Source organism: Dipteris shenzhenensis, chromosome 16 (assembly GCF_047967505.1).
Source record: "Dipteris shenzhenensis isolate YYH24624 ecotype China chromosome 16, Dip_SZ_1.0, whole genome shotgun sequence".
Lineage (NCBI taxonomy): Eukaryota > Viridiplantae > Streptophyta > Polypodiopsida > Gleicheniales > Dipteridaceae > Dipteris > Dipteris shenzhenensis.
Genome location: NC_141611.1, coordinates 2192364 through 2264452, shown reverse-complemented (window position 1 = coordinate 2264452; position 72089 = coordinate 2192364). Strand labels below are relative to the sequence as shown.

Below are 72089 nucleotides of genomic sequence, written 5' to 3'. Positions count from 1 at the left end.
GGAAGTTCTCCTTTAACCAAGAAAAGAGGAGGGATTTCTTGGGTTTTGTAGACAGTCTGATAAACCTTTGCAGTTGCTGAAAGCCTTGCAGTGTTCTTCTGCTTCTTCCTGTACATGGGAGAGTGCTTCATTGTAGTTGTATATATGTTGACCAAGGAGCTATTTTGCCTACTCACATGATATGCAAATGCATTAGTAATCATTACTTTTAAAAGAGAGAACTATTGTTTTCAAACCAGCATGAGAAAGAATGAAGGGCATTGAAGATTCATTTTGAAACTAGTAGACCTTCCTTGCAATCCACCATATAGAGCACAGTGCATGTGCTCTTGTTGGATCATCTTGAGAGTGAGGCATTTTGCATGACTCCCCTAGTAAGATTTATTTCTTGTTTATGAAATCCCCAACCTGCATTTGGACATACTTCCAAAATTTCTTGGCCTCAAGGTAAGGGCAAGTGATGAACAAGTGAAAGACATCTTCTTTTTTTGAGGGGAATTTCTTGTAGAAACTTGTCTTTTTCCCTATCCTCTCACTTCTAAAGTTAGTCCACACTGCTTTATGTGGAATGAGCCACAACAAAGTGGCATATTTTTCTAGTATGTCTTTGATCCAAATGAACAAAAACCTGCTCTACCATTTGATCTCATTGTCAGCTAGTTTCCATTTGGCATTGAGTGTTCTAGCAATCGCTTCAATGTCATTAAAGGCTATTGGTAGAGGATACAAGTGAGAGTTCCACACCCAACTACTCTTTGGCAAGTTTAAGGACATGACCACCTTTTCAAGTAACTTGTTCTCACCATAGAAGAATTCTTTCTCATCACTAGAGCCTAATCCTGGTTGGCTAATCTAAACTCCCTTCTAATCTCATGCTAGGTTTTCCATTTGAATCCATATTTTTGCCATAGTTGACCACAATTCTGTAAATCTTTTTTGAAGAGGAGCAAATATTTGACCAAATTTGCATCATTGAGGGAGGGGTGCTTGAAGAAAACTGAGACCTATATAGAGTCAATGCCCATGAAAGCATGTTTGCCAGAGAAAACTATCTGGCATTTAACTTGTTCAAAATCCTTCTAGAGTGATCTCCAAAGCTGACTACCCTTGGTCTAACCTTGGTTTGATAGGACAGGGGTTAACACAAGGCAGAGAATATGGGGTAATTCTTCCATTTAGGAGCTGTTATGGGTCTGGCATACTTGAAATTTCTAAGGAGGATTTTATCTGAGTCTGCCTCTAGCTAAAGAACTACTTTTATAACCCATGAGGATGCTAGTTTGAATGAGGCTTGTTGAATATCTATGACTCCTAAACCCCCCTCATTTTTTGGTCTCATGTAAAGACTACTTGACTTTGGCAATTCTTCTTTTAGTGTTAGAGCCTCCCCAAAGGAAAGCTCTGCATAATCAAATAATTTTTTCAAGACCTACCTTGGACATGCAAGCATATATACAATGGTTTAGGACCATCCTTCTCCCTTCTTCTAGGTTGGCTTGGAAGCCTCTCCATTTATCTAGTTTGATCCCCGTTTGATCCTAAATCTATTTAGGAACCAGTCCCATCTATCCTTCATGGAGACCCCAAATCCCATGGGAATCCCCAAAATTTGAAGACTTTCCCTTTGGGAATCTTCTTGTAGCCCAACTGCTCAAGGATGATCTACTCCTTATCTGTGAGTATTGCATACCTATCTTGGAGTGGTTAATTATAGACGCAAATGCCACACAAAAAGCATCAAGGCATTGGAGGGCTGTGGTGATATCCTAAGGTGTATGAGCAAGGTTGCTATCATCTGCAAACTATTGGTTCATTAGCTGTAAACCATTTGGAAGTTCAATCCCTTAGAGACATATCTCATCTATCTATCATTGGAGTAGTCATCTCAAGGCATCAATAGCAATAGCATAGAGTAGAGGAGCAAGAGCACAGTCGTACCTAATAGACCTCTTCAGTAAGAAAGGTTGAGTCATTTCTGCACCAGGCATTGGATATGAGAAGTTTGACAAAGATAGTGACCTAGTTACCAAGGCACATGTCCTTCAAATATTGGAGTAGAAAATCCTATATTAGTTTGTAATAAGCCTAGTCAAAATCAACCTTGAGAAAGAACATATCCTGAAAAGTTTTAGTACCATACTCACAACCTTCCCAGATGTTTATAATAGCTTCTAGTAGATGCCTTTCTTTGATAAAACCTTTCTATTTAGTTTGGATCCATTTGTCCATTCTATTTTGGAGTCTTACCACTAAGTCTTTGGCTAGAATCTTGTAGCTACAAACTATCATTTTGATAGGCCTCCAGTTCTCCCTCCTTTGGATGAGCTTGATAACTCCAACATTTAGATGAGAAGGCAACATCTCAAGGTCAAGTTCTCATTCTAGAATTTCATCAGGGAGGGGCCGATAGTTTTCCAAAAGCATTTGTAGAAATCACAAGGTAACCCATCCTCACGTAGTGTCTTACCGTCTGTCATAGTAAAAGCAACGTCTTTTAGTTTCTGAAGTGTTAAATCCTTGCCAAGGTGCATTCTATCAAACTATAGTATTGACTATCGTTGCCTCTATAATGCTATCATTGGCCTTAGTTGTTGTTCTTAAAATGCCTTGGAAGTGTTTTCCTTTGAAGTCTAGGTTCTCTTCACTTGAGGATGCTAGATAACCAAGTTTCATTTGTTTAGAAGAGGGATTTCCTCTTGAGCTCTTTTTCTTCTAACAAGTTTGAAATTTTTCCTAGTGGGTCTATGTATCTTGCCTACCCACCAGTTCCTAAAGTAAACCTTGGACTCACTAATCTTTATCTGCTCTTGTATTCTAATTTCCCTTTTCTTTTTTGGCAGTCTTTATTGAGCTTGTGTATTTTGGGCACTGGCCTGGTGTTCTAGATCTTCAAGGTCCTTTTTGAGTCTATCCATTCTTCTAGCATGAATGGTTGCTCTATTCTATTTTACTTCTTTTAGATTTCTTTGGGTGTTGGAAATGGCTATCTACCAAGCCTCTGTTGCAGAGGTTTCTAAAGAAAATAATGAACCCACACCTACTTGTATCTTGATTCTGCAGCTTAAAGAGTCCTGGATTTGCCTTAAACCAGGATGGGCTTTTTTATTCCTTTGCCAAAATCAAGCTTTGTCAGTACAAGTTTGTGATTAAACAAATCTAAAGTAGAGAAGGTTGTGGACTTGGAGGGAATAGTCTGAGCATTGCAATAGACACTAAGATATGTAGATTCTATCTAGTCTTGCTTCCCTTCGATACTCTCCCACTTGTCTGAAGTCCCACAAGTGCCTTTTCTTTGAGCTCTTCCCAAGCATGAAGCTCAGCCCCTCTCAATGTTGAACCCTTTTTTAGCCATCTACCCTCAGAGAGTTCAACCATATTAAAGTCCCCTAGTAGGACCATGTTTAGAGTCCCAAACCATTTAGACTATCCCAAGTGCATCTTCTTGACTGTGACCTTGTGGAGGCATAAATTGAGGCCAAAGTAAAGGAATTTTTTTTAATTCTACAAGGCAAGACAATCCATCTTCCTTCTCTATCGGTCTGAGTATCTAAAATGCCTTTACTAAAGTGGGCTAGCACCTCCAAAGCTATCATTGCTTTGCCATTTTCATGCCAAGTATAGTACCATAATCTTCTCCTATTTACCAATCTCAAACTTTGTTCAAGTACCTCTTCAGTTACCTTCACTTCTTATAGGGAAATAAAAGTGGGAGAAAGAGCATTGGCTCTCAACGAGTTGGATAGTTCTTGACCTCACATAGGATCAATAAGATGGGTTTACTTGCCATTCTTGTTCTTCCCATTTTTTGCCTTGGGGGTATGTCTCTTTGGGGGGGCTTCTGGCTCTTGACTTGGGAAATCCTTCTTTTGTTCTAAAGAGTGACTTGGGATTTGCCCTTTAAGATGATGTCTTTCTCTATTCTAACACTGTGTGGAGGAAGTTCCTCTTCATAATAATCTACATCAGTGTCAATCACATGATAAAGTTCCTCTGGTTAATCTCATTCTCAAACTCTGGGGACCATCCGAGCTTGTCATCCTGCTCTTTCATCCCTTGTTCTTTAATCCACTATTTAGTTTCATGGTCCATAATAGTATCAAAAGCATTTTTTGTTTCAATAGCTTTATGAAGAGGTAGACCCCTTGTTGAGGTGAGGGAGGTTTGGTTGGATTGGGTGGGCTAGATCCAACTTGCTCTTTGTTACTTTTGACAGTCCATTTAGGCTTGGGAGAAGAAAAAGGGGGGGAGAAGCTTCCTTGATAGATTTAGCCTTAGGAATTTTGAGCGGCAATTTTTCATAGTATGTGGGGAGATTCCACATTAAAAGCAAGAATTAGGAGGTTTTTATAAACCAGGGGCTATTCCATGTACACCTCACCATTCCTAATGACAATCACCAGAGTGTCAGGCAATTCCTTAGCCATGGACTACATCTAGGGTTAATGAATTGTTATTTAATAGAGGTTGATCTGGGCCTATCTAGATTGAAGTCCTCAAACCAATATTCTATATAAAGTGGCTGATTTTTTATTGTCCAAAAGGTCTAATGCAATGCATCATAAGCCATCTCTTCTTGCTCAAAAAGGAAGAAATAGAAGCCCTTTCTCAAGAATCTCACACTAGTGATGACCATTCTTCTTCTTCCGCAATTTGATCTAATACAATTTTCAAGCAAAGCAATAGGGGGTCTAGGCCTAGGAAGAAGCCTGTGAGTGCATGCATACATATCCAATCTATTGATTCTAGATGCAGGTCTTCATTGAGAAAGGAAGCAACATTACCCTTAGCAAATGATGCTTCTTTCTCTTGTTGTTCCTTGCTCTTCTCGTCAATTTTTCATGAGAACTAAGATGGCTAGGTTCTATGCCAGTGGGGACACTCAACTGTATTCCTTTCTTTCTCCTTGACTTGATTTTGATCACTCTTCTCAGCAAGATCACTTGAAATTCATGTGTGTTGCACAACATCCCTACTTACTTGAGGGATCCACAATTGTATTCTCTTTGGTTGTGACTAGTTTCGATAGATTGTTTTCCTTTTTTTCACCTCCAAGTCAGAGCTAGTTCCATCGAGGTCGGTCGCTTGGGGGTCTTCCTCCATGAGTTCCTAGGGGGGTTTCTCTAGAACTCCCTCATTATAAGCTGGGAGTGTGAGCAAGGTTTCGAGAAAAGGGAGGGGTGAAGATTTTTCCCTTAAACTCTTGTAGTATCCCCTTGTAAGAGGACCTACTATCTACTCCCTCATTTCTAGAGGCAATGCTTGTTCCAGTCCAAGACCAAGGAGATCTACTTCCATCACTTTCTCTAGCCTTCTTGTCGTTATCTTTACTGACTCTATTGCCATGGCCCCCACTTGTCTTGCAAATTAGTAGAGGAGAAAAACCTGCAGCAGAGAACATATCCTTGGTCCAGTCGGTCTTAGGGAAGTGGAGCGTCTCCATCCTATAATCAACATGTAGACAAGGTCTGATGAGACTCTTAGTCCCACTCACTGGCAACACTTCTTTGTTGGCTCCAACTACACTCTTAGTGTTTGTTGAGATAGAGGTATCTTTCGCTCAAGCTCCAACAGAGTTTGTCTCCATCTGTTGCTTTCAAATTCGTCTATACAGAAGGGTTAGCCCTAAACTCGCTTCTACAAGCTTCCACAAGCTTCTCATAATCTCTCCCTCTAAAAAGGTTAAGCATACATAATGTGAGATTTTTTCATTGTAGTGACCCCCTCATAGTTTTCTTTAATCCTTTTTATGTGACTTGCGTGTTTTGTTTGTAGAGTCTTAAATGCCATATCTCTTGCAATTGATCTTATGTTAGCATTTTTTTATATTATTATAGGAGGATGTTCACTTTAATGGGTTCAAAATTCACCATTTCTGTTTAGTAAAGAAAACTTAAAGTTTTAGAAGTTTCACATTTATACAAGACGTGCTATTTAAATGGATTTAACTATAGATGCCAATTCTTTTTCTTTCAATAATGGCTCAAGAGTTTCAACCCTTCATTGTAGCACTACCTGTAAAGAGTCAATGCTAATAACAAATAGGCAACCTTTTATTCATAAAGCATACAAAAAACAAGCCCCCAACTTTACATTGATGAGGAGCCCATTTCCACTCACCTTGACACGAAGACTCTGAATAACAACAAGAAACTTCCTATCAGTGGTGATAATGGGAAAATCTACATGCATTGTTCTCACTAGACCCCAGAGATAAAAGTCACACAAATTCTTCGAGCCCCATCTTGAAACACCACTTGATTACGAATTACCCAAATCACAATCCAAACTGCCAAGCGTAAATATGACCAACATACCACAAGAGTAGAGCGTGTCCACTTCGAATCACCAATAATTAACATTGTCCAATTACAACCAAGTCTAGAGAATCGAGCCATTAGCCCCAATTTTCTAATAGCCTCCTCCAAGCACCGCTAGAGATGTCTAAACACCAAGCAAGCCCAAACAAGATGTTCTACTTCTTCAATAGCACATCCATACATTGGGCATACAGGATTAATTGCCGTCCATTTAGATAGTCTACCCCTTATTGGCAACCACAATGCAATATTTTCCACATCAAGAGACTAGATTTCCCTACCAAAAATCCTCCCTAAATATCTTTGAGTCTATCTTGGTCGCCTCCTTAAGCTCCATTTTTTAAGAATAAACATATAAAAAAAAGGTTTTCACCCAATAAGAGCACAACTTATTGATCCAAGACAATATATATATATTGCTTTGTTTCTTAGGGTATAGATGCTTTTAAATTTTAGATTTGGAATTTAAAAGTTTTGTAATCTCTCTCTCTTCGATAATGAAATGTAGTAAAATGGAATATATATGTGACTTAGAAGTTAGGGAAGTGCTCAAAATTTCAAATACAGCCATTAATTCACATTAATCATAAAATAACACTTGGTTGAATTGCAAGGAAAGCGTCAAATTCACCAAGCTTTGCTCACTTTTTAATGTCCTTATTTCACTTGTGAAGTCCTTTCTTGAAAGACAAGAAGCATTTTCTATGTGTGGGTTTTCTTTGAATAGTAAATAGTGAAATATTAGGTCAACAACTTGTTGTTCAAAAAAAAGAAAATGCAATTGCATAAACGATGCTCTGAAAGTCTTTCCTTTAAACATGTATCCAATGGGGCACCAATGAGAGTGTTTAGAAGCTTTCTAGGGAGCTTTGCTTCTCCACAAGTAGGAGTCTACAATCAAACCCCTCTAAGGGCATGATTCACAACCAAGTCCCAATTTAGAATGAATATGTGCATTGTCAAATTAGTCCTGTAGCCCGAAAAAGTTTTCAACAAGTTGGCATTTTTGAGAATGAGAGAGAGAGAGAGAGAGAGATGTGGACATAAAAAAAGGCATAAGGATTGGGCTATATAGTGACCAAGTAAAAGGAAGACCAGATTGACAAACTGGAAAGGATCGGTAAGATGGCAAATAATGTTCACTTCTGATATGGATGTAGGTGAAGATATGTATTAAGGTAAAAGATCTCAAAAGTGACCTTGAGCTAACGTGACCTCCCCCCTCCTCTCGTGCATGAATAGATAACGATGTGTGTGGGTGTGTGCGCTGTGCATGTTCCTACACACACAACTGTGCATGCAGACATACATGAGATACTCAATCCCTCAACTTTGTCCCATTTCCCTTTTCTTAAGTCTCATCCCATTGCCTTAACTCTATATTGGCCTATAGTGGGTCCCTTTTCCTTTTTCTTACGGGATAATTGAAAAAAATTAGAACACTAGAACATGTGTTCAACATGAAAGTTTTTTGGATACCACTTTGAATAATAATTTAATATAATTAGTTACTTAATTGCAAAAAAAAAGCTAAATTTGTGTACAAATATTTAAAAATGCATAAGGAGTATTTCTAACCACCCATCTGGGATTAAGTACAACTATCTAGTGAGCACATCCAATTTTTTTTCTAAAGTCTATAATTTGTCTTTTTAATTTCTAGTGTAGAGTCCCAAAAGCCATTTTGTTTGAGATTGATATTTTGTTAGAGTTTGATTTTATTTCAAGAGGACATTCCCACTCTTGAGGGATCCAAATTCCATTATCTTTTTTTAGTGAAAGATACTTAAACAATTGGCAATTTTTCTTTACAAGGACCTTTCTTGGTTGGTTTTAATTTAAAGAACATGATCAAGAATAAACATTAGAAGTTTTAAGTGTATGTAACGTATTGTCTTTGAAAGTTAATTTGTGCATTTAAATAAAAATCATCTCAAGGAAATTAGACAATCCAATCGCACATGAATATATATTCAATCCAAGGCACCTTTACAGTGTACTCATATTAGTGTACTCATATTAGAGGACTTCCGCGCGCATGCTAGTGTGGCTGTCTCAGCCCCACTAGTAGGTAAGTCTCACAGCCCCATGGAGGGCTAGGATTGGGTGAGAATGCTAGGCTAGCATTGCAACTCTAGCTCAACATCTTGAAATTTCAGGATTCTGGCTCAGATTTGCAATGCCCAAAGCTACTCATTGGCCCAAAAACTCCACTAGCTATGGGATTGGTTGTGATAGCCTGCAACTAGCAGTAAGTTGCATTAAAGAAACCTTCAAGAAGACAATGGAGCTTCACGAGGCTACATTTTTGGAAATGCTAGCTAGGCAGCTTGCTAAAGATTGCAGCACTAGAAGCAACACAGGGAGGTCCTCTTACATAGTAGTCAAAATCACTTCATCTTTGCACATAGAAGGTAGTGTGAGCACTGCCACACCCTCGAAAAATAGGGTTTGTAGCGAGTTTGACCATCCAAAGCATATCTGATGGGCACAATACTTGGCACAAGACTCAAAAAATATGAAATTGACATGTGTGCAAGGTATCATGCCCATCCAATATGTGCGTACTTGAATAACACACCTCAAATACTATTTTTTGACGGTTGTGGATAATACTAGATAAAAAACTGGTTTTGTGCCGGCTTTGACCATCCAAAGCATATCCGATGGGTGTGATACTTTGGACAAACCTCAACATAGATTGGATTAATGTGTTTTCAAAGTATCATGCCCTTTCAAAATATCATGCCCATCATACACACCTCAGATACTATTATTTGGCAATTGTGCATAACACTTGATGAAAAATGAAATTTGTGGCATGTTTGACCATCCAAAGCACATTCGATGAACACTATATTTTTCATACACCTCTAATTAGATTATATTAATGCGTTTTTAAATCATCGTGTCCGTCGAGTATGAGAGCATTCGAATAATAAACCTCAAATACTATTTTTTTATGGTTGTGCATGACACTTGGTGAAAAACGAAATTTATGGTATGTTTGACCATCCAAAGCAAATCTGATAGGCACGATATTTTGCACATGACTCAACATAGATTGTATTTATGTGTGTGCAAAGTATCATTCCCATTGGGTATGAGTGCATTCGAATGTCACATCTCAGATACATTTTATGACGGTTGTGCATAACACTTGGTGAAAAATGGGATTTCTAGTGACTTCCACCATGTTTTTTTCCCCAAAAATCCTCGTGGTTTTCTTAGCCTCCTCTATGGCTATCAACCCAATTGCTCGACCATACGAAGGTCTCTGAAATACTATGTTGTTTCTATATCTCCAAAGACTTAAAATAGCAATCCCGCTTATCACTTATCAAGCCTCAAGCAAGGCGTCATTTAGCTTGCTCCGATCCCCCTATAGAGCAACTCTCCAACTTAACTTTATCTTAATCTAAGCTCTGCCTAAACTATCTATAACTTCCTTCCATACTCCTCTTGCAACGAAACAATCCCATAAAATATGCATGTGCGTTTCTCTACACAATTTACAAAAAGGGCATTGTGGAGTCACTCTTGGATTCCATTTTGCCAATCTAACTTTTACTAGTAGTCTCCCTATCAACACCCTCCAAAGTAAAAAATTCAGTTAGAAGAATGGAGTGGCTCTCTAAACCCTTCTAAGCCTAGAGACCCAAATATTTAAGCTGTCCAAAGGGCATAAAGCTTCCAGTGATCCTTTGTAACTTGTGGCACCAAAACCAAGGCATCATCCGCAATATCTCTCAAAGTATTTTTGAAAAATGTTTTGCCATTCTTGCATTGGAATCCTCTGAAACCATTGTCATTTTGAAAATACTAGCTGGTGGGCCAGTCCTCCTTTATTATTGTCATCAGCATCTCAATTACTCTTCTGTCTGGCCCACTTAATCCAAACCTGGAGGCAATTACATCCACGAAAAACCACTTGCCCCCACCAAGGTCCTAGATCTGTCTGAAAAACAACAAACCCTTTGCAGCAATCCTTTAACGTGGATACAAATGCAAAAAAGCTAGAGCGCCCAATTCGACAACCACAAAGACCTCCCTAAAGAAGCATCCCCATACAATGACCTCAATCCATCCCAATAGGAGCCCCGTGATTTCTCTTTCCACACTTGCTACCAATCTTGTCAATAATTGGCAACTGCGATTACGATATCCTAATAGGAAAATAAAAAAGAAGCACATCTTGCCCAGGATGAGTCACCCCTTAGGAAGGAGCATTCACTGTATATCAGGTATCTTGCAATCTTAGCCCATGGCTGAGAGCAACAAATCTGTAGCAACCACTTAGTACATAAGCTATCATTATTATCCTTCATTGAAGAGAGACCCACTCCTTTTTAGGGACTATCATAAGCTCCCACTTCAGAGCATGCCATCTATTTTTCCAAATGAAATCAGAGATGATTTTATCAACCTTTCTAAGATAAGATTTTTTGAAGGATAGTAGAGAGAGAGTATACACCATCAAAGACTTCATCATATGATTAGCAATTGTTACTCTCCCTAGCAACGAAATTAGTTTCCCCATCCATTTAGCACCCTTGCTTTTAATCTTCTCATGAGCCCACTCAAGTCTATTCTTAAAGGTCACTGCAACTCCAAGTGGGCAACCCAGATATCGGACAATCTGCCCTTTTGGTACCCAAAAGGATTGATAAGCTGAGACTCATTCGGGGGGATCCTCCCACCCAAGCCACAAGGATATTGATTTGAGATTTATCTTTGAATTTGACAAAGTTGCAAATTTATCGAAGACTTCAAAGAATTTACAAAGATTTGCTTCTTTGCCAACAAAAAAATTAGTGTTTTCATCAGCGAAAAATTGCAAGCAAAAGGCTGACCCATTCGGCATTTTCAACTTTTTGATTGTTCCACAACTCAAATGATGATTGATCCTTGCCAACAGCAGTTCTATGATGATTGCAAATAGCAAGGGCACCAATGGACACACTTGTCTTATCAGTCTCTAAAGGGCATAGCTTTGATAATAAAACCCATTGATAGAAACTGTGGCCCAAGCATTAGAGAAAAGCGTTCTGACCATTTTGTAAAGCCCCTACCATGTCCCAGAGCTTTCATGGCGTGCATGATGAAATCCCAGCTTACCCTATCATATAAGCTTTTAAGCATGGAGTTAATGCAAAATCCACTGCTAAAAGAGCATTTGGAATTGCTTCATGGATATTCCTACCAGCCACAAACCCAAACTGATAAGGATGCATTATCCTTCCCAATATGAACCTGATCCGGTTGACCATTGCCTTCGCTAAAATCTTATACACTGTGTTAATTCTAGAACGCACACTCTCCCCTTACATTCTAGGAGAGACAGGCCAACTGTAGCCTCTTCTGTCACAAATCACTTATCAGTATCGCAACCTTCTTGCTCTATGTCTTCAGGCAACGGTGCATAAATGTTAACAAAAGAGGAGCCCCCCTTTTTGGCTCGACTCTTAACAACTCTAAGAGAATCCACTTTCCTTGAGGTACCTTCCAGCGGCGAGCTTTCATTCATGGGTGCCTTGTCAACCTATTTCTTTTTCGAAGAACTTCTTTAACTTTGTTGAAAAACTCACCTCGACCTTCAGAGTCCTTATGACTTATTCGATTTCGGAGCCTTATTACTCGACTCTTCTTGAACCTTCTCAAGCTGGTGCATGTATGTCGACACTAGCCACCTTACATGCAATCTCCAAGTCTTTTGCATGAGCTTTAGCAGCTCCCCCTCCGAAACGCCTTCCAGCACAGGACCTTACATGCAATCTCCAAGTCTTTTGCATGAGCTTTAGCAGCTCCCCCTCCGAAACGCCTTCCAGCACAGGATCCGTCACTGCATGAGGTGTCTCCAGTCCTTCCTTCTCCGGGCATTCCGCTTCTCTTGCAGAAGTAGCAGGCGTCCGGAAAGATTCCAAACCGAACTTCAACAAAAACACTCCAGCCATTAGGAAGCTCCAGCTCAAGAGCCTCAGGCAGGGTTTGTCTCCTATCCCATAGCAAGCAGACCTTTGGGGAAGCTCTCTTAGGTTGAACAAGAGGCAAGTACATAAGCTTGAAGCAACTGTAATAAGCTCTGTAACCAATTGCTCGTTAAGCCCAAGGAAATGCACCCAAACTGGACATTAATGTTGAAGAACCTCTTACGGTGTAAAACCTGCGCTCCAGGGTATTACATATACCAGGTTGCCCCTATAGCTGAGATAAGCCACTCTCTCTCACCGGTTGTTTGCACCGTTGCTTGAAAGAAGCCACGGCCAACGAACCAGCATTTCCTTGGTATGCAGAGAGAAACTGTCTTGGGAACTCCTCCTCTGAAGAGATTCGTCCCAGAAACAGCGTGAACACACCACAGTCAAGAAGTCGCGAGTATCCTCTGCATAAGGCCTCTAGTCGAATATCCAACTAAACACGAACCACCTTGTGCTTAGCACCAACACCAGCCTGAAAGTTCTCTCGCTTCCTCAGGTTGATTCGCTGCAAATCGTTCTCCAAACATGCAAGCTCCACAGTATTGACAGTTAGGTCCCTTGCTCTGACTGCCTTGGCAAAGGAGCCTGACGTTTTACCAACCACTTTTCTTGTAGCAGGATCCACGAGCAACTGAGCCCTCTTAGCTTCTATTGTCCTTCTCCTGTCAGCCGACATGTCGAGTTAACAAGGAGCACGAGCTAAACCTCCTGCGCCTCCAAGCTTTTCGACCTTTCATGGCTCCTAACCGGCGCTGGAACAAGAATTTGCCTCAAGAGCCTCAAAGGACACATTCCCTTTGCCCAAGGGGAGAAGTCTAAGTAATTTTTAATTAGTGCCTATGCTAAACTGAGGTATTCTGTGAACCGAGGTATTCTGTGAACATGATCGAGCTGAGAGGCGTGAGGATTGGGAAACAGTATTCGGAGTCAGAGGTTAGTGTACGGCCATCACAAAAAATGCCTTGACTACCTAGAGGCTAGGGGTATGGGAGCGGAGGGCAAAGGCGGCTGAGATGCACCTGCAGCTGCAAAAGTTATCGAGCCCAATTCGCTGTCCTTTGGATGATGGTCTTTTATGGGGGTGGAGATTGTAACGTTCAAGACGAAACGAACTTGTCACTCATCTAGTTAGGTTTGTTCAGTGATTCTCGTAAGCAGGCACCATGACACAACCAGCTAATTTACTCCTTTACAGCCCTCAACCGACGGCAAGCCACGGCTAGTATGAGTCTTGTAAATTGAAGGATACGTGGTTGTGGTAGCTGGTCTATAAGTGGTTAGAGGTTTTATGTGAGAGAGGAGACTGGGTGGCAGCCGCGGAGAGGAGAGGAGCACTATATGCTAGGCTTGTTTTCCACGAGGGCAGGTGTCTGGCAGAGGGTGGGATCTGCGAAGGTAGGGTAGATGATGAGTGATCATTGATGACATTTGAGACTCCGATCATCAAGAATGTATGAAGAGTTCAGTGAACTCTGGGAGGGAAGCTCTTTTAAAGGCGCCTTGCACGCGGTAAGAGTCCGTAATATATGACCAATAGTCAGAGGGACGTGTGAGGTGTCACGCACATTGGCATATTATTAGAGATAGGTTGGAACTTGGGTGCTCGAGGACTAGTGATGTGATGGCCGATGGCGGATGGCGAGCGATTTGAATTTTGCGCCTCGGATCGGATGTGCGAAATTTCCCATCCATGGTGATGGACTGCGCAGTGCGTGTTGATGTGTTGCCTGTGCGGAAAATTGGAATGGGAACTGCGAAAGCAGCGAAAGCTGTGAACTCCAGAGAAAGAGCAAGCCACCGCAAGAGGACAGCAGATCGTCAAAGGAGGGAAGCTGTAAATTGTCAAAGGTCATCACTCATGAATGGGTTGGAAGTTGGGGGCAACTTGATCAGTTGACCGTCTGATGCGGGGTCAGGGTGTGTGCGCTGTTTGGAGTCGGAGTCTGGACTCTTATCACTGTTTGTTGAAGGACTTTTTGCTGGCTTTGATTCCTCGCGCTTTTTTATGAGAGAGACCCATTTGTGGCGGTGGTGGATGATCAACAGCGACCTTAAGTGCGAGCGCGTGTAGCTGGCAACTTTTCACCTCAAAGTCGACTCTTGAATTCTGGCACCTCCTGGACACTGCTTTCGTAGTACGCACTGCAGAGCTTGCTTGCGAGGAAGCTTTCTATTTTTGTTGGATGCAGAGTCGGTCCTTCCATTGATCCGGTTACCAGCACTGGTTGTAGCTTAATGCTTGTGACCATGATCGTTCAATGCACCGAATTGAGTGATCGATTCGCTTCATCCAATTACTGGCAATATTGCACGAACCTCATCTTCTCTGGTTGATGCAACATCGCCCTGATGGTCAGTTACGGGTCAGTCTGTGTTTGATTGATGTCGTAGGCTTGCCACACTGGTTAAAGAGCTCCCAGTCGCTTGGCCTGAGAAGCGAAGCGAAGTTATTCCTCTTCCCTGCTCTCGGACGACGTAAATTGGGTGCCCTCATCTCTGCAATCATTGCTATGGATTTCACAAGAAAGTTTGTCGTGCTGCTGGTGGTTGCGCTCTTCGTCCCCCCCGGCGTCTCCTCCAATTCCGAAGGTCTCTCCTTTCGCAATTCCTTTTTCGCAAAACGCCTCTTCTGCACGATTGTGTGTGCCGCCCGTCGATTCGTTAATAAATTTTAGGTGATTTCTTTTGTTCTGTGCGAATGCTGGTTTTGCTATGATCCCAAGTCACAATTGCAACCATGAATCTCGAATCTGCCAGCTCCGAGCGTCGCGCCGTCGTCCCTTGCTCCTCCAATCTTCACTACTTGATTTTCGGGTGTTAATTCCCCTTTCCTTTCGAATTCTTAAGGATACTATTGTGACGCTTGTAAACGTGCACGTTTTGAATGCAGGAGATGCTCTTCATGCCTTCAGGAGAAGTTTGTTGGATCCGGATAATGTGCTGCAAAGTTGGGATCCCACTCTTGTTAATCCTTGCACATGGTTTCACGTCACTTGCAACCAAGACAATGTTGTGATGAGAGTGTAAGGAACAATAATCCAACCTCGCTGATCGTATATGTGGCCGATACTGTGTGCGCGTGAGGCTTGAGATGGTTGTTCCCCTCCTGCGCATGAATCGGGACATAGTTAACGACAATAATGGTTAACAACGGGTGGTTGTTGCAGTGATCTAGGCAACTCTAACCTTTCGGGCCATCTTGTTCCTGAGCTTGGAAACCTTCAACATCTTCAATTTCTGTGAGTACTTAATTAAGTACACGAAGATGTTTCATGGTCTTTCTCTTTTTAACAGGAGGGCCTGACAAAGCTATTTTCAATTGCAAAAAGAGAACTTTACAAAAACCAGATCAGCGGGAGAATACCTGAGGAGTTGGGCAAACTGAAGAAGCTTGTGAGCCTGGATCTTTATGGCAACAACCTTACCGGTCCAATTCCGGATTCGTTAGGAAATTTGAAATCCCTTATTTTTATGTAAGTTGAACTTTTTGGCATGCTAATGCTTTTGACCTTGCAATCTAGATGCATTTTAGTAGCTTTCAATGAAGCTCATCTTGATTCTCTGCTTTGAAGGCGCCTCAACAATAATCAATTGACTGGGAAGATACCTCGTGCACTTACAACTATCAGCGGACTTAAAGTCATGTATGACTCATGTTTCTTTTGCCCTTCTTTTCTTTCATTATCGAGTCAAATTTCAGTGCTCAGGGTGTACCTTCCTTTTAATCCTGTACGGTTTTGTTTTGGCCTTCATGCTGTTCTCAATTTTGTACACGATTTGGTATCTATTATTAACTTTTTTTGTTCAGAGATGTTTCTGCCAACGATCTCTGTGGAACCATACCAATAGCGGGACCATTCGAACATTTTCCTCTAAAAAGGTATAGGTTTTGGATTCTTTCAAATTTATGTCTGATGTTACAATTAATAGTTGCATGTTGTCTAATGTCACATGGCCTAGTGTTTCCCAAGTCTTAAGATTTCATGTTGTTGCTCTAAATTTCCATCAACTGCTTCACGATTGTACTTTGTTACTCCGGACCTCTTTTCAATGACCAGTAGCTCTGATATGCTTGTTTCTGTTGATGGCATTCAAGTTTTGAGAGCAATCCTCGGTTGAACGGCCCAGAACTCCTAGGATCAGTTGCTTATAATTCAGGGTGCTCCTGAAATGGGCCAGTAAATGTCAATGATATGCCTGATCAAATTGCGGATGCCATTTTGGCGTACTGGCTAACACTTGTTACTTGGGCGCTATCTACGTCAGCTCGGAGTATCCGTGTACTCAAAAGTAAGGGCGGTATCTGAAGTAACTGTAGTAAGGGCTGTCTCAGAGCAACCTATCATACAGAATCTGCCAAATACTATGTTATCATCTCATTTAGAAATCAGCATGGTTTTCAGCGTTACTACCTATTCTTTTCTCTGAAAATTAAAAGGGTATCTGTATCATTTCTTCCATGTGTGCTCTACAAAGGTTCACGTTTGAAGTCGGTTGATTAGTGAAGAAAGACTAATGTTCAAGCAAGTGTTATCCTGGGAACACCCGTTTGTACTTGAGATTTAGGACGCATTAGGATTGCATCTTTAACAACGGAGTAAAGGAGCATGGAAAGCCTACTTGCCTAAATTAAAAGTTACATAGATCTATGTAACTTTTAATTTAGGCAGATCTATGTAACTTTTAATTTAGGCTTTCCATGCTTGTGTGCAGATCTATGTAACTTTTAATTTAGGCAAGTAGGCTTTCCATGCTGGTATCTCTACGCCTGTGTGCAGATCTATGTAACTTTTAATTTAGGCAAGTAGGCTTTCCATGCTGGTATCTCTACGCCTGTGTGCAGATCTATGTAACTTTTAATTTAGGCAAGTAGGCTTTCCATGCCCCGCCGCTTACGCACACATGTGAACCCATGAGAGAGTTTGCCTGGCCTTTTTTGGTTAAGGCTACAAAATCACATTTACAGACCCACTTTTATTTTCGAGATTCTGGAAACCAGATGCATGAGAGTTGCCCTTGGTTGGTTTGATGGGAGTAGTATTCTTTTACTACTTACATTTCCTCAACTGTACACAAGCATGCAACTGCGTGGGCACACATTTGATCTCTCTCTCTCTCTCTCTCTCTCTCTCTCTCTAGAGTTTTCTTGACTTGCTAACTATAAGCCTAATTAGAGATTGTTGCTGCTGGTGATTTGGCTTTGGAAAATCTGAGTGGGTCATCACTTGTAATCAAACTTAGTAGGCCTCCTCTCAAGTGCATGATATGTCCTTCTAGATGTTTTTTCATGTTCTAGACCTAGTGCATCTTTGTTCTAAATTACAAAGAAACTGAAGATTGGGTTGTTGCTTATGCAAACTAATCACAAAGGTGGTTGGGTTCTTAATTTAAAAGAAATCGAAGAGTGATGGCTTTGGTATTGGTGGTAATTGGGCTTGACAAAATGTTTATACGTTCTCTTAAGCTTTTAGTCCTTTTTCTTTTCCCAAGCTGTACTGGAACGATTCTATCAACTAAATTTTATGTCCCACATTACTTTTTTGTTTTAAAGTCTTTAATACTTAACAAGAGTGCATGTATGCACAAAAGCACTAGCTTCGGCTAATGAGGCTCTATTGAAAAGAAATAGGATAATTTTTGCATCCATGTAGTTGAAAAATGCAAGGTTACTTCAAAGCCTTGAGAGACTCGCTTATTGTCATTGATAGTTCTCTATATTTCAAAGCTCCTTTTTTTGTCATGGAGCATATAACTACAATCTTAAACTGAAACTTGGATCCTACCGTTTGATGAAAATATCATAAAGAGAAAAAAAAAAGAATGAAAAAAAATATAAACAGGAGACAAGACCCGATCCTCCCAGCAAATGTCAGGGGTAGTGTTTTATTATTTCCTTGGTGATGTGCAAAGATTTGCACCTTTTGAGAATTGAAGCCCAATAAATACATGAATAAGACTACACTTACAAGAGCTCATAACTCAGCCTTGGTTGCAACCTAAATAATATTATGTCATAGACTATAAGCATATGAAATATCATCCTTCGATCTTGCATCCCATGTGGCATCTCTACTACTGAATTTGAATCTTACTTGCATCGAGAACATGCATCAAGAGAAATGTTGTAAGAATTCAAGCTGAAGCAACATCGATAATATTAGAGTCCAATGGTATCGACTAAGTACTTTATTGTATCGAATAAACAATCATCGAGGTTATGCTGATAATGCAAGATAGTGTCAATTGAGTATTGGTTTTCAACACTAGGTGCGAGATTTGGGTTTGTGGTTGCTGCGAGAATTACAACTTCATCATCAGATTGAGTTGTTGTTTCAATAATTGGCTCAAAGCGGTAAGGGTGTATAGAACTATCAATATATAAGATCTATAAAGGGGTTGATACGTTTTCATTGCCACACTACATACATATCTTTCCGGTTGCAGATGACCACACTTGAATTGGTTTTAAAAGGAACTTTGAAAGCCATGCAATGACAAATCTCTCTCCCTGAAGACCATCGCATGATATCGGAACACTTATTCGTGTAAGGTATTCATCGTGTGTTTTAACTCCATGTTGTTCACGTATGAAGTTCAAATCCAAATATGTGTTGAAACAGATTATTACGTGTTGGTCATTGTTGTGCAAGTTCGAAACAAAATTTTGGATTGTTATAGTCCGTAGTTATTCAGAGGTCATCCTGTTTTTCAATAGGTATCAGTTGATTTTATATCTTAGGAGCACATTTGAGTGAGTTTTTTTGTCAGAGTGCACATCGTAGGTATCAAAACATAGTTTTGAAAGAAGGAAGTTCTACATTCCTAGCCTTCCCATGTCCTTCATAGTCCCCTCATTCTATCTCCTTCTCTTTCAAGTTCTCTCTCAACTCCCTCTCCCTTTTGAAGTCCATAATTTCTCCCAAAAAGGATGAAGCTGTAGTTCATCAAGAGATCAATGAGTTGAAGAAGAGACATGCTATGCTCCAACAATACATTCAAGATGGACACATTACCCTCCAAAAGCAAAATTCCAAGTTTAACAAAGAGATGGCTTAAAAGCATTATAATTTTGAGCATCTCATGTGTGGAGAGTGAGGGATTCTATGTGGGGTGAGCTCGCCCTAGAAAGAAGTAGTTTACTCAACTAGAATGGGGGCTATTTATTAAGGCATTTAGCTAGAGTTAGGGGTAGGTTAGAGGATTAGTTAGCATGCTATTTCAGATTGGGATTATGTCAACTAGCTGGGGCTAACGAAGCCTATATTATGGTTGACCAAGGTCGAGTCGATTGATCAAGATTAGGTCAATTGACCTGACATGGTTTGGGTCACTTGACTTGACGTGGTTTAGGTCAAACAGACCCACTATCTGAGTGGGTTGGTTGTATGCAGCTCCTACCCTCATACTATAAATAGGACCCCATTACCACATGTGGATTGTTCAATTTCATCCTCACTCACACATCTGGTTGACATTGTTTTTCTTGCGTTATCTTGCCCCATTCTGTCTCGCCCTATCTCTTACTCCTCAAGTTTATGTTTTTGCAATGTGCAACATTGGAATAGTATTAGAGCAGCTATAGTAGGTATTCTAGAAACATGTGCTTGGACCTAGAGATTATTTGGGCTGACACCATTTACTGCTAGCAGACGTGAACAGTTTGGAGGTTATTGCTCATTGAATTTGGGATATCATCACTGCCCATATCCCACCTACCCTTAATTGCAGTGTGCATGGATGAAACCATTGCCTGTGTCTTAATCGTGTGTGATTGCACAATATGTTATGGTAAGGAGGATAGCTCAGAAAGAAGGCAAACCACAATCGAAGAAGATATGAGGGCATGGCTAGTCTAAGACACTAGCAACTGTCTAGAGAAGTTGTCGTAGGCATACACAGCAAGGGATTCGGAATCTTTTGAAGAAGACATTGTAGCATCCTCTTCCCCCCTCCCTACATCCCCATCCAACCTCCCTTCTCTTCTTTCCCTAGCCACCCTCCCTATCTCTTCTTCTTTTCCCACTCACCCTCCCTTTCATAAGGGTTGTTCATATGACTTTAAGCATCAGTGTGTGACTACTTAAAGTGGAACCATGGTACCCCAATGTATGAGCAAGGAGGACAAACTCAATGGGTCCAACTATGCTCATTTAGAAGTTGCACATGTGGATCTATGTTCATCCACAAGGGTCTTTGGGAAATTGTTCAGGGCCATGAGAAGTAGCTTGAATGTCCTATGTTCATCCACAAGGGTCTTTAAGAAATTGTTCAAGGCCATGAGAAGAAGTTTGAATGTCCTATGAGCACAAAGTGGTGGTGGACCAATGATCCGTAGGAAGCTTTCCTTGAGGAATTGCATGATTGGGAGGGCCGTGTTTCTAAGGCATGCTTGGCACTAGTATGGACCATTACAAAGGCGGTCCCCCTAGTGGCAAAAGATGCTTCTAAAGGATGGGTCCAAGTTAGAGGATCACTCTGCTAGGGATGCAATGTCATTTCTACAGTTTTTATTTTTCTATAGGTATCTATATGTAGTCATTTTAATCAAGAACGGATCATCCATGACTACTTTTTGGAAAGTGCATGTCACCTTGTCCTCTTCCCAATTGGATGCACTTATTCTCATGAAGTTTCCACAGGATCTGATATGGCTTCTCGAGCATTGCGGTGAGGTAAAAAAAAATCAGTTGGATTCTGATGATCTCTACTCCCACCTCTTGGAGGAGGAATCTATTGTTCCAAGCTGAAGGTGTCTCATGGTAGTGATGAAGCACTTTCAACTGTGCATAAGAAAGGTCAGAGCCAATGCTATGCCCGTGGGAAGAGATGTCACATGGCAAAAGATTGTCGATCTAAGGACAAGGGCAAATCTAAAGGCAAGGGTATTACTTCACCGAAATAGGCACATGTTGATAGATCAAACAAATTGAGGGTAGCTTTTGCTTAGGAAAATCACACCATACCTTCTTTTTAGCAGTAAGTATGAGTCCCTCACGTGCCACAACCAGAGAGGGCTTGTGGGTGGGAGAGCGATCTAATTATAGCTCATATAAAACTGAAATCTAGTAGGTAATGTAAGCTTTGGCAACAAGCTATGAAGTATATATGTTCAAAATTCATAGCTCAGTGTAGCAGAGACTAGGGATATTATGTCTGCCAAGCTCATTGTTTGGGGTTCCTAGATATGATGTGTTCAATAGGGGATATTGGTCGTGGTTTGTTCTATAGTTCAGCATTCTTTACTTGGAATCATTACACACTAGTATGGGAAATCAAAGCGAATAAGATCTCTTTGTTGTTTGTGGTGGCATTATGTTGTAAGGAACTAGGTTATTAGATGCTCTCTCTGACATGATTCCAGTATTCACAGTGTTGGAGGGTCTATGGTTGCATCTTCACCAGCTTTCTTCTTCATGTTTTTTGCACACTATCAGCTATAGAGAGAGTTTTAAAATTTAGAGCATCTCATGTGTGGAGAGTGAGGGGATGAGCCCACCTTGGAAAGGAGTAGTTTACTCAGTCAGTCTAGGGAGCGATTTACAAAGGAAACTTAACCAAGGTTTGGTTAAGGTGTGATTTTAAAGTCTAAGTCAATTGACTTGACCTGGGTTGGGTCACCTAGGTCAACTAACTTGACTTGGATTAGGTCAAGCAGACCCACCACCTGACTAGGTCACTTGTCTATAGCTCCTACCCTCATACTATAAATAAGATCCCCTTACCACATGTGGATGGCTCCTGTTCATCCTCACACACACCTCGGGTTGGCATTGTTTTCCATGCTATAAACAAAGTCATCTTGCATCATTGGTTTCTAAAGTGCAAGGCATGGTCACCACTCAAGGGAAATCTATGAAGCAAGAGATGATTGCTGATGTGAATAGCAAAGTGAACAAAGTTGATCTTTATAAGGAAGTGAAAGAACAAGAATCTAGGGTGAATAACAGAATGATCTTATGTGTTGGGGGTTTGAAATATGGATGCCTTCATGATGATGAAGAGAAAGAAATAGATGATATAATCATATGCCTTAAGAAGGAAATACTACAAGTTGAATGGGACGAGAATGATGTAAGCAACATCTATCAAACTAGCAGTCAAGCACAAGTCTACTTCAAAGGGAGGGAAACAAGGGTTAGGATCCTGAGACAAACACATACGTTGAAGGGCACAAGGATTTAGATATCTGAGGAGCTCACGTGGACCCAACTCAAAAAAAGAAATAGCGAACTTGCCAAAGTAAAGGAAGCAGGCAAATGGGTTGTTTATTGAGATGGGCAAGCACTGATTAGGGATTTCAAATCTAAACCCAAAGCCTCTCAGTCTTAAATTGATGTTCAAAAGGCCACCTTATGATAGTAGTAGAATGTAGTTATGCCCTTTAATAATTCAGTAGGAGCCGAGCTTTGTGCACTCCCCCAATCCTCTTTGGTTTTTCAGATGTAGTCAGTTAATTTTTGCAAGTTGTACTTTGTCTCATAGACCCATAAGTCTTTTCTTCTCCAGATCCATGCCCTCGACCTCACATCTTCTTGGATTTCACTAATTGCTTTCTTGTGTGTCAATTATTTCCCACTTATCCTTGGTTAATTCGATTCCCATTGAGGTCCTTTAGCCCAATGTTGCACGCTTTGTCTTTGAGGGGTCAACATTAATTGATATATTTTAGGAAAACAAAAAAGGGGGGGAAACAGAAAGGGTAGGGGACGAGTTTAAAAGGGTTTGTCAAAGGATTTATAAAGGAAAGAAAGGTAAATTGTAAGGATAAAAGATAAAATGAGAATAGTATGTGTGTGTGTGTACCCACCTTTGCCCCAATAGGATACAAGACACTAGCTGAGATAGTAGGTCATCATCTAGTGTGATGATCTATTGTCTACCCAAAGAGGTTAAGAAGTATTTGAGAAGTGCAAAATTTAAGGAATGGGAAATATACGTTTGAGTAAGGTAGGTCAGAACTTAGTAGTGTGGAAGCAAATAGAATAAGTTGAGGTCTTGGTAGTAGTAATAACAAGCAAGGAGTGGAAAGTGGGTAATTCTAATAATTGTTTGGGTTTGAAGAGTTCTTAAAAAGGTGAAAATTTAAAAGCTAAGTGGAAAAATGATGTTGCGCATAAGAGCAATGAAAGGAGTCAAAAAGGTGAAGGCCATGATGACTAAATGTAATGTTTGGGAGGCAAGACTGAGAGTCGAAGTGGGTTGTTGAGAGATATGGATTGGATTGTGACGTCTCATGAATATTTCTACAAGGACAAGAAAAGGATTAGAAGAACATTTTTAGAAAAGAGGAAAACCAAGTTAGATCAGGGAGTCAAAAACCCAAATAATAGCCTTGATGACTTAAAGGTCCTATGTGCATCCGACCAAAGTTGTAGGGGGAAGCGTGTGTGTATAGTAGACATTAGCAAAACCCCTTTCCATAGTGGAGTAAACAAATTTAGAGTAGGAAAGAGAAATGTTAAATAGATACACTTTGCAATAAATATCCACAAAAAATGAAGTAGCATCAATTAAAGGATGAACAATCTTTTCTAAAAGAGGGAATGTGAGCATTAGAGCTTTGATAAGTCGATGGCAGCATCACTTTTATTAAAGTTTGCCTACCTGTGAGTCCAATGAGTGCTTGTGGTGATGGAGAAAACCACACATCGGTCGTGCACGTGTAGATGGTCATTGTCAAGACGCCAGGAAGGAGTGGAGAGGTTTTAGAGTACACGGGTAGCGAGGTGGGGAAAGCAAGGAGTGGCATTTGAAGCACACGGGAAGCGAGCATGTGAGTGCAAAAAGAGAAGCAGAGAGGATAGAGCACAGGTGCAGAGATCGATCACCGCGGTGACACATGGAAGGCTGTAGAGATGTAAAGAACTTGGGGGAGGCGCAAACAACATGACAAAGGCACTGCAAAGGTTGCAAGAGCATGGGTGGGGGGCGACTCACATAAAGGATAGTTTAGGGGAGCAGGCTAGTGCATGGAGGGTACTGGGTAGTAAAGCATGGAGGCATGGGCAAAGAAGTAAAACGAGGGAGTTAGACCAGAGGTAGCAAGGAATCCAAAGGGGTACTTAGTGTGTGAGTAGAGGAGCATTGCATAACAAGAAGTAGGTGATGGGAGAACCCTTAATATATAGGCAAGGGTAGGGTAGTTGGGGAGTCAGGGGAGGTGAGGGGTCTAGGGGGATGTATTACGAGGCGTTGAGTTCGCAATTTGAGGATTCAAATAGGGTCATATTTTGAGAGATTTGATAGGGCCACTTAGTGAGGGAGAGTAAAAGGGGTAGGCAAGGGCTGCGTGGTCTTTAGTATTTTAAGAGAGGAAATTAATTTAGGAAAAAAAGGGGGGTTTAGCAGGTAGTTTTGGTAGTAGATAGGCTTAGGGGTATTAAAGGGGTTTTAGGTAATGAAAAAGGGATTTAGGCATAGTTTTCGTTAAAGGGGTTAAGAGTAGATTAGATCAAGGGGGTTCGAAGAAAACTTAAAGCTTAAAAAGATGGGAATATAAATGTGGAGAAGGGGAAGTTTAAAAAAATTAAATTAGAAAAGGGAAAAAGCAAGGAAGGAAACTTAATAAAGAAATTTGAAGGAATTTAGAAAGGAATTAAAATAGGGGATCAAGAAGAGAAAAATATAAAAATTCAAAAATCTTGGATAATAGAAAAGATAAGATCATTAAAAAAAAATTTTAAAGGTAAAAAATTAACAATGTAGGAGAAGGGTTTAGCAGTAGGCCTAGGAATTTTGAAATACTAGGAAGAAAGGTATGAAGGTTTGCAATTTTAGAAAAGTCTAGGATACAAAGGAGAAAATATATATTAGGAAATAAATAGGAAAATAATTAGGAAGAGTTTAGAGAGAGAGAGGAAGGGGGTAGGGAGAGAGAGACGATGGTAGACAGAGACAAAGAGAGGGTAGAGAGAGATAGATGTAGAGAGAGAGAGATTAGGAAAAACAAAAAAGAGGGGGAAACAGAAAGGGTAGGGGGAGAGAGTTTAAAAGGGATTGTCAAAGGATTTATATAGGAAAGAAAGGTAAATTGCAAGGATAAAAGATAAAATGAGAATAGTGTGTGTATGTGTGTGTACCCACCTTTGCCCCAGTAGGATACAACACACTAGGTGAGACAATAGGTCATCACCTAGTGTGATGACCTACTGTCTCCCCGAAGAGGTTAAGAAGTATTTGAGAAGTGCAAAATTTAAGGGATGGGAAATTTGTGCTTGAGTAAGGTAGGTCAAAACTTAGTAGTGTGAAAGCAAATAGAATAAGTTAAGGTCTTGGTAGTAGTAATAATAAGCAAGGAGAGGAAAGTGGGCAATTCTAATAATTGTTCGGGTTTGAAGAGTTCTTAAAAAGGTGAAAATTTAAAAGGTAAGTGGAAAAATAATGTTGCTCATAAGAGCAATGAAAGGAGTCAAAAAGGCGAAGGCCATGATGACTAAATGTAATGTTTGGGAGGCAGGAGTGAGAGTCGAAGTGGGTTGTTGAGAGATATGGATTGGATTGTGACGTCTTGTGAATATTTCTGCAAGGACAAGAAAAGGATTAGAAAGACGTTTTTAGAAAAGAGGAAAACCAAGTTAGATTAGTGTGGAAGCAAGTAGAATAAGTTGAGGTCTTGGTAGTAGTAATAACAAGCAAGGAGAGGAAAGTGGGCAATTCTAATAATTGTTCGGGTTTGAAGAGTTCTTAAAAAGGTGAAAATTTAAAAGGTAAGTGGAAAAAGAATGTTGCTCATAAGAGAAATGAAAGGAGTCGAAAAGGCGAAGGCCATGATGACTAAATGTAATGTTTGGGAGGCAGGAGTGAGAGTCAGAGTGGGTTGTTGAGAGATATGGATTGGATTGTGACGTCCCATGAATATTTCTGCAAGGACAAGAAAAGGATTAGAAAGACGTTTTTAGAAAAGAGGAAAACCAAGTTAGATTAGGGAGTCAAAAAGCCAAATAACTGCATTGATGACTTAAAGGTCCTATGTGCAACCGACCAAAGTTGCGGGGGAAAGCGTGTGTGTGTAGTAGACATTAACAATACCCTTTTCCATAGTGAATAGTAGACAAATTTGGAGTAGGAAATAGAAATGTTAAATAGATACACTTTGCAATAAATATCCACAAAAAATGAAGTAGCATCAATTAAAGGATGAACAATCTTTTCTAAAAGAGGGAATGTGAGTAGTGGAGTTTGATAAGTCGATGGCAGCATCACTTTATTGAATAGGGGAGTCTGCCTACCTATGAGTCCAATGAGTGAGAAAACCACACGTAGGTCATGCACACATCTGATCATCGTCAAGACACCAGCAAGGAATGGAGAGGTTTTAGAGTACACGGGTAGTGAGGTGGGAAAAGCAAGGAGTGGAGAGGCATTTGGAGCACACGAGTAGCGAGCACGTGACTGCAAAAAGAGAAGTAGAGAGGATAGAGCATGGGTGTAGAGATCGAGCACCGTGGTGGTACATGGAAGGCTATAGAGATGTAAAGAACTTGGGGGAGGCACGGGCAGCGACACTGCAGAGGTCGCAAGAGCACGGGTGGGGGGTGACTCGGATAGAGGCTAATTTAGGGGAGCGGGAGAGTGCGTGGAGGGCACTAGGTAGTAAAGCATGGAGGTGTGGGCAGACGAGTAAAACGTGGGAGTTAGACTAGAGGCAACGAGGAATCCGGAGTGGTACTTAGTGTGTGAGTAGAGGAGCATTGCATAGCGAGAAGTAGGTGATGGGAGAGCCCTTAATATATAGGGAAGGGTAGGGTAGTCGGGGAGTCGGGGAGGTGAGGGGTCTAGGGGAATGTATTATGAGGCGTTGAGTTCGCAATTCGAGGATTTAGATAGGGCCACATTTCGAGAGATTTGATAGGGCCGCTTAGCGAGGGAGAGTAAAAGAGGTAGGCAAGGGCTGCGTGGTCTTTAGTATTTTAAGAGAGGAAATTAATTTAGGAAAAAAAAGGGGGGTTTAGTGGGTAGTTTTGGTAGTAGATAGGCTTAGGGATTTTAATTAAAGGGGTTTTAGGTAAAGAAAATGGATTTAGGCATAGTTTTAGTTAAAGGGGTTAGGAGTAGATTAGATCAAGGGGGTTTGAAGGGAACTTAAAACTTAAAAAGATGGGAATATAAACATGGAGAAGGGGAATTTTTTAAAAATTGAATTAGAAAAGGGAAAAAGCAAGGAAGGAAACTTAATAAAGAAATTTAGAGGAATTTAGAAAGGAATTAAAATAGGGGATCAAGAAGAGAAAAATATAAAAATTCAAAAATCTTGGATAATAGAAAAGATAAGTTCATTAAAAAAAAAAAAATTAAAGGGAAAAAATTAACAATGTAGGAGAAGGCGGGGTTAGCAGTAGGCTTAGGAATTTTGAAATACTAGGGAGAAAGGTAGGAAGGTTTGCAATTTTAGAAAAGTCTAGGATACAAAGGAAATAATTAGAGGAAAACATATATTAGGAAATAAATAGGAAAATAATTAGGAAGAGTTTAGAGAGAGAGAGGAAGGGGGTAGGGAGGGAGGGAGGGAGAGAGAGAGAGAGAGAGAGAGGGTAGAGAGAGATAGATGTAGAGAGAGAGAGAGAGAGATTAGGAAAAACAACGACCCAATTATAGGAAGGTGAGAGGTCAAACAATGATTATAACAATGATACTGAGGATGAAGGAGCTACAAAAGCTACTGTTACAAATTCATTTCTTGTAGAAGCTTTTATAATTATAGATATACACGTTAAATGTGATGACGGCTACATATGGAAAACATCTCAATATTCTTGCACATCGATTGAGCTTCTTTGTTTACCAATCAAAGAAAGCTTAATGAGAAGTTTGCACAAAAACTATATGAGGGTGCAAGGTGCAGTAAAACATCAGCCTTACTTTACACCTATTATTCTTTAAGAGTATGCAAGGTGATGTAAAACACCAATCCCTGATAGTATTAGTTTATGCTTTCTGTTATTTTTCAAGAGGCTTCTAAGTGAATCAAATAATCTAGAGGTACCACTTATGACTTTTTGAAAGTGTGTTGACTTCTTCAAAGTCTTTGGCAAGTTCACATATGTTGATATGGTTCATGAATCTGCAATCTATGATGAGGGCCATTACAATGATGACAATGACAAAAATAAATGCTCTTGCAGAACAAATTCCTAAAAATATGGGCATTGATGAGCAACACTTTTGTGAAGCCTATAGAATCACATTTAATGAGATACAAAAGGGAACTTGTCACAAGTCAAGATGAAGTTTTCCAGAGTCATAGCTTTTATTTGTCTATTTGAAGGTGAATCAAAATACACTTGGAATCTATCAAGCTAAATAATGAATTATTTCAAACAAAAAAGAAGGCAACTCTTTTGGAGGTTTTGATCAAAGCAAGAGAGATTTGGTATGAGTGTGTAAAAAGCCATTTCTTCTAAAGGGTAGGAGGCCCACTAGAGACTTTTTGAAAAGACAAACAAGATTTTATAGATGTTTAGAGTAGATGTAGTAAATGATGTTCAAGCAAGTCCCCCAAGTATGAGAAAGGTCATTGGGAGGTACAGGGATTATCCATATTTAGATCTATTATGGATGTATGTATTGCATTTGAGAACACTATGATATCATTTGAGTTGCCTAAGCATGAGGTGGGCAATAGGCAAAAGGTGACAAGAAATATGTCTACAATTTGAGAGCACTATGATATCATTTGAGTTGTGCCTAAGCATGATGTGCGCAAGAGGCAGGTCACAAGAAATATCTCTATAATTTGGTGGAGGCCATATATATATATTGTATAGATAAATAGTGACAATGTTCTGCCATATGCTAAAAAGTAGTGAATGCTTCTTTGGAAGGAAGAACAAGCAAGTCAACCTCAAAGAAATAGTCAATAGAGTAGCAAAGGCTGAAGCAACATATCAAGCATTGAAGTTTTTTCTACATCCAGATTAAGAATTGGTAGACTGAGATTATATAATGGACAAGAAAAAAGCACATGGGCTTAGCCGAATGACTTGGGCCTCAAAATGGATGAAATATTGAAATAGCAATGGGGCACTAGGAGAGGACATATGAGCAAAGATGCTTATCTGTGTGAAGTTGATATATGTAGAGATAAAGGAAAATGCCTTGAAAATGGTAATGCAAATTCAAGGATTCGACCATGAGAGTTTCAAGTTCTCATATGCACCTCTTGAATCTAAGGATGATAACTCTACATTACTGAATTTGAGAATAGGATGGTAGCTCTTCATCAAAGGACATACATATGAAACCATGCACAAAGAGCCTAATGGATGTAACCATTGAGGTCCCCCTTGTCATAAGGGAAGGTGATATCAAGGAAGCAAGTAAAAGTGTTGTAGTGGAAGGCAAAGGAAATATAGTGGAGGTCCAAATCCAGAGCTTGAAACCCCAAAAGGAGGTCATCATCAAAGGAGAGGGAAATGTAGCGATGGCCAACCAGTGAAACAAATGTACTATGAGGTAGTGATGAGTGTATACCTAAAACCTTCTCGATAGGTCCAAAGCAACCTCTTAGTCAGCCTATTGGGTCATAAAATCCTATTAATGAGTCAAAACTTGAAGATTTACTAAAGGTGGGGTATATTACGGAAGAAGCAAACAAGGGACTCGAAAGAAGCCCTCATGCCTCATGCTGGTTGTGAATAGTCTAGTGGTTGCCCAAAGCTTCAAAATGGTGAAGAAGAAGTGAATGCAAAGTATTGATACTTTAATACATGTAAATATGATTTTGGAATGAATATATCATTTTGGTTTTCTCAATTATGTGTATGACTTTTGTTGAATGGCTTGTTTTGAATGTTTACTGGTGAAAATTATATATAGTTAGTTAATATTATGACAGTGAATATTAACTTGCAAGACGGTGTATATGTACAACCCATCTCTCAGATAACTCTTATCTTCTCATCTCTCTTAATGAGAATATAAAGATATGGTAAGGGTGGATGATGTGTGAAGGAATCTCCATGGGCCATCTTGCCACATAGATAGACCCATGGCAACATTAAGTCATCTAGGAACAAGGTCAATGACATGGAAATATAAAATGTGTAAAAGAGGTTGAGGTGGCAAGGAATCTTGTGCCAACCTTATCCCTAGGAATATTTTAGTGTATGAGTATGGATGAGGTGGCAAATTTATGGCAGCCCTCCACTTGTCTTCCTAGATCCCTGTGCATGTTACAATTAGGAAGGAGCCATGGGGCATCTTAGACTTAGGAGAAAGGGGGTTTAATTTAATGGAAAAGTGAGGCAAGGTATTGTGACATGCAATTGAATCTACGAGCTCCTTGCTCACATGGAAATATCTAAAGTGTGCCTCATGATCCCCCCTCTTCCACAAATGGCTTTTGTAACTAGACTTGCAATTCCATTCTTTTGTTATAACTCTCTTTATTATTTACTTGAAGTATTATTTCCCCACCCCTTGAGATAGATTAATCATAGCAAAATATTTGGTTAATCTTAAGGAGTATAATCATAGAAAGTATTTTATTGGTACTTTCAATAAACTTTGGTTTTCAAAGCTAGCTTAAAAGACCACGTTAGCATAGTATTCATTATTTTTGGACTTCTCTCTAATCCAATTCTAATATTGGACTTCATACAAGTCTTCTTTGAACTCCGTATATTATGAAAAGAAGACCAAAGTAAAATGATGCTACTATCAACACTTTAATGAACTCTTCACTAGAAATATCAAACTAGAGTCAAAACCAAATAATACCATAAAGATTTCTATTTTTTAAAGGGACTGATAGATAGATCGACACTGACTAACCTGTACTAAGGTTTTTTTCCATTTACAAAAAGGGATAGAGACTTTAATTTACTCATTTAAGCATCAAGGCCAAAACTCATACATACTAGACTATTGAGCAAGCCCAATGACCAAAGTTGAAATCATTGAAATGACTCTAAGCCTTTGAGGGGTAGACAAACGACCTTTGTATACTACCAAGGTATCCTATAACCTTGTATCTAATGCTCAATGGTTGGTCAACCATGTTCTCAATAGTACCATATTAAAACCATGGAATGGCTCTATTGCCTCATCCAATCACTAAAATTTCCATGTAATTCTAGCCAATGAAAAATGATACTCCATGTGAAACATGTGCCAATGAAAAACTCCATGTAAGGGATCCACTCATTGGTGATTTAACCATGACTCTCGACCAATGATCTCTCAAGATCTACATCCCCTCCAAAACTTTGCCAAATCAAGCCTCCCATGAGGGCTTACCAAACATTCCCCCACAAGACTGAATGGGGGAGCAAAAAACCTGAAAAAAGAATTTTTATGCAATGCTGAATCAACTAATATTGATAAAGACATTGTCACCTACTCAAAGCACCATCAAAATTTAGTTAAAACAGTGCATCCCAATGTGGCTTACCCACAACGAGCCTAAGCAAAAACATACATAATGAATGTCCACAAAGAGCTGAATCACTCTCATACAAGTTTACATCTATAAAGAGCCAGTCCAATACTAAATGTAGGTTCAATCCTAAATGCACTTATTAATTAGGCTTAAAATACCCAATGGTCTTCAACATTGTTAACTTCAAAAAAGTTAGCCATTACACTTGTCGACTTCAATAGTACACACTTTCTCTTTTCCCTTTGAAATCTTCATTTTATTATCACTACTTTGTGGTAGCAATATCTTTCAAAGTGTCCTTCGTTTCCAAATAGTGGCAAACTCTATTGTCTTTGTTCTCACTCCTTGCAACCTTTCTCTTCTTTTCCTTCACACCATATGCAAGTGCATTTCTCCTCAGTTTGCCACATAGAGACAGCATCTAAAAAATCTATGTCATCATCCATTCGTAAGATAGTGACAATCTCAGTGTATTGGAGGGGCAAACTTGCAAGTAATATGGCTTTAGCATTGTCTTCATCTACTTTTGAACCGAGTACATTTAACAATCTAAAGAGTGATTGCATGCCATTGAGACACGTTCCTAGACTCTCACCTTCTTTCATTTGAAGACCAACCAATTAATGTTTTCAATGCTTCATCCTAGCACCAAACAAACACCCAAGAACTACACAATTATCTATAGCAAACTTCATTATATCGAGGTTTTGAAAGTATTCTAGCTTGATTGCACAACCTAGTATGCAGATATCTCTTTCATTTTTTTGTTCCCATAGTTCTTTGGCTTCTTGTCTATAAACAAAGACCGCCCCCCCACAAGCCCTTATCCATGAAGTAGAGTCTAGTAGAAAGTTTCCACGATGCAAAGTCTCTTTTGTTATATTTGGTGATATTCAGCTTCTCGAATTTCTCATATTCATCCATGTTGGACAATAGTCTCAACCAAACGCCGAGAATCACTTAAACACTTGAGCAAACCAAACCTACAAGCTCTTACAAGCCTCTCATAGACCCTTACAACTTCACTTGGCACCTCATAAATCCTCAATGATGATTGCTCTGATACCAAATGTAAGGTTTTGAATGGAATCAACAATTGTTACCACCCAAACAACAATTTAAATAGCCAGCCCAAAAACATCACTCTTCTTTGAACTCCACACATTATGAAAAGAAGACCAAAGTAAGATGATGTTGAGATCAACACTCGTAATGAATCTTCATAAGAAACTTTGAGCCAGATTCAAAACTAGATATTATCATGAAGATTTATACTCTTTAAAGGGATTGATAGACAGATGGACACCAGATCACCCCTATTGGGGATTTTTATCATTTACAAAAAGGGACTCAAACTTTGATTTACTCATGTTAGTATCGATACCAAAAGTCCTACATATTAGACTGCCGAGCATGCCCAACAACCATGCTTGAAATCCTTGGAATGACTCTCATTAGATAAGCTTCCATGCAAATCTCTAAGCCTTCACAGAGTAGAAAAAAGACCTTTGCACACTGTCAAGGTTTCCTATAACCTCATAGCCAATGATAGATGGTTGGGACATGAGGTTGGTGCCACTATAAGCCAACAAAGTTACACATGTCATGAAGAAGAACCAATGTAATTGTCAATAGCACTGTAGGCCTACATTTGCCCTGTGTTGTGTTTAGAACAAGAGCAAGGATGCTTGCAAGTATTAACTAACTAGTAGTATTATTTAGTATAATAGAAGAATGACCCATATCAATCAATTCGATTGGTTAAAATGGTAATTGATTCAAGTGCCATTTCCATGAATGGGAGTTGGTGAAATAATGGGTCAGGCTGAATATAGGTGCCCCTAATGCCCCCCAACATGACAATCATTACAGTGGTGAAAATATCAATCAAGAGTAGAAAATCCAATGTATTGTTTATAGCACAAGCACCTACCATTTCATTGACAAAGAAAGAAGTACAAGAGACGCAGAGCTTGTAAGAAAAGATAGTGTAGAGAGAGAGAGAGAAAGAGAGAGAGCGAGCTTGCAGGGTTCTCAAAGTAGTGTCAAAGTAATGTGCTGATAGAGAATTGTGAAAAGTTAGAGCTTGGAAGAGTAAAGCAATGTGCTAACAGAGAATTGCAAAAAGTTAGAGCTTGGAAGGGCAAAGCAATGCGCTGACAAAGAATTGCAAAAGGTTAGAGCTTGGAAGAGCAAAGCAAGTGCAATAGAGAATCGCGAAAAGTTAGATCTTGGAAGAGTAAACAGCATAGACACACACAAAAAGAGAGAGAGAGAGTTTGCAGTACTGGAAGAGACAAGCAGGCCATGAGAGACAAGAGTGAGCTTGTAGGCCAAAAGACACGAGACAAAGCAGGGAGGCACAATCAAGGGAGATTAGAGAAGGCAAAGATCGTGGTCGAGGGAGAAGAGGCAATTACAAGATCATTATGAGATAAGACGTGGGATGTTAGTTTTTTATCATTTACCAATTTTAAATCTACACTTGCAAGGTGGTTTTATAGGCACTCAAAAAGTATTATCCATGGACACTATTTTTTAGTTCAACTAAGCATGCATGCACCTCTTTGCCCTTTCCTTCAAAGCCTTTTGGTTGCACCATGTAAATTTCCCCATGCAAGAAAGCTCTCTTGACATCATCTGCATAAGCTTACTATTAAAAGGAATCTTATAAATGGAATTTAAACTTTATTTAAGTTTGGTTTAAAATAAAGTTTAAACTCCATTTATAAGATTCGTTTTAATAGTTTATCTATATAAAATTTTAAATTTTCTTTTTAAAATTTCATAAATGAAATTTTTATATTTACTTCAGAAAAGTTTCATAATATAGTTGTTTTTTTAAAAACTGCATTTCTTTCTTTGAGCACTACACGCATCACTTGACCCCCTTATCATCATTCCTTTCCACTCTCTCATCGATGTCCCCTCCCTTCTTGCCTTAATCCTAGACTCCACCATCTCTGCTACTCTAAGCTTTGAGGAATAAATCTAAATGGTCCATTTTCTTCCATGCCTTCTCCAAGTAACAAGCTTGTGAACTACCTCCAAGGATATTGAGAACCTTTTTAATTAGGCTTGTGTCAATAGAAATGTTCCAATTATGATAGCCAAATATATCCCTCCTTCATATTCACTTCTTTTGTTCTCTTAGTGAAGGTAACAAGAGAACTTAGATTGGGCATCTGAAGCTGGATGAGACTATATCTCATGATTTCAAGATTGGAAGAAAGTTGGATGGGACCATGTCTCACAATTTCAAGATGGGAGGGGATGGATGGCGAGCCAAAAGAATCCATTAGGGAGGAGGGTCTAGATGGCAAGGTTTGAAACTCATTGTTCCCTGAGGGATTCATTGTGAGAGGGGATATAAGTTGTAGGAGGGGATGGAAGTTGTAAGATGCTAAGTGCAAGGGACTATAACTATAAAGGAGTGTGCCAGGGAGTAAGATGGCTGAGTGTTGCAAGGGATTCTACAAGGGTGGCATCAATTAAAGTAAAATGTACCACTGGGATTGTATGCAAATTAAGTAGCTGACTGGCATTCATTAGGCGCAAGTATATGGCTCAAATTTTGATCGATTGCTTGTGTGCAAGGGGGGTGTCAAACTGCAACCATGATGACAACTATTGGGCTAATTGCCAAGCTTGCATGCAATGGATGCAAGGGGGAGTGTGGCAGCATCAATTTAAGAATGTAATGAATCACAATTTAAGAATGTAATTGATGATTTGAATTGAATTCATGATTACAACCACCGAGCTTGCATGCACCATCGAGCTTACATGTATAGTAAGTAGAGTGAGTAGCTAATTACCAATCATGATGACAACCACCAAGCTTACATGAAAGCACCACTGGGCTTACGTAGAGTAAGTAGAGTGGGTAGTTGATTACCAGTCACAATGACAACCACTAGGGCTTGCATGCAGAGTAAGTAGAGTGAGCCATTACCAGTATCACAATGACAACCACCGAGCTTGCATGCAGACTAAGTAGAGTGAGCCATTATTAGCCATGATGACAACCACCAAAATTGCATGCATGCACCACCAAGCTTCCATGTTGAGTAAGTAGATGAGCCATTACCGATCATGACGACAACCACCAGGCTTGTTATTTAGAGTAAGTAGAGTGAGCAATTAATTACTAGTTACCGAGGCTTAATTTGGCAACCCAACCATTGGGAATGGAACCACCTAGCTGGCACACGTTCGATGCAAGTATACGTCTTGAATTGAGTTTGGGCAAGGGTGGTATCAACTTAAGAATTTAATGATGATTCAAACTATAGCCACAATGACATCCATTGGGCACCACCGGGCTTGCGTGGTAGACTAGTAAGTAGAGTGAGCAGTTAATTACTAGTCATTGAGACTTAATTTGGATTTGGGAACTAATTAACTTGACTAGCATGCATGGAAGCATGATTGATTGATTAAAGTAGCTCATGATTAATTAGACATGCCATTGGGCTAGCATGCAATTACTTCAAAGGCCACTTTGATTGTTTTAAGGTCACTAATGATTTTTTGGACATGCCAAATACTTAGATGTAAGCATAAAAGATCTCCCTCGTCTTCATACATATAATGCTAGCATATAGTCTCATTTCTCCACTACTCATTCGCTCCACTTTTCACTCTCCTATTCACCATCCAAAACTCTAATTCTCTACTAATGCTATTCATCCATCGCTATTTTCCACTTCTCATTGGCTCCCTTGGTCACTATGAAGAATTCTATTTTTCCACTACTCATTGCCTATTTCTCCACTACTCCCCTATTCAACATGTTTGGTTTTGCATTGAAACCTGCTATTACCAACATCATCCCTATTCTATCTTCTTCTTCCTCACGTTGCATTGCTCAAATAATTTAATTCAATGTATTGTTCTCATGTTCAATAGTAGTTTTCCATTGGTCTCAAGACTGAGAAGTTGACACAGATGAATGCAAATAGCCTACATTTATTTCTTCTCCATGGACCCCATTCAGCGTCGATGAAAGAGTTTGCATTTTTGTGGAATAGTTTGCTCGTTTTGCTCCTTGTGCTTGCTAGCATTCCTATTTTTCTCCTTATGCTCATTTTGCTCCTTATGCTCGTTAGCATTCCTATTTTATTGATGTCCAACCTACTTCAAAGGCTTGCATGGTAGGGCAGCACTTATTCCCTTTAGAGTGCAACTCCACTGGTGGCTTTGTTTATGTCTAACATCCTTCAAATACTTGCAAGGTGGTATAGCATTCCTTTTGAATTAGAGGCATCCTTTTTTATCCAACCTCCTTCGGGATGAACTAAGGGATATCTGCAAATGGCCAAAATTTTGTAATATCTTCAAATTTTGTAATAATACAAACATGTTTCTCTTTTCTCATATTCTCTGAACACGTGCTAAACAAAGAATTTGCTTAGACAATGTAATAAAATATTTGTTTATAATAGATTGGGCCCAAGGTTGCCAAAATTTTGTAATAATACAAACACATTTCTCTTTTCTCATATTCTATCAAAACGTGCAAAATGGTGAATCTACTTAGACTATTGTAATAAAAATTTCATATTAGACTAGGTCTAAGGCTGCCAAAATTTTGTAATATTTACAAATTTTGTAATAATACTTTGTAAACACATTTCTCTTTTCTCATATTGTCTCAACAGGTGCCAAATGGTGAATCTACTTACATTGTTGTAATAAAAATTTTATAGTAGAGTATGCCACTATTGGGGTTCTAACGGATTTTATGTAAAATATGAGTGTCTCTATGTGACCTTTTTTTTTCTTTGCGTTAGTCTCTGTGCGATCATGAGCGTGCTCGAAAAGGGCTAAAAAGTGACCTATAAAGTGCCAAAAATTGATCAAATAGCATGATCATGAGCATGCTCTAAAAGGGCTAAAAAGTGCCCTATAAAGTGTCCAAAATTGATCAAATAGTGCTATAAGTGCATTCCATCCATCACCATGGCTGGGATACTACTTAGATTGCTAGGTTGGCATATTTGCCAGCCCTATCAATGGTTAGTGAGATCTATCCCCACAATTCTCTACTACATTGATTTGTAGGTTGGGTGCATTCAAGGCAACATTCAACTTTAGAGATTTTTTTAATGCAACAGGATACATAAATTCTTACTTTGGGTAATGATTTTCAAGGGACGTTTAGTACATCATAAAAGAAAGTTGATTTACTTCTTTGCGACCAAATAGCTATAACAAAAGCTCCTAAGACCACCGCACTAATTTTAAATAGCTTTAAAAATGCTAAAGTATCTCTCTTGTAGAAGAAGCACGGTGGCTGTAGAAGTATAAGCCAGCATGGCGATGGTGCACAAGAACCAATGCAGCAGTCCCACTATTTTGTAAACCATCATGTGTCATACACTATATTCCTATTCAATATAGGCATTTATTCCTATGTCCCTCTCCATTAAAGGTGTGAAGTGGGTGCTCTACACCATGTTCCAAATGGCGCCTGTCGAGTAAAGGTCCCTGGGATAAAGGTGTGGACTGGTGCATGTTGAGCTTTGTGTCATGTTCAAAATTGATGTATGCTAGGGGTATTAAGGCTTGGAGTGCCATGTGTTAAGCTTTATAATGTTCAAAATGATTACGCCAGCAAGTTTTGACAGTTCGTGTCTCATCTCTATGCTAGTGTGGCAATCAATACACTGAGAAAAGACCTAGTGAGAGCACCAACGTGCTACCCCAAATTTGAAATCTCGACCACCAGTGTGTTACAACGTGGCCTTAAAAATTCCCCAAAAATAGTTCCACAATTGGCTACACTTGATTGTGCATTGGCCCATAGACCACTATCCGACAAGTAATAAGCCATGGACCATTGTCCAGCAATCAATAAGTAATCCACTATCTAACAATCAGTAATAAGGCATAGAACATTGCTTGGAAATCAATAGGTAATGATACGAGTTAAGCAAAATCAAAGAAATGATAGCTCCAAAAATAAAAGCAATCAATCAATAAGAAGGCACAAACCACTATCTGGCCAATAACCAAAGCACAATCACTCAGTAATAAGTCATGGATCACCTTATGTAAACTTGCATATACTAAATTTATGACATAATGTGACTCAACCAAGCATTTATGCAAACCTACATGTGATCCAAATCATATCATAATTCAAACAAGCGCTTTTGCAAGCCTGCATATGCTCCAAATCATAACATAGTTCACATAGACACTTATGCAAATTTCCTTTCAAGAATAATTTGAAAACTTAGACAAACATGCTAATGCTCCATAGTTCAGCCAAGTGCTAATACAAACCTATATAAACTTAACAACATAATATGATTCATCCAAGCATTAACGAAAAAATTACATGTGCTCCAAAGCACAAGGTAATTCACACAAAAGCTTATGCAAACCTAGATACACTTCATAGAATAGTGCACTTACATAATCCTATATGTAGCAAAATGAATAATAGAAAGAGCTAATGCACGAGGAATAAAAAATAATTCTATGTTAATTGCTGAGGAAATAAGATATCCCTTAATCAATTATAGTTTCTAGTAAATCAATTGTCTTTCTTGCAAAATAAAGTGTGAATGCTAGAAGTGTCTCATATAGTTTTTAGTAAATCGATTGCTTTAGGTCACTCACTCACAAGGTAATGAAACGTCCTTGCAGAATTCTAACTATATCAGAGTGAAAAGTTAAACTATAATATAGATGACAACAATAGTCAATAGCATGAAGAAGATTAGAAATAGTGTTGTGCAAACTATTTAATTATGCAAGTATAATTCGATTTTTGACATCAGTCGCATTGCCATTTCTATCCATATGAGATCCGACTAAATTTTCAACAAATAAATTTTGAATATGTACACGTAACTTCTACTTTTAGAAGAAGAGAGAGATATTTCTAAAGCAATCAATGCAATAGAAACTATAATGGAACCATGTCTACAAATCTTTCTTTTCTTCTTGTATCAGATAGATATATCTAAAGCAATCGATTTATTAGAAACTATACTGGATTTATAGAAACTATAATGTGATAGGTCATTTGTCTTTCTTGCAAAATAAAGTGTGAATGCTAGAAGTGTCTCATATGATCCATACCAAATATATCCTAGGTAAATCACGTGTCTATTATTGGTCACAAAGATAAAACAGAGCATAGTTTTATGAAATTAGTGCATGTTTTACATATGTGCAAAATTCATACTTATTGGAAACAACAATAGATGTCTTACAAGCCAAGCTATATAAAGATAGTATTGAAGTTGGACTATCTATTTAAATCCATGCTTGTGGAGCATGTTTTGGAGAATTCAGAATGATGGCCGATAGGGATTTCAATTGTGGAGTTCTCAAGCTATGCTGGGTTTGCATTGTGATTCTATAAAGATGAATGGAATTATTTACCACAAATTCCATACCCTTAAATTGAGTCACAAAGGTGGGTGATGGCATGTAAATTTGTTACTTGAGACATGCATAATTGCACCATATTAATTGATCTTGATTAGTGCTCTTCAATCATGGTTTGTGATGTATGTTAAAATCCATCCAATTTATCAATGATATCATAAACATGGCAGAGTATTGAGATTTTGTGGATGAACATACTTATACTATCATCAATAAATATGGTGGGCATACCTACTTTGGGGACATTCATGTTCATACTTGCAAAATCAGAAACACTCCATGCAGTAAAATAGGTGGACAAGCAACCTTACATCAAAATGAACTAAGGTTGAGAACACCTTTTTCAGTAGGTAATTGGACGACAAGGTAGTGGAAAGGCCCAATGCTATGCATACATCATGAGCCTATCAATACATAGATAAGGCCATCAAATCATAAGCTACTACTTGGAGGTCAGCCACCATGTCTCACTTAATTCCATACCCTTAAATTCAATCTCAAAGATGGGTGATGGCATGTAAAGTTTTCACTTAAGACGTGCATTATGAATAGCACCGTATTAATTGATCTTGATTAGCGCTTTTCAATCATGCTTTGTAATGTATGTTAGAATCCATCCAATTTATCAATAATACCATAAATAGGGCAGAGTACTGAGATTTCATCGATGAACATAATTATACTATCATCAACAACTATAGTGGGCATACCTACTTTGGGGACATGCATGTTAATGTTTGAAAAATTGGAAACACTCCATGCAGGAAAATATGTGGACAAACAACCTTACATCGGAATGAACTAAGGTTGAGAACACTATAGCATGTAATTGGACGACAAGGTAATGGAAAGGCCCAATGACGTGCATCATGAGCCTATCGATACACGGATAAGGCCATCAAATTATAAGCTACTACTTGGAGGTCGGCCACCATGTCTCACTTATTATGAGTGTCGATCCATTTGGGGACATGCATGTTCGTGTTTGCAAAACTGGAAATAATCCACGTAGCAAAATAGGTGGAAAAACAATCTTACATTGAAATGAACTAAGGTTGAGAACACCATGTTTAGCATGTAACTAGATGACAAGATAATGTAAAGGCCCAATGAAATGCATTATGAGCCTATCAATACACAGATAAGGCCATCAAAATATGAGCTACAACTTGAAGGTCGGCAACTATGTCATGAACTTGTCAATCCATATAAAGCCAGATCCAGTGAAATAATTTGCATAAAGCTAGCCGAGCACAAGGGAATGAAAAGCAAACATAGCCAAGTACTCTGTGTGTGTGTGTGTGCAACGCCCCACAATTCACTAGACTCTCTTATCTTAAGAGACATGAACATGTGTGTGTGTGGTACGCATGTGTGTCTGTATGCATGTATCTATGTATATATAGCTATGCTTGGTATAAGTGTCTAGAGAGCCCATTTTTATGGCCAAGATTTGCAATAGATATATGTATTAATGGCAACCCTCCAAACATAACATTCCACCATTACAAAAATGTCTCCAAGAATTCTTAGCCTACAAGTTACTAGCTTTGTTAGCAAATCATTAGTTAAGTATCAAAATCTATGTACAAGAGCTTAAGGTCAAGGGTGATGATTATGGAACACCTATATAGGTCTGTATGCAACAATATGGGATCTTAAGATTAACCATTGAGAAATTGATGATATGTATCCATGGTTTGTAATTGAACCTTAATATAAGGCCATCAAACTATAAGCTACTACTTGGAGATCAACCCCACTATGTCACACTTATTATGAGTATCGATCCATATAAAGCTAGCTCGAGTGAAATAGTATGCATAAATATGGACTGGGGTATAAGGGAATGCAAAGAAAGTATATAGCCAAGCACAATACATATAAAGCTAGACTTGGTATAAGTGTCAAGAGAGCCCATGTATACAGCCAAGCTTTGCAATGGAAATATATATTAATGGCAACCCTCCAAAAATAGACATTCCACCACTGTAAAATTTGCTCTAAACATGCTTAACCTGCAAGGTACTATCTCTGTTAGCCAATCCATCAGTTAAGTATCCAAATTTATATGCAAGAATCTAAGGTGAAGGATGATGATCATAGAAGACCTATATAATCCACACCATGACAATCTAACAAATATTAACCAACACTCAAAATTTGATGACATGTATGTGTGCTTCATAATTGGACCTCATAATTGGACCTTAATTACATGCTAGACAGTTCTAAACTATATATAATAACAAAATAAATTGATTACAAGAAAAAGAGGGCAATTGAGGGCTTGCCAATAGGTGAAAAACATACAAGGACTTTGCCTCTATGTATATAATGAGCATATGCTCCTTCCAAGGCAGCATTTATCGAACATGTTGAGACAATGCATCTTAACATGCATGATAATGTTAGGGCTGGCCTTATACCGGCTTGCAAAATTGTATACCAAGGATTGATCATGCACAGGACTTTCAAAATGGACATATGTCTTAATATACTAGGGCAGATAAGTGTCAAAACCCTATCACTAATGGATTTACAATAGAGACTAACTAGAATTCTTTAAATTCAAAATGAGCACCTGCCTCAATTTCACATCTAGAATTGCAAAAAATATAGTACTAGAAAGCATCTAAAAGTTGCTCAAGTACCTAGAGAAAGCACAACATTTCACGAAAATCTAACATCTATTAGAACAATGAAAATCTAAAAACACCACTATGTATGATATCCCCAAAAGAAAAATTATCAAGAATGCTAAAGCAAGAGCTCTGAAAAGAGAAGAGAAACTGCATTGACGTAAGAGCTCAAAAAGCATAAAAGAACCTCTATTAAAACAAAATCTCTAAAAACTATTTTCTTCTACTTGTCGATCATGGCTGTTCTAAGCAAAGGTTACATAAATTTTTATTCTAGGTGCGACATTCCATATCCAAAGGTTTTTGTTGCAAATGATTGCCTATTACTTTTACAACAATCCTTTTTATTCAATAGCATGAGTATCACAAAGATTAAATTTCCTGAATGTTGCAAATTTCCTCAAAGCTAAGTATAGATATCATAAGAACGAAATTTCTTGGATGTTCCAAATTTCTTTCTTATTCTTCATTGAGTAGAGCAACTTTTTTCCTTCACAAATGGATGGATCAATTTATTATTTTGACAATTAGACTTTTGGTATGATTGGACATTCATTTTCAAGAATAGGCAGATAGAACACAATAATGAGTAGTGCTCTTACTTTAGTGCTAGTGCTCCATTAGATTTAATTCGATTGGGATTTCATTTTTTGCTAATTTATTGGATTTGTTCTGATTGGACATTCTTTGTCAAGAATAGACAAATGAGATGTGACACAGTTGCTTTTTTATTTTTAGAGCTCTTGCTTTCATGTAGTTGCTTTTATGCTTTTTAAGCTCTTATTTCATTGTACTTTCTCTTCTATTTTTAGAGCTTTGATACAATGTTGAAAGGGGAGAGAGAGAGAGAGAGAGAGAGAGGCACAAGACTGCTTCGAGAAGACATGAGTAGTATTGATAGTTCATATGTATATACAGTTAAGGGCTAGATTGAATTAGGGCAAGCTATATAACACACACCATTTTATATACCACTCACATACATTTCTAATGTTGTATATGGGATTGCCACAAGTCTCACACAAGGGCCTTAATCCTCTCTCAACTTCATTGACACATAAGAAATTAGATTGTATTCCCATGCTAAGGCCACATAGGCCAAGTATGGTCAAAATATAAGGTAGTGAAGAATGTAGAATTTGAAGCTCATATATAAAGACATTGTTGTTAGATTTAGCTAAGAGTCTTGGAGAAATTGCACCAATAAAATCATGTGTCCAATTGGGAATACAACATCATTGTTCCTAATGATGCTAGTGATTCAAGAAGCGATGACAAGATCCTTGATGAACCTATGTATGCAGGACATCTTGATGTGATTAGTGATGCTCTTTGCATGAGGGACAATTTTGCAGTGAATGCAAAGGTATATATAATGAAGAAGGTACCAACTTCTATATTTTGAAGTGTATCAAAGCTAAAGAGTGGAGCAAAAAGACTATGCAAGATGGTTGGGGCAACATAATAGTAGAAAACTCCTATGTTGTGAAGGGTTTATTGTATGGCCATCAAGGTCACCACCATTATAAGCCTCTTAATGAGATCACCCTGAAGTCTTCTTATACTCCCATCTTGTAAGGTCAATCAAGTTTCCACTAGAAGCCATTGATGGAGAGAACTTGTACTTTCTTTCACTTGAATTGAATGAGGCAGTCTACAATAGTATGCCTTATGATCTTAATATATTTTTTTCCCTACCTTGCTTTCATTTCTTGCAATGCTTCTTTGTTGTTGCCATATCTTGGACAACGGCGTTGGCTAGTCTGTGTACACCATATATTGTTTGTGGATATGCAATATCATAATAGTGAATGAGAAGTTGCTTTTATAAAATAAAGAAATCTATGTGAGTGCTTTGTAATGATTGCTTGGAAGTGCCTGATCAATGCTTTGTGATTGTTATGAAATTGCTCGGTAGTGCACTATGTGTTATGAGACTTCTTGCAAGTGCTTTGTGGTTGCTTGGCAGTGCTTTGTGAAAACCAACCAGTCTTGGTTTAGTGAAAGCTATGTGCATGCCTTGTGACTACTCTATGAGTGCTTGATCAATGCTTTGTGACTGTTATGACATTACTTGGTAGTGCTTTGTGAACTTTATGAGACTTCTTGAAAGTGCTTTGTGGCTGCTTGGAAGTGCTTTGTGACAATTATGTGAGTGTTTTGTGACTGTTATATGACTTCTTGATAGAGCTTTGTGACAGTTATGTGAGTGCTTTGTGATTGGTTGGTAATGCTTTGTGAATACCAAGGAGTCTCATAATAGTGAAAGCTATGTGAGTGCTTTGTTACTACTCTGAGTGCTTGATTAATGCTTTGTGACTATTATGGCCATGCTTGGTTGTGCTTTCTAACTGTTAGGAGACTTCTTGGGAAGTGCTTTGTGACTATTTGGACTTCATGTCAAACATAGTTATAATGGATAGCAAGATGTCCTATTCTATTGTGTTGAACATGATCTTTGTTAAGGTTGATAACACTTTGATTATGAGATCTTGATAGCACTCTTTTCAAGAACATCCCATGCACACTACTATATTTCATAAATGAACAAATTTGAAATCAAGGGGGTTGGAATCGATGCTCAATATAGCTATGTAAACAATATTAGAATCTATGAAAGTTGAAAAACCCCACTATAAAATTTAGCCATTCTTCTTCTTTTGACGTTCACATTTTAGGGTATATTCATGCTATTGTCTTACAAACATTATGTTCTGGTTAATTAATATAAACATGAACATGACATTCAAATCTTTGGTCAAAGGACAATCATTAATGCATGAAGGTCCAAGGTCGATGATAATATTACTTAAGAATACATTTTGTAGGCCTTTCAAAAACTGAAATGAATTACTAGATTAATTTAGAAAGTACATATATAACATCATATAGTTACAATCCATACATGACAATACATTTAGTGCCAAGGTACTATTTTCTACCGGGGATTCGGGGTTGACATATGTCCAGGGCCTCTCAGGATTAGCCGTCTCAGTTGGCACCCTTCTTGGATGTACAACAAAACTTTTGCGACTTGCATACTTTCCTCGTCTAACCAAGCCCCAAAATGGTCTCCAAAAGCAAAGTGCAGCTGATCCTCTGATGACAGTAACCACTGCCATAACCATGGTGCCAAGTGTTTAATCAGAAAATTATAGTGCATGTGTGCAGGGACTATTGTCATCTTTGGAAGTATGGAGAATGTCCCTGACAGATTTCCTGTACACTTGTAAAATTTTTCATCAATAAGTATAGTACAAGACTCATTAGTAGAAAGGGTATTTCTCCCAAAAATACCATAGGTTCTTGAAAAACATAGGCTTCCCATCCAAAATGGTGAAATGTGCGGAGTCACAATATGCATGGTCCATCCACCCTAAGGTAAGAGGCTCTAAGCCAAGGAAGCATAATGCAAAATGCCTTCTTAGGTTGTGCATACATTGTGAGCTCCATATATACATGTCAAACCACCAAGTTACCCAGTGTAAAAAATGCTCTACATCCTCTAGAACAAGAAATGTGACATCAAGATTTGGTCATGTGCTGAAGTCTTGTATCTATCACGTGTAGACATGCCATCATGGCAAAAACAACTCTTTTTTAATTTTCAAAGATACAAGCCTATGATGATCATATATTTTTAATATGTATGCTAGTACAAGGCCCTCTCTCAAGAAGTTCAAACAACATTCAAAAATACAAGACTATGTTTCACCCAAAAGATCCTTTGATGATACAACATTTTAAAAAGACACAAGCCTATGAAGGTCAAATATTTTTAAAAGATACAAGCCTATCTTTTTAAAAGATACAAGCCTATCTTTTTAAAAGATACAACATAAAAATTTCACATATACAAGCCTATGATGATCAAATATTTTTAATGTGTATGCCAGTACAAGGCACTCTCTCAAGAGGCTTGGACAAAATATTAAGAACATACATGGAAGAAAACCTCTAACTACAATTAGAGATTCCAAAAAATAGAGGGTTGGCTGTCACAACTTCTTACGTGAGGGTATAACCCAAACTTTAATAATATGCCACTCATTACATAAGTGCCATACTTGCTTTCACTTTGTTGCAGGATTGGTAAACTTTTAGCATCACTCGGGGTTCTAAGCCTTTTCCCTCTGGTGTTAAGTAGCTGTGCACTTGATGGACTGGCCTCCTCTTTGACATTCTGTGTATGATGGTTCTTTGATCATCCCTTTAACCACTGTCTAATAGTCTGTCCCTCTAGACTATTCTCCTTGGTGGTTGTAGCATCTGCCCCTTATTCCCCTGGATCGATCAAAGGGATCCTTATCCCGCCAACCTACAAACTCCTTGCTATCCCCTCAACTCCAATTTACCCCTCGGATGGTATCCCCCGACCCGAAGCCATATAGCACTACCCCGTTAACCATGTGTACTTCCAAAGCCATGCCCCCAACCTTTATCCCCCTGACCCGACAGGACCACCCCTATCCCACTAACCCAATGGCATGAGCCAAACCGCCAGTCATAGGGATAGCCCTTCCTATAAAGGTAGGTTCTGCCAAAATTCACACAACCCCCCCCTCGGTTTCAACTACTTTCTTAGCCACCCAAAAGGGCCTACCGGTGGTGAGGGAAATTTTTTTCTTGAAGAAAAAGATGGACGATGTGCTCAACCCCATCTGCAAATATGACAGAAAGGAAAATAAGGGCGCATCAACTTCACATATATTTTGGACTCTCAGTTGGACAAGCTGCTAGGGTGGTGCAACTACTGACAAAAGCCAAACATAGGAGCACCACCAGACTATTGTCCCCAATATTCTCGCCTGCCTGGTCCAGTTCCAAATAACAAACTAGGCAGGCTACTTTTCACACAAATGAAGGACTTGGACACCACGGCAACCATCTCGGTGACCATCGATGATCTACATGCAAGTCCTCTACTACATGATTGAGCAACGGCCACCCAAGGGATATGGCATGGCCAACAAGGATGCAATGGTGGATGCCGAAGCCATTGAATAAGTTATTGGCCACCCCGCTCCAAAGAATAAGGCTGAGCTCACCCAAGGAGAATACTTTGTGTCCCTTGAGGAAAGAGCAAGATTGGAAGAAGAGGATTGGAAGTAGTGAGAAGAGGCAAGAGTCCAAAGTTCCTTGCAATGCTAATAAAAGATGGATGAACAAGCTAGAAGGAAACAAGAGGCTCAAAAGAATAAAGAGCCCATCACTAAAGAAATCGCTGGCCATCCCACTCCCAAGAAGAAGCTTAAGCTCTCCCAAGGAGAATCCTCTGCATCCCAGGAGGAAAGAGCAAGATTGGAATAAGAGGCCTGGAAACACTCGGAAGAGGCAAGGGTCCAAAATTTCTTGCAATGCCAATTGCATATGGAGGCGTAATCCAGAAGGTAACGAGAAGCTCACAAGAACAAAGAGCCCATCGCCGAGCCCATCAATGTTGACAACAAACCAACCAACTTTACAATGGTTGACATAGGACTCAAACAACATCAAGGGAAGTAGCAATCAATTCAGGGTAAGCCATGCTCCCTCACAAGCTCCTCATCTTTCCCTTGGACCCCGACCTTGCCGAACCCCTCTAACACCACATCCACCCACTGTACATGCCAATGGGATGATGGTGGGACTCATCCAAATTCGGTGACCTACAAGTCCAAGTAATTGATATTGTATATAACTTGTCAAAGTTCAATTTTCCCAAGGATCTTACTCAGCAGGGGACTTTATCACCGCCTTGAGGCCTTCAGTGAAAGGTATGCATCCATTCCTGAACCATCTATTGTGGTACCTATCCCCTTTAATCGCCTCATTATTCTTCTCCTCTGCAAACTTCTGAATCATAGCCGAGCCATCAATGACAAGTTCCACAATCTGACCAATTAGGTTGTCTTCGATCTCGACATTGATCCCTCGCAATTATGGAACTCTGAAGTATAGCTAGTGAGCAACAAATGAATTAATAAATACATACCAAAGGAGTGTGAAATATAGAGAGCTATTAGTGGTGATAAGCGGCTCTAATTTGTGACCATCTCTTAGGGTATTGTGCTATTCAAAAAATCATTTGAAGGGCCATAATCTCACAACACTAAAGTCTAAGCCATGCAAATCTTTTAAAAGTGTGCATTTCATGCAAGTTTTCTAAGAAGCTATAGGACACTTGAACTTGCTATAACAACAAGATAGGGGAGATTTTTTCAAATCCCAAAGACAAAGGAAAAAGAGAAATTAAGAAATGGCAATACATACCAAGTACGTGTTTCTTGCAAATATTTGCATTTGAGGCAGGCCTCAATAAGGGACTTTTCTTTGACACAACTACAAGAAATTTCATGTTGTTGCATGAATTGAATCAATGCACACAACAAGGTAAATAATAACTAGCCTAATGAAACATTTCATTCTTCTGACACATTTAGGAGCAACATATTTTTTTGACGCATTGAGAAGCAATACACCTTTCCCGCAACACCAATCCAGATGCGCACAACATCAAAGTGGTGCCCATAAACTCTTAAATTAACTACAAATTGGGTTAAGTAGAGGCTACCTACTTCAAAATAACCTTGAATTTTTTCATTTACATGGAAGCAAAAATTGCCCTTAAATTTCTTTTGGAGAAAGCCTGAATTGATAGAGTCTCGTAAGCTAAAGCCACTGCTATTGTGCATATGTGCACTCTTGTTGCTATGTTGGGGTGTTCAAACTTTGAAAATTCATACCATGTAAGAAAATTCACATGTAATTAACTTTACTAAAGGGCCGATATATCAAGTTTCTCTCAGTCTCCTTCTGGAGATAGGTGAGCAAGCCTGTGCATGGTAGCCACATGGCATCAGGATGGAGAGGGTGTAGGGAAGAAGAGAGCACACTTCAAAGTTCTAGAAGAGGGTGGGATGAGTAAACAAGTTGGTATACATGATGCATCATCCGAGGAGAGAGGGGATACCAAGTTGATGGAACAGGCTAAATGCCATGATGAGCCAAAGAGCTCATCGTATTTCAAGGTGGTGGCAAAAAGCTGTAGGCTTAGTTCTCTCCACTACAGGAGGATGAAGCAAAAAGATTGCTGCAAGCAGAGGTGGCTAGAAGAGTGAGGGATATATCCAATAAGGCATGGTTTGAGGCTGGATGGAAACACCCCACGTCCCACGTTCTTGAGTTGGTTGATGTCAAGGGTGGAGTGTACTTGTTCTTCACGGGTTGGTGGGTGCCCTCCATGGAAGAGTTGGAATAGTTTTTGGCATATGAGTGTGAGTTGCATGCAAATGGGTATGTGGCAAGGTTCATGGGTAGGGTTTCCTTTTGCTACGGTGTGTTTTGGAAGCCCTCAAAAATGACATATTGGGTAGGTCCTTTGTCTTCATAGGTGCGTCTATATTGGTCATACCGTGGAGTGCAAATTTCAACATTAACAAGTTTCTATTAGAGAGTGCCCAGTGTGGGTGGACTTTCCGAGTCTCCCTCTATGGTGTTGATCAACATTGGGGAGAGTTTTTTTGGTTCCTCCTATTGCTGCTGAATGCAAACGAGAGTGGATTCTGTGGGATAGCTCATAAGATCTACCGAACTTCATTGACATACATTTTCTAGATGGATTCTCTCTCACTCAGCAAATCCAATTCAGCTGATCCTTTTTCAAATGCATGTTTGATTTGCAAGAAATCGGGCCATTTTGCTAGATCCTGCCCATATTGGATCAATACAATGCATGCATGTGGGGATGGAACACAGGATCTAGAGGGGGCGACATAGCCAAGGAATCAGCCTAGGAAGAGCTCGGGTGTACATGGTGATGTGCTTGAGCTTTCTGTTCAGTAACCCATCAAGAAAGAAATGACCCGTTGGATCATGGTGAGAGTTAACATGTGGTTGGCAAGAAGGGTAGGTCTATGGTGGTGGTGTTGGATTCAAAGTTGAATAATGCTAGAGACTCTGGTAAGAACAACAAAAAGGCTCCAATGGTGGATGACTCCAAGGTGGCATAGGTGGACATCGAAATGCCAAAAGAGGATTCATTTGTGCGTGCAGATGGGTCCACAGAGAAGTTGCCTGAGGCATATCACAAAAACAAGTGTTGGAAGGAAACCCTCTTGAATGTGAGAAAGGTGGTGAGGGTCGATCCATGCCAAGGAGCATATCCAAACGCATCAAGCATGTGGCAAGGTTGATGGTATCAAGGAAGGACAACACGTTTGACCTCTTCAAAGATGCATATAGGGCTATTGCGCATCAATCATAGCAAGGGAGCCCTAGTGTAGGAGGATCTAAGAGGGGTAGCATTTCTCACGTGGAATGCTAGAGCCTGCTGTGATCAGGTCAAGTAGAAGGGTTGCATGACAGCTCTCAAAAAGGTGAGTTGGAGATTGCCGTGCTATAGGAAGTGAAGTCTGGCATGCAAGATGGTATTTGGTTTGATTGTAAGCAACAAGCAGGCTATGAAATGTTCATTAATTGCCCCCGTAGAGGTTTTGGGGGCATTACAGTTCTAGTGTCAAAACAGCTTTGTTCAAAGTTGAGTGTAGTAGAGGACGGTGCTAGTATGGCCCCAGTCTTAGTGGAGCTACATGGATTCACCTTTGGAGTGGCCAACGTATATGCCCCAAATGATTCATCGAGTCGTGCAAGTGCCTGTTGAAGGAAGGGAGTTGGCTGGTGGCTGGAGACTGGAATTTCACAGTGGGGTCAGAGGATAGGTCCCATTCAGCGCCACCAAGGTCAAGCGAGGAGATCGGTACGTGGGAAGAGCCTTGTCTTTCAATGGGTCTGGTTGACTATCGGAACTTGTGTAATGGGAGCCTAGAAAGCTTTGCTTGGACCATTTGTCACAGGGGAGAGGAATTCAAAGCGGGCAGATATACGCATCTCATCAGGGATGGTGGCTTAGGAGTCCAATGCAAGGGGAGGTGATCGTTGGCACCTGTATTTCAAATCATCAGCCCATCATGTGGACGCTCTAAGGATATTTTGTTCAAGTTTAACAAAGTGCTACTCCCATCCAAGAAGACATGTACCCATGGACCCTTGTGAGTTATGGGATTTGGCAATAAGGCGAGTACATGTCAGGGCCAAGGAGTTGGATAAGCAATATAGGGAGGACATAATGAGATTGGGGGGCGGCTTGGCAACTGTGCATCAGGATCTCAAAGCCACTTTGCAAGATGCGCTAGCTGATCCGATCCTGGTGACCCTTTTTTTGGGGGGGGTAGAAAAGAAGTTTTGTATTATATATTCACAAAAGATTTATACATTGAAGTTCCTCATCTCATTATAGCAGAAGACAAAAAGAAACAACCGTTGAGTTGAAACATTACTACACAGTTGTAGAAAGCCATATGCATGAAGTAGTAGGTATCCAGTGTTCAACACAGTGAGTTGCCAAAAGATAGGTGCAATAGAGGGGAGCACATCTCGCCATGGAGTCCCGGGTTGGGGAAGATCAATCAACTCAGACTGGTTTCTCCTTGGGGGGGTAGATAGGAGGGAGATCATGATTCTACAAGCAAATAGAAATCTCTGTGCAGTTGAAATTCTTAGCATGTTCATCTGGATTACTAGTAGCTGAAGTGGAGTCAGCCGTAAGTGCCAGAGAAATCGAAGATGCGCAGGTGGCCATATGGGGTAAGGAGTCACCAACTTTCGCTAGAGGTAGGTGACTGTTCGACTAAGTTGTTTTTCTAGTCCTGTAAATGTAAGCGAGGGAGGGAGTTGGAAGATAGGGTAGAGGATGCTCAGGGTAATGTGGTGACTGAATACTAGCACATAGCCAAAGTTTTTCAACAACAGTTAAGCCAGATAGTGGGGGAGTAAGCCATGCAAACAAATGATTGGCAGGAAAGCATGCAAAAAGTTCTTCACGATTTGGATTGCAGGGTGTCGGAGTCACAGAGGGAGACCCTGGTGAAACCTTTCACAATTAAAGAGTTAAAGTTCTCTCTATGGAAAAATATTGTGCCCCGGGCCCCAATGGCCTGACGATGTAGTTCTTTCAAGCCTTCTAGGATCTAATGGGGAGCGATCTGACACAGATGGCAAATGAGGCCATTATGAAAGGCTTCCTCTCTGAAGATGTCAATGCAAGCTTAGTTAAACTAGTCCCCAAGAAGCCAAACAGGATAAGAGTGGGGGACTTGTGCCCCATAACCATGCTCGACGTTTCATACAAGATCATTGCAAAGGCCATTTCTGTTCGGTTTGGGCAAGGGTTTATTAGGCAGTTTGGCCGCTTGTTAGCAATCTTTCAGTGGTTCTAGTCCATTATTCAGGGGGCTCGCTTGGCCTCGATTCCTCTGTCAGGCAGAGATTTCAATGGTTCAAGGAGAAGATCAAAGCAAAGCTTAGGATATGGCATGGGCTCTATTTAGGGTGGAATGCCCAAATTTGGATCGTCCAACATGTTCTTAGTACTTACGGCTACAACCACAACATATGTCTTTTATTTGGAACTTTAAAAGGATGCACTGGATGGAGATCGAAAGGCTACAAGTTTTATTATGGGCCAAGGAGGATAACATGAGTATGATGAACTACGTCTCGTGGGAATTGATGGAGCTGTCGAAACAACTAGGTGGGTAAGGCCTTCTCGATGTAGCTGTGAAAAGTATTTCGTTGATCAGTAAGTGAAGCTCTTCACTGAGGGAACCCCCTGGGTAGAATTGATGCAATTTTTCAATAAGCAAGGCAAAGGTAAAGGGGTTGGTAGCTAGGCTGAGTTGGAGTATGACCACCTGTTTTTTGGTTTTCTTTTGCAAGTTCGAGGTTTGGAGTTGGCAGCGGGCTTGGTGATAGCATGGAAAACCTGCGCAAAGCATCTAACATGGAATCCCAAATCGGGGCCAAGGCGGAATGCTAGTTTATGCAAGTCCATATGGTGGAATCGGGCTTTTAGAAAGGAAGGTGAAGCCTTTGGATGGCACGAAGTTATGTGTGCATGGAACCCTTCAAGAGAGGAATTAGAACATGGATGGATTTATGGAGTCTAAGCCAGGCAGATTGGGTGTAATTGAATGAACTCAGGTGGAAATTTGACTTGACACAAGGTGAAGCAGATTTGATGGTGGTAGTATTGGAGCGGGTTCCCAAGGAGTGGCCCTCCAACTACGTGACAGGGTGATCGACTGGAGGGTGTTGCAATGGAGGCTGGGAAACACACCTTCAGAAGATTATGACAATATCGACCTACAAAGTGATGATGCGGGATCCCCTTCTTGCAATGGATTTGAATAAGAAGTGGCCCAAAAGAAGAGGGTCTAAGTGGTGGAGGGGAAGATTTTGGGAAATCTGGAAACAATGCAAGGTTGGGAAGGCACGTTCTTGTTTATTCGTTTTCGTAAACCAAAAAAAGCTTTGCATAGAGTAACCCACCAATGTCTCCCACTTAGGGGTAGATTGGCAAGGAGGGTGGCAGTGAATCCTGTGTGTCCGATTTGAGGCAAAGCAAAAGTCTAATTGGAGTAGCACACCATGTGGAGTTCCGTAGTCATGATGTAGGTATGGTCGAGGGTGGAAGCAGCCATCAGGGGGTCTGGCTTGATGAGTCGGTTCTTCCTGGGAAGCAACTAGTGCATAGCCTTGCTCAGTGATGCCTCTAAACTCCCATCTACATTGGTGGCCAGCTAACCCTATATCCAAGCGACAGTACTACTCTTGGTGTGGGAGATCTGCAATAGCATAGTGTTTTGTCCGGCAATCAACCTCGCATTGAGAGAGTCGGCTATCCTTAGGTCTGTAAGGAATTTTCTGAAAGAGTTTTCCAATATGTTGAGAGGAGATGATCCGATGGTCACCAATGCTCTTGTCACATTTGAGGGCCTTACGGTGGGAGGGTAAAGGTAGGGGCGTATGCTTCTCCCAGGGAAGGTCAAGGGTGTTTCATCCATTTTGACCAAAATTTGTATTAGGATTTGCGGTTAGGGATGACCACCCTCCTAATGTATATATATAACTTCTTCTTTTTTTAAAAAAACCTTACAAAAGGGGTAATGATATGGTGGGAAATTGGGAACATGGTAAAAAGTAATATTTCCCACCATTTCTAGACTATCCTATGATGTGGACAGCTTTGCATGTCATAAGGAGGAGGCTCTCACTCTTTTCCCACATATACAGTAGGGTAAAATGCTTGGGGCAAAGGTAAGAAATCATAACCTTGCCACATAGGATGAATTTTCCACCAAATTCCCACAAAAACCCTTTCAACATATGGGAAATACAATTACCCACAAAACCCCTCCTGTGTCATCTTATCTTACTACTCCTTTTAAGGAAAGGTTTCAACGTGGAGGAAGAGGAGAAGTTGGAGTGGAAGGAGGAGGAGGCTTCCACGTGGAAGGAAGGTAGGAAGGGTAGAAGTGCCACGTGGTGAGAGAGGACTCAGGTGGAGGCAAGAAGAGGCTCCCATGCGGATGGTGTTTTTGCTGTTCTAAAGACCAAAAAAGTAAGACCTGAGGACAAAGGATTGAGGGGTAGATGCAGAGAGAACTTGGAGGGATTGGAGCTTGGCGATGAGAGGAGTTTGCCATAGAGATCATGCCTTGCCAAGAAGGGTTGATGCCCTAGCCAACGTAGTCGCGGTCTGCGGAGCTTTGCTCACACAGGCTATGCCATAAGCTCTTGTTTAAATTGCGGCATGTTCCTATGACAGAGTGAGTCTCTCCAAAGAAAGGGAAGAAACCGCAAGGCACACGATCCTAAGCCGCCCACTGTACAATGCACATTAAAATACACACCAGAGGGCCGCCTTTCTAGATGGTAAAGAACAAAGAGACCAAGGTCTTCGTTGTTTCCATGCCAAGTTGCCAACTCCTGAGCACGTGAGGGGATTTCAAACCACTGTGAGTTGCCGTGAAGGGCAATCGAAAAAATCGCAGTGGTAGACTTGAAGAATTCAGACCGTAAAGTTTATCGAGTTTGGTCCATTCATAATTTATGGTCTCAAGCTTTAACAATGTCTTGTTGGGTTGCCTCCGCCATTGTCCAACTTCTATCGATATCTACAAATCCAAGCTAGACTCAGCCTGATTGTGCCACTTACGTCGCTAAAATTTTGAATCAATCTTCCGCATTTGAGTCGTGCTTCATCAGCAATTGTCGTGTTGGAAATCCGTTGCATCTGCATGCCAATCCACGTCTGCATGGATCAGATTCCAAACAAGGTGAATGATTATAAATCATTCAAAGGGCCTGCCCTAGATTTGAAATAGCAAGGAAGATGTGGAGTGAGGGCAAAGATGATGATTACTTGGCCAACACTAGAGCGTTTTATAAAACTCTAAAATCCTACGAAGCCGTGTGGCACATTCTAAGCAATTAGATCAACTAGCCTATTATTATACTACTTACAATATACTTAGCAGCTGGCCAAGCATTTTAGTTTGAAAGCTCATGAGAGGGAGAGAGGGGGGAGCTAAGTGTGTGGAGGAATTCTAGAGGGAAAAATAGCATGAGATTTTTTGAAAATTGAAAATGCCGATTTTCCCTTCGTTGTGAATCCTCTCAGTTAGTCCTTCCTTTCCGCAGGCCAAAAATATCAGAGTCACGGGTGGCATCTTTGACTGGCACGATCGTCTTGCTTTGTGCTTGTTGCTCCGCGAACGAACGTGGGGGACACAGCCCATTAGCACTCACCACGGGCGCCCTGTTTAAAATGGTAACAGGGCATGTGGCGTCCTACTCTAACTCCAACCGGCACATCTCGCCCATTACGCATTCCACTTGAGCACCCATGCTCATGCCAGATGCCCATTCCGGAGGTTTCGCCTACTCTGTTAGCCTGTATGCCGAAGCCATAAACAGATTCTCAGAGGGACTCATGGAGTACCTGTGTGGAAGTACGATGCATGCTTTAGATTTGGTAAAACAGTGTGTGATCGGTGGACGCTAGCGTCACGTGAAAGGTAGGACAGTTTTGCCGCGCGAAATTTTTCTTCGGCCGACAAGACCCCGGAGGAGGCGCTAATCCGGACGGACAGGGATGGAAAGCGGTGTGCGTCTCTCTGTGCGCGCGTGAGAAAGAGAGAGAGGGAGGGAGGGACACAGAACTTCAAGGATCGACATGTTTGGTGAACCATATTGCTCTATGAATCACATGCGCACTGCAGCTCATCCTACAATCCAGTGCTATCGCTTGCCCCGAACACAGATCAACGCATTTCTCTGTGCAGGGTGCATCCCTTGATTTTGCAGATGCTTTAGCAGTGCTAAGGCAACGTAAGTACTCTGATATGGGTACACGAATCGCTCGATGGGCCGCGAAAAGCTAAAGTCTGATCTGTTTCACGAAACCGCAGAAGATTGAAGCGGCCTATTTTGCCAAAACTGCAGATGTCACGATTACCATGCCGGATGGGAAAGCGACTCCAGGAAGCGCCGCTGACATGGGTACTGTTTCTCCAGCGGATGTCACGATTACCATGCCGGATGGGAAAGCGACTCCAGGAAGCGCCGCTGACATTCTACAATCGGGAAGTTCGAGCAATCAGCGGGAGAAGCAACGTGTCGCAAGGTTGAAGATATGGGATATCTCACTGCGCTTTACGACTGCCGCATTTCTTGTAATCTCGTTGTGCGCGATGCTCACCAGCAGCCAGAAGTCGGCCCTTCAAGTTTTCGGCCTTAGTGTGCAAGTCTCTGAAAAATGGACGAGAGCTCAACCGTTTGAGTATCCCTCTCTCTCTCTCTCTCTCATGTCGCTTTTATACTCTGTCATTTGTCATTATGTATTTTGACGCAGATTTCAGATATGTAAGCAGCTTTCGAGGTTTTTACCTATGGTTTGAATATCTCAGATTTCTGGTGATTGTGGAGGCTTTGATTTGCGGGTATTCGGTCATCCAGTTCATATATCAGTCTCTAGTCTTGGTGCGGAAAGCTGCACAGAGGAGAACACACATGTGGTTTCAATTCGGAGCTGATCAGGTATTTTCTTATCAAATAGGGCGAGTTTCTCATCGAGTGGCTCTCCATCTTTCGACGGGATGCTTGTAGATGCATCGTTTTACCATCGTTTGGTAAAACGATTGCATGATTGGTCATGCAGGCCTGCGCATATTTGGTGCTCTCAGCGGCGGCGGCTGCAGCAGGGGCGTCCCGAATGAACAAATCCGGATTGGAGAGTTTGGGCGTCCAGAACATCCACATTCCGAGTGTGTGCACACTGCTGGATAAATTCTGCAACCGGGCAACCATAGCCATCAGTTTTACGCTTTTGGCAGCCTGCGCCTCGGCTTGCTGCGCAGGTTTGGATGTGTATATTTTGAGCTCCTATTAAGTCACACTTCCATTCGAATATAACTTGTGTGGACTTGACAGTTGGAACAGGAAAACCGTATACTTCCCACCGTGGCTCGATATAACAATTGCAGGAAAACCGTGTACTTCCCACGTTGGTTGAATATAACAATTGCCTCGTCCTTCAGCTCTGTTTCCATCTATGATCTAATTGCAAGTTTTCTCGCACGGTGAAGAGTTCAAAGTTAGAGATTAATTCCTAAGATTGAGTCTCTCTTTCTCGTACGGCATTAAGCCGTGGGGATGGCGTCCATGCTCAATTGCTCAACGGCGATGTCTGATAGCCACCTACATAGCGACCTCGCATCGATGCTTGCATGTGTATGGGGACACCCTCTTAAGAGAGGAGACCAGAGGGGGGAAGGACACTAGTATTTAAGAGAGAGGAGAACAAAGGGGAGACATACATATGTAGATTATTAAAAGGCTTGTGGTGATTTGTGTTTTGGCTTTAGGGTTGTAGTGACCGTATACTTTTGAAAGGTTGACATAGAGAGCCACATCATTATGGACTTAGGATAGCATTCCTAGGTTGCGATCAATTCATTATGCTAGGTTGAAGATGCTCTTGCTAGATATGAGAGAGGTAACCCAAAGGCTCTAAGGTTCTAGAAGAGAATCCTCATGGGGACAAAAACATGAGTGAGATGTTGTCCATTCTTTATTGCCTTTACCCACAGACATTCGAGGGAAAATCTCCATGTATCCATGCCAATGCTATGGACTCTCTAAAAGATGATCATGTAATGTGTACAATGGATAATTTTCAAGGTCCCAAGTTCTTCATGAATTCTTTTATTTTGGAGAAGAACAAAAGACAGGGCATGACGACACTAAACCGACATGCACAATCGAGTCTTGTACGGGTGCGATGTTGTGTTTATCTTATTTTCAATGTTTTAGCTTCTAGGCATTTTAAACGGTTCTCAAATAGGGAGGCACATAGTAATGGATGTGTAGGATCTCAAATAGAGAGCTACATAGTTAATGGTCCTACACAATCTACTTAAGTTGCGATCAATTTGTTGCTTGGGTGAAAATGCTCTTGCTAGGTATGCGATATTTAGGGCAAATGCTTTGGGGTTTCACTTGTCAAGTGGGCTTTCTCCTTTTATTATATGTATATCAGTCCAAGGGCCTAGATCATCTCGCAATCACCATTGTTTTCCTCTCTTATCTTGAAGAATAAAATGTGAGTATGCATTAACACAATGTGAGAAGCATGGTTTTTAATGGTCTTGCACAATTTGTTTAAGTTGTGATCAATTTGTTGCTTGGGTGAACATGATCTTGCTAGGTATGCAATATTTAGGGCAAATGCTTTTGGGTTCCACTTGTTAAGGGGGCTTCCTCCTTTTATTATAAGTATATCAATCCAAAGACCAAGATTGTCTCGCAATCACCATTGTTTGCCTCTCTTATCTTCAAGAATAAAATGTGAGTGTGCATCAACACAATGGGAGAAGCATGGTTTTCTCATGTGACCTTGAGTTGGACAAAGAGATAAAAGAATCACAAATATGAGGATTTTGAGAGAAGAATGATGTTTAAAAAAAGAAATAAGAAAATGAGAGTTCTATTAAAAGTGAAAGTTATAGATGGGTGTTAACACCAAATGTGTGTGGTTTTGAATCTCGATGGTTTAGTTCTTTGTCCCGTGGCTGGGACGTGGCTCTGTCTACCTACCTCATCCTTTGATTTGTGAGCAAACCACTCCTAGGCATTAGTGGCGGCCAAAAATGGAATTATGTTGAGGTTTTGGTTGGGGTTCACTACTTCTTCGATGTGGTCATGGTTTTGGTTGCTTGCCTATTGAGGTCTCGAATTTCCTTTCCTTTCTCTTCCCTTGTGGCCCTCTTGCTTTTGTGGTGATGGAGGTGGATCCATTGGTGATCCTTGTAGATGTGTTCGTGGTGTTTGTTTTGGTGTCGGATCGTACTGCTCTTGTTTTGTTGCTATTCTGGTGGTTGTGGTTGCATGGCAGCAATTATTCCCACTACTTGCCTCTTCATTCTTTAACAAGTCGCCAAACAAGTCGTCGATTATGTTGAGGCAAGGGGGTGGCTTTTGGTTCTTTAGATCTTCACTACTTGAGTAGCCACAAGTGTTTGCCCACTCGTCCTACACTTTTTCCTTTTTTGTGCTGAATTTTCCCACCTGATCGTTGATTTGAGTGGCAACTAGTTTCACCCAATTCATTGAGACCCTTGAAGATGCCTTCAACACTTTTTGGACTAAGTTCCATGGAAAATGTACTTTTCTCCTAGAAAGTGCCAAAAATTATTGACATTAGGGGAGGGAGAGGGAGAGAGACCCAGACATGGTGGGTGCAAAGTCAACCTTATCTTCTATGTCATTCATATATATATATATGGGTGAAAGCATGCTACGGTGTATGTACTATTGGCAAGAACGTGGTAGTACTAAGTAGTGTGCTATATGGAGACATTTCTCGAATCGATGTGCACTAAAATATTTATTGATTACAGATTCTCATGCACAAGATATTCTCACGTACGCATTCTCATGCTCACATACATTTTCATGCACTGCGTCTCCTCTCAGGTGTTTCACTTTCGAACCTGCACTCCATCACTTTCACTTTCAAACTTCTGAACTCTGATTTTCAGCTTCCACTTTCTGAACTTTTGATTTTCACGTCGAATTCTCGCAGGACGTTGACGTGGGTCGCTCTCTCATGAGTACTCTCTCTCCCTCTCTCTCTCTCTCTCTCTCTCTCTCTCTCTCTCTCTCTCTCTCTCTCTCTCTCTCTCTCTATTCGTTCTTCTCTTTTCTGCCATTCTCTATTTGTTCTTTGCTTTTCCTCCATTCTCTAAATGATTTCCCCCCATAATTCAATATTCGGACCTGCATGTGATTGTCTTTTGCCATTCCTTCTATTGACATGCAAACTTTCTGCTTTTGTTGTTGCTCTCTCTCTCTCTTTGTTATTTTACTCCGTTTCATCTTAGTGTGAGTTCTAGTACTAAAATGTTACTCTCTTTGCAGTAGCTGAAGATTGCCATGTCTCCAAGGAAGCTCAAAGGCATCACGTCTCCCGCCTCCAAGAAGCCCGATGTTCTTTCTCTAAGAAGAAACACTCCATCCAAGAAGTCTGCAACCAAAGAGAAGGCAAAGGCTACGGACAACAAAGCGGCTTCTATTCCGGCTTCTATTCCGACTCCAACCAAAGAGAAGCCAAAGACTAAGGACAACAAACCAATAGTAATTTTGACTAGTCAGTCTTGGATGGAGATTTTTCATGAGAGCGAAGCCAGACTCATATCTGGAGTTGGACATTTGGATCCGAGAAATATGGGGAAACAACGACAAAGAGAGCCGGTGGATTTCATATAGGTCGGCTGAACAAATCGTTGCTGAACAATTTTATGAAGATTTACTATAGGATTCACAATTCAAAAACAGTCACGAATAATGAAGTTGGTACAGTGTTGGCACGGGCATTCGTTGCATCTACTCATGGACTAGATGTGGATTGGAATGACTTTGCTCAACATAGAGACATAAATCTGCGCTTGGCTAGCTTGGACAGCACGTGTATCTAGCACGAACGTGATGTAGGCATGTTTACAGCAAAACGGGAGCTTGTAAGTTTACAAGATCAACGGAAGTTCAGCGTGGAGCAAGAAGGTGTACTGCATGAGTGGAAGGGTACAATGTCGAGGAGAATGTAAGATTGCATGCAAATTATGAGGCTACTACTGCAACTGAGGGCGAAGCCCTCACAAAAGTTGAATCAATTGTACATACACTTAGCTGGGTGCATAGTAAAGTAGATAATTTATTACATGGTAATATACTGCAGGACGAGTTCTTGAAAGATGTAGCAAAACTTAAGGTAGAACTGGATGCAGCAAAAGTAATATTTGAATCAACAAAAAGGCAGCGAATCAGCGTTGGAGAGCACTACCAAGCAAGCTTAAGTTTTTTGAGCAACATGCAACATCTGATTGAGAAGCTCCCAAGTCAGGGTCTCGGAGTTCGAAATCTAGCACCAGCTCACTATTCACAGGCTCTGCAGCAGCGACTATGAACGTGAATATTGAATGGTGAGATTCTTAACTTCCATGTACAAATCGATGTTTTAGTTTTTAAAGTTGGGTCCTCTTACAAGTAGTATATACTTACCCTTTCAATAAATGTGCAGGTGTGTTTTCTATGGACTTGGATTTTCTCAAGAAACTATTGAATCAGATGTGCTTTTTGCACCATGCTTGCACACATACCACATCATGTGTGCAGCATTTCATGTTTATGAGAACTTGCAATGTATTCATACGTCCAGCAATGTATTGGTGTCAAATGCATGGTTAGCTGCCATGGGCTTTGACAAAGCAGGTATATTTTCTTCACTCTTTTTTTCTTATTACTTATTACTCAATAGAGTAATATAATATTGTACATGCTGAACATTTGAAGTCAGTTATTTAGTACTAAATAGTACTGTTTATGTGATTTAGCAATATTTAGAACTATTTGGCATTTAGCAATGTTTAACATTTTGCACTATCTAAACTTTAGTACTATTTAGCACTATTTAGCATTAAGTAGTATTCAGCACTATTTAGCATTCAGTACTATTTAGCTTTTAGTACTATTTAGCACTATCTAGAACTGATAGTACTGTGTGTTTCAGCACTATTTAGCATTTTAACACTATTTGGCATTTAGTAGTATTTGTCATTTACTACTATTCAACATTATTTAGCATCAAGTACTATTTAGCATTTAGGACTGTTCAGCATTTAGTAATATTAGCACTACCTAGCATTTAGTACTATTTAGCATTTAGTACTATTTGACACTATCTAGCACTGCTAGTACAGTTGTGTTTCAACACTATCTAGCACTGCTAGTACTATGTATTTAGTACTAAAAGGATAGCTAAAAAGGTTAAATACTACTAAGCATTTAGTACTAGTTAGCATTTAGTACTATTTAGCACTATTTAGCACTACTAGTACTGTGTGTTTCAACACTATTTAACATTTAACACTATTTGGCATTTAGTAGTATTTGGCATGTAGTACTATTCAGCACTATTTAGCATTTAGGACTATTCAACTTTTAGTAATATGAGCACCACCTAGCATGTAATACTATATATCTTTTAGTACTAAAAGGATAGCCTAAAAGGCTAAATACTACTAAGCATTTAGTACCATTTAGCACTATCTAGCATTTAGTACTATTTAGTTTTTTAAACTATAATTTAGTATTTAGTAGTATTTATCATTTAGTACTATTCAACATTCATTACTATTTAGCATTTAATACTATTTATCATCTACTATTCAATACTCTAAGTTAGCAATTAGTACTATTTAATATGTAGCATTTAGTACTATTTAGTAGTATCAGTAGTAGTAGTATTTAGCACTAGTTAGCACTTAGTACTATTTAGTATCAGTAGTATTTAGAAGTATTTAGTACTATTTAGTATCAGTAGTATTTAGCACTAGTTAGTACTTAGTACTATTTAGTAATAGTTGTATTTAGTACCTTAGTTAGTACTTAGTATTATCTAGCAGTATTAGGATTAGCATTAGTACTGTTTAGTACTTAGCAGTATTAGTAGTATTTAGTACTATGTAGCAGTACTTAGCAGTATTAGTAGTATTTAGCACTATTAGTAGCACTTAGCACTTAGTACTGTTTAATACCAATCACATCTGGACTCCAACACAACCAATGGAAATATGGCCCTTAAGGGGTCCCCTTTAGGGGCAAGGGCTGTGTTGGAATATGTCCCTTGCCCCTAAAGGGAACCCCTCAAGGGCCATATTTCCTTCAAGTTTAAATACTACTATTTTTATTATTATTATCTATCTTTAAATAATCTATTTGCCTTTTGAAATCAATTTCAAATAATTGTTCTTTTCCTTACACAAACAGGTAAAGACACCAAAATACCATGTCCAAAAAAGTTGAAGACTGGTACAAAGCAAGCTGAAGCTGTTGAAAATGAGAAATATGAAACTCCTAACATTTCAAATGTGTTCATAGACACCAAGAAAGAACAACAGGTAGAGGGGCACGCCTCGTTGGAAAAGAAGACAATGAACAACTATTTGATGGAAGTCGGTTGAAAGATGACAACTTCTTAGAGAATGTTGGGGATCAGGAATATGATGAGGATGAAATGTTGGACAAAATAAAAAAGTAGTAGGCAGTGGCACAGGGAGACCTAAAAGTTGCAGAGGAGAGAGGTAGGACTTTTTTTTTCCCCTATGTGGCTAAAAGAGGGTATTTATTTTTATAAGTTCTTATTTTATCTATTTCATTTATTTTGTTTTATATATTGCATCTATTCATGTATTATATATTGTTCAGTAGATGAAAGTTTGCTAGTTAAGGAAGCTCTTACTAAGATGAAGCGCCACATACAACACAAGAAGAAATCTGTTATACAGTCACTGTACAGAAGCAGAATATAGAGGAAAAGGAGGGTATGCATTTTTTTTGTGAAGATGCACATTTACAATCTTTTGTATACAGCACCTCAAATGCATTTCTGATCTAACTTTATTTCTTTGTAGACAATCTAACTGAAGACATCGAAGACGATCAGCACTTGGATGAAGATGATCTGCTGAACTTGGATGAAAAAAATTTGCAGCAACCAGACATGATTATAGAGAAAGCAATAGCAAGATTGGCCATGCAGGACTTGCCGGGAAACCACAGCAAGGATGAAGACATAGGTGGCGGTGGGGAGTTGACTAGAAAGAACAGCAAGGGTGAACACACGGATAGTGGTGAAAAGCTCGACACAAATAGCATGAGAGGGTCACTGAGGCAGCTGAGATTATATCAGGGCTAAAGCCTAAACTACTGACAGCTCTGATGGAGAGCAAATGGAGGATGACACAGTACTAGGTAGCCTTCTCCCTGCAGAGACAAAGAAGAGAAAATTTAGTCAAATATTTACTAAGTCATATTTGATTGATCCTAGCAAATGCCCAACCCCAAATGTTAGGATCAGATCGTTTATGAAATGACATTATATGAGAGCTGGTCTCGCAAGTTTTAAATGAAACTCTTTTTGCAATTTATCTTCTTGTTTTTTTTACAATTTATCTTCTTGTTTTTTAAATTAAATTATTTTTGCAATTTATCTTGTTTTTTAAATGAAATTCTTTTTACAATTTATCTTCTCGTAAGTTGATATAAAATTCTTTTTGCAATTCATCAACTCAAGTATAATGGATTTGTATATCTGTTATTGTTGCTTCTAGGTGACTCCGGAGATGTTCTCGCTTAAAAAAAGTTGTTAATCTTTGATTTGAATGGAATATTGTTAAAGAGGTGGTGGCGGACTACTCCTAAAATGTCCCAAGGTGATGTTCATAAATTAGGCAACCATGTCATCTCTTTGCGACCACAACTTATCAATTTCATGAAATCTTTTTGGGAGCATTTTGAGATCGCTACTTGGAGTAGTATGACAAGGAGAAATGTCAGTCCCATAGTGTCTTTAATAGAAAGCAAATTGGGATATGATGGGTTTAGGGAGTTCAAGTTCCTATTCTGTATAACTCCTTTCGCCTATGATGATGAAGAGCTATCAAATCAGTTGTTCCCATACTTATTGGATTTAGCAAATGCCAGAGAAAGTGTTCATGCCTTTACAATGAGATACCCTTATGAAGGCCATGTGATTGAGCGCATTGCAGCTGCCCGTGGTGATCATCCAGCTAAATTATTCGTTGAAGTCTTCTCTATAGATTATGTTGACATGGGGTGTCTCGTTTCACTGTTAACTGAAGATCCAAAGCCCATAGACTGGTTTATCATCCAACAAAGAATAGCAGACCTTCCACATGAGATGTGACAATAGATTCTTAGGCATCAAGGCCCTCTCCTCAAGGCCTTCTCCTCATCTAATTTGGGATTATCTCACATATGGAGGCAATGGAGTACTCATTGCATTCCCCCCCTCCATATTGAAACGCTGCCTTTTATAACATACTCCTTCTGTGAAAGCCAAAGGAGTTTCCTACTTCGGTCACACGTGATGCGCATACCAAGAATATGACCTGCAAGTCCCAAATCCTTCATGCCACATGCCTCATACAACTTGGCCTTTAATGCATCCAGCTCATAAGTGTTCTTGCTAGCCAATAGCATATCCACATAGAGTGCCAGGAGTATCAGGCTATTATCCTTAGTCCTTTTGGTATAGAGGCAATGATCAATTTCACTCCTTCTAAAACCCTGGGACCAAATGAAAGCATCAAACTTCTGATACCATTCTCTAGGCACTTGCTTAAGGCCATAGAGACTCTTTTTCAGCTTGCATACCAAATGCTCTTTGGGTATATGCATGTTTAGCTGGTATACCTTTTTTTGCTTAAAAGTGTGTGCTGAATAAGCACTCTCTTAGCACATTTGCAAGAGTGCTTGGAGGTAAGATGTACATAACATAACGGATTGGACACCTTGCATGTTTCAAATGTCTAGTTGAGCTGACACTTTAACACATGATGAAATCAGTCCTTTAGTTGTAACTACCTACTCACTTCTCATTGGAATGTCACAGCTCTCATCTCTTAGAGCTCTAGAATCTCTTGTCTATCGCACGCCTTGTCTCTCACAACTCTAGCCTCTCTCATAGCTCTAGCTCTTCAGCTCAGCTCTAGCTTTTTTGGTGCGGCTTAGCTCTTGCAGGTCTCATCCCGCATAGCTCTAGCAAGCTCAAGGTCTTGTCTCTTGCAGAGTCACGCCACAAAAAAGGATAGGGATAGAGAGAAGGAGCTCAAGGTCTCATCTCTCATAGATCTTGCAGGTCTCGTCTCTCAGTTGTCATGGAGTCATCTATGGGGGCTGTACCTAAGAGGTTTTATCGTACTACTCAAGACTTTCACAAGGTTTATGGCCTCAGCGTTCCTAGTAAAAACCCACAAAAGTTAACAGATGTGGACCTTTTTGAATGGGAGTGGCTCACTGTGTTCGATGGCCAAGAAGTGCTTACATAATAAAGTCCAAAAGCATTCACGACCCTGACCTTCTACAAGAAGCTAATGATTTGTATTTTCGGGTATACCAAGAAGCGCCCCCCAATAATCAATTTAGGTTTGCATTTGCAAGGGGGTTTGTTGTCCTTGAACATTGCAGGGCTACAAGGAACGCCCCCAAGAAGGGCAATTACATTGTCAATTGGGCTGAATTTGCAGAAAGTGTGGTCTGCACCGTTGAGCAGCAGGGCAAGCTTCAGCATCGATTTCAAAAAAATTTAAGTCTTTCTGCTGACCCCTCCGAAGCCACAGTGGTGGTTGAAGATATGCGGAGTGCCTCCAAGATTGGAAAGGAACATCATTGACCCAATTCTCAAGTGCTCGTGTCACATCGTCTGTAATATACACAATGGCCAAGGTGAAAAACTCTCATAATATGTTGCATACTGCGAAGTTGAGACTCGACAAGGTGAGTCTAGATGTTGACATGGCCATCAATGTACTAGGCCATCAATGTACTAGACAAGGCTAAGAAGGACAAGTTGTGCCAAAAAAACATGCCAGCAACTGTCGAGACATTGCAGAGAAAGTTGCCTAGACTAGATTATCCCAGTTGGATTCGACAACTGACTCAGAGCTCTATAGAAAGCTACAGGTGGATATTGTGACATTTACCTCTACACTTGAAATCTTTGGCTTCAATTCCGAAGCTCCAAAATTTGAGGACAACATACCTAAACTAGAGGTGAGCATGGTTGGATCAAAACGCATGCCTTAAGGTTGCAAACATTAGAAACCTTAAAATGGTTTTTTTTTAGATTTGCAAAAAATAGTTTGATATGCTATTTTCACTATTTTCACTTCATCTTGATCCTTCAAGCTATATATGTTAACCTTTTGTGCTATTATCACTTTTGCAGGCAAAGCTATGTCAAAAGTCTGATGTATTCGTGAGGCTGTAGTAGCAATATGTTTTTGTGAACAGGATGCTGGAAAGAGTCCAATCCAATCAGCCGCTGTCAATTTTCCTAGGCCCACCTACACTTTTGACTCAAGATGACGAAGAATCCACTAGTCTAATTATTGTGTAGGATTGTGCTACCTGTGGCTTTGATATTGACACAGAAGAATTCATTGTTGTGTGTATGCTTGCTTGTCGACGTCCATACCACCAGTTCTATTTTGCAAACTTGTGTTTAGAAGAATCACACGAAAGAATACATTGCTGTGTGTATGCTTGCATGTCGACATCCATACCACTAGCTTTGTTTTGCAAACTTGTGTTTAGAAGAATCACACTACAAGTCGACTGGCTACTCAGAAAAAATCCCCACTGCAGTAAAATCTATGCTATTAGGGTCGTCAACTGGTATGTATGCCTCACTCCTTATTTTACTCCGTTGTTAAGAATTATACAACAAGCTTTCACAAGTGACTTTGCATGTCTCTCTAGGACTGCATTTGTCACTTCATGACCACTTTATGATCAATGGCTATTGTGACTCTACATGAGACTGCTATAGCACTGTTTTCTACCTACTTTGTGACATGCCACTACATTGTGCCTACTTTGTATGTGCTTTGTGACTCCCCTTGTGTGTGGAATGTAACAACTTTGTCAATGCTTTAGCACTGCTTCTTTTTCAATGCTTTAGCACTGCTTTTATTTATGACTATTTTGTTTGTACTTTGCATGTGCTTTGGCACTGATTTATCGATGCTTTGTCAATGCTTGATCAATGGATTATTTGACTCTGAATGAGATTGCTATAGCACTACTTTCTACCTGCTTTGTGGCATCCCACTGCATTGTGCCTAATTTGTATGTGGCATTTCTTTTTCAATGCTTTGGCACTACTTTCTATTTATGATTGCTTTGTTTGTTCTTTGCATATGCTTTGGCATTGCTTTCTGTTTGTGGCGAGTTTGCTTGTGCTTTGGCACTTCTTTGTCAATGCTTTGGTACTGCTTTCTGTTTGTGACTGCTTTGCTTGTGCTTTGGCACTTCTTTGTCAATGGTTTGGCTTTGCTTTCTATTTGTGCTTGCTTTACTTGTGCTTTGTATGTGCTTTGGCCTCGGTTTTGGCACTACTTTGTTAAATCTTTGTTAATGATTTGGCACTGCTTTGCCAATGCTTTGGTACTACATTCACAACGCTTTGGCACTACTTTGTCAATGCTTTGGCACTAATGCTTTGGGCACTATTTGTGTCTGCTTTGTTTGTTCTTTGCATGTGCTTTGAAAGTTCTCTAGAAGTGCTTTGTAACTACTTTGGGAGTGCTTTGCATGTGTTTTGGTAGTGCTTTGTGACTACATTGTTACTACATGGCTCTGCATTTGACTGCTTATCACTTCTTTCTACTTGCTTTGTGGCATGCCACTGCATTGTGATTGCTTTGCTTGCTTTGTATGTGCGTTGGGACTCATTTGCATCTGCTTTGTGTCTGCTCTCTCATACTTTGTGTTTTGGCAGTGCTTTATATGTGTTTTTGCTAATGCTTTATATTTGTTTTGGGGACTGCTTTATGTGTTCTTGGCATTGCTTTGTATGTGTTTTTTGCATATGCTTAAATCCCCATTTGAAAATTTATGTGTTTCTTTGGATGCAATCTTTGTCAATAATTCGTAGGCTGGGTCATCTAACAAGCTTGGACTATGTGGACCTATGCACATGTGTATCGCTGACCCTTTACCTCCAAGTAGCACAAAACACGAGAAGAATGATGAACTAAGCCCATGGCATGGGCTTCTTGGATCAGATGCAATCTTCCACGATACTTTGTAGGTGGGGTCATTAGACAAGCTTGGAAGATATGCACCTACACATATGTTTATTGATGAACCTACAATTTTGTTGGATAGCACACTATAGGGTGAGACCATCAAGCTAAGCCCAGGTCCCATGCTCTAACCTACAGAAGAGAAAGTAATTCATGTGGAAGATGAAGCAGAGATGGTTGAGGAAAAGGTAGTGGTTAGTGACCCATCTTTTGAATATGTCATAGATGGACTCGCTCTTGAGTGGAATGCTACCATATAGACTCACCTAGACCTAGACTTGAATGCTCGTGCACCTTGCTCTTCATGCATCAGGCTAAGCATGGGGGAGATTTTTGTCAGGTAACTACATATTTTGTTGACAACTAGGTTGAGCAAGCATCCAGCATGCTCTCCATTTGGGATGTCAATAGTGGTGATGAGCTGCTACACGATGGGGAAGTTGGAGTGCTAGCACACTCATCTTGATGGTTCTACTTTGATTTGAAGCATGCAAGTTCTTGTGGCATTGTCTCCTTTGAAGAAGCAGAATCTTGTGGTACTACGACCTATTGCATGTCAGTGAAATTAGGGCCATTAGGTACTGTTGGTGCCACCTGTGACATGGTAACTTCTAGAACTTGGGGGGTAGGCCTTGGGACATCCCTTCTTTTAGAGGCCAGTTCTTGTGTTTCTGCCCAGTCATTGTGTTTGAACCATTGCACTTTCTTGGCCCTGGGAGTCCTTCCTTGGGGTGAGGTCCTTGTAAGGTCCTTATGGGGTGAGGTCCTTGGTAGGTCTTTGTTGTACTGCTTCTTTTTTTGCAATAGGTTCTTGTGTTGCTACCTTGGGGACCTTTTCACTTGTCACACCTTTGTCTTTGAATTGTGGCACAAGGGTCAGGGCTTGTATGGTGGTTTGAAGGTCACTTGGCCTTGGAGGCTTCAGAACCCAAATTTGTGTTTGGCCTTAGTAGTAACCCTGGCCCCTTCTTGGTTTTCTCTCTTAGAAAAAGTATTGAAGTATGAACCCCATAGGTGAGGATGACCATGCGCTTTTGTCGATAGATCTGGAAATCTATACATCAATGCCACCCTCTTCCTAGTATCACTTGTTTTTCAATTGAGCCTATGGGTAGAGTGCTCGCACAACATGGTTATTTATCGCAATGTTGGTTGTCATGTATCCTAGGGCATGGAGATATTTTCTAGTTATGGCATGTACTTCTTCAAGACTAGAAATGAGAGGTACATGTGGTAGTTTCTCCCATACGTCTTATGATATGAAGTTATGGCTCGTGCTCATGCCTATGAGTGCATCACAAGTCTAAATCATCTTGTTCTACACCTAAAACCTTAGAGACACCCTAGTGGGATCTACTATTATATCCTCCACAGCATCTACTATTTCTAGGGTAGCCTTATATATGGCCATTTTCTTCCCTTCCCTTAATTTTGTGTTACAAACCTTGGCCTCTTCAATGCTTGGCATTTCATTTTGGCCACTTTGGCCTTAAGTCACTTTCCTGATGGATGGCTTGAAGGGTCTACAAGGTGAGCAAACTGCAATATCTTTCTCGTTTGCTACTATTAATGTAGTCATCCATCTCGAGTCCATCAAGTGTTGCTATCCTACATGCACCTTGTGGAGTAATCTCCACTACGCAATAGGGACCCATAGCCCTGTATTTAAATTTTTTTTCATGTTTTGAATGCTATAAAGGAGTGTCAAGTCTCCTTTGTTGAAGTCTTTTTTTATAAGTTCATGGTCGGACCATTTCTTGAGTCTAGCCTTTTCAACCTTAAGGCAATACACAGCTCGTAGTCTTGTTTCCTCAAGCTTCTCAAGTTTTGTTAGGCACTCTAGTGAGTTCTTGGTAAGCCTCTCCCTCACCACAATGTGCAAGCTAGGTACCACATACTCCATCGACTAAGCTGAAGGGGGTGTAGTTGGTTGCCACTTTATATGACATGCGGTATGCCTATAGTGTTGAAGTGAGCTTGGGCTTCCAGTTAATGCAATTGCCTTCAACTGTATAGGTGATTATTGTGCTGCAAGTTTTGTTGGAGATTTTGGCTAAGCCGTTCACTCATGGGTTTACTAGTAAGATGTGGATTTTCGATGGATTATAAAAAACTCATTGTTCAGGATTGCTAGTCTCATTGAGGAAATGGGTTCCTCAGTCACAATGATAAGCTCCAAGGGACATCTGAACCTTGTGATTACATGTTCGTATAAGAACTAGGCTGTGGACCTCAAGCATCATCCTTTTTTGTGGGCTTGCCCTCCACCCATTTGTTAAAATAGTCGATGTCCAGGATGATAAATCTGGCTCCCA

The 72089-nt window shown here is 40.0% G+C and overlaps 2 protein-coding genes and 1 long non-coding RNA gene across 3 annotated transcripts; 2 read left to right on the top strand and 1 right to left on the bottom strand.

Annotated features, from left to right (window-relative positions):
• Positions 1-11350: 11350 nt before the first annotated feature.
• On the bottom strand, positions 11351-13496 carry LOC147892394 (uncharacterized). The gene is made up of 2 exons (XR_015542363.1): positions 12081-13496; positions 11351-12007 (listed from the first exon to the last, which is right to left on the bottom strand). It is a non-coding gene; the product is annotated as an uncharacterized LOC147892394 (long non-coding RNA).
• A 905-nt stretch (positions 13497-14401) lies between these two features.
• Positions 14402-16709, top strand: LOC147892393 (leucine-rich repeat protein 2-like). Its single transcript, XM_087387017.1, has 7 exons — positions 14402-14884; positions 15186-15318; positions 15463-15534; positions 15625-15768; positions 15868-15939; positions 16104-16175; positions 16392-16709. Exons 1-7 carry the CDS (start codon positions 14629-14631, stop codon positions 16462-16464), a joined length of 822 nt encoding a protein of 273 aa, XP_087243143.1. The 5' UTR covers positions 14402-14628; the 3' UTR covers positions 16465-16709.
• Positions 16710-56850: 40141 nt separating this feature from the next.
• Positions 56851-58606, top strand: LOC147892392 (CASP-like protein 3A1). Its single transcript, XM_087387719.1, has 3 exons — positions 56851-57386; positions 57514-57643; positions 57765-58606. Exons 1-3 carry the CDS (start codon positions 57064-57066, stop codon positions 57993-57995), a joined length of 684 nt encoding a protein of 227 aa, XP_087243845.1. The 5' UTR covers positions 56851-57063; the 3' UTR covers positions 57996-58606.
• The last annotated feature ends 13483 nt before the right edge of the window (positions 58607-72089 follow it).

Bases quoted from the DNA above. Each gene is read 5' to 3' on its own strand.
- LOC147892393 (XM_087387017.1), top strand. From the start codon at position 14,629: ATGCAACATCGCCCTGATGGTCAGTTACGGGTCAGTCTGTGTTTGATT. The intron at 15,319-15,462 runs GTAAGGAACAAT...TGGTTGTTGCAG, and splicing joins GACAATGTTGTGATGAGAGT to TGATCTAGGCAACTCTAACC. The intron at 15,769-15,867 runs GTAAGTTGAACT...TCTGCTTTGAAG, and splicing joins TTGAAATCCCTTATTTTTAT to GCGCCTCAACAATAATCAAT.
- LOC147892392 (XM_087387719.1), top strand. From the start codon at position 57,064: ATGCCGGATGGGAAAGCGACTCCAGGAAGCGCCGCTGACATGGGTACT. The intron at 57,387-57,513 runs GTATCCCTCTCT...TGAATATCTCAG, and splicing joins ACGAGAGCTCAACCGTTTGA to ATTTCTGGTGATTGTGGAGG. The intron at 57,644-57,764 runs GTATTTTCTTAT...TTGGTCATGCAG, and splicing joins TTCAATTCGGAGCTGATCAG to GCCTGCGCATATTTGGTGCT.